The 72089-nt window shown below is 46.1% G+C and overlaps 1 pseudogene; it reads left to right on the top strand.

The window, feature by feature from the left end:
- Positions 1 to 34127: 34127 nt before the first annotated feature.
- On the top strand, positions 34128 to 49240 carry LOC136620679 (alanine aminotransferase 2-like; annotated as a pseudogene).
- The last annotated feature ends 22849 nt before the right edge of the window (positions 49241 to 72089 follow it).

The following is a 72089-nucleotide window of genomic DNA, read 5'->3' as shown; positions in this document are numbered from 1 at the left end:
CTGGTATAAGTTATACACCTACTATATATAGTGACTAGTAATTATTAGTACATTATAGTCCCAGTGTTTCTGGTGGCACATCACACACACAGTCGCTTGATTACCACACAAGACAAACACATCTTGGCTCCTCCCACAGCAGTGACATCACTAAGGATCCTTCAGCCCACCGGATCTCTGTGGTGTAGGTAGGTCAGTGTGTTCTGTCAGGACTGTCGAGTTGTTAGAAATTATAGTACCAGTGTTTCTGGTGGCACATCACACACACAGTCGCTTGATTACCACACAAGACAAACACATCTTGGCTCCTCCCACAGCAGTGACATCACCACAGATCCTTCAGCCCACCGGATCTCTGTGGTGTAGGTAGGTCAGTGTGTTCTGTCAAGACTGTCGAGTTGTTAGAAATTATAGTACCAGTGTTTCTGGTGGCGCAATGCGCCACTCGGCTCTGCTGCATGGTACATACATTATGATCCCCACATATCACACACACAGCTTGGCTTCTCCTACAGCAGTGACATCACCACAGGTCTTTTAGCCCACCGAATCTCTGTGGTGACGGGAGGTCAGTGTGTTCTGTCAGGATCGCTGAGTTGTGTCTTTTGAGATAATAATGGTTTATTTGTAATCTCATTTTTTTTTGTGCTCCCCTTCCAAGAGCCCTAACTGTGTTGTTCTTCTGTCAGTCAGACTTTGTGTTTTATATATGTTGTAGGACCTTTGATGGTATGACCAGGGCGCAGATCGATGATGTTACCACGGGTGGAGCATAAGAATCACTCACACACATACATACAGGCAAGTGGTTGTTAGTAGTTTTATGGAACATGCTGGTATAACTTGGGTATTTCCTGTATATAATTATATATGTACAGCTGGTATAAGTTATACATCCTGTATAAAGTGATATGCAGCATGCTGGTATAACCTGGGTGTCTCCTGTATATAATTATATATGTACAGTTGATATAAGTTATACATCTCCTACATATAGAGATATTGAGCATGCTGGTATAACCTGGGTATCTCCTGTATATAATAATAATATATGTACAGCTGATATAAGTTATACATCTCCTACATATAGAGATATTTAGCATGCTGGTATAACCTGGGTATCTCCTGTATATAATAATATATGTACAGCTTGTATAAGTTACACATGTAAGTGTTTGTAGCTCACTGACACGCAAGTTCACTAAATATTCTAAAACAATACCTTAAGAATTAGACCTCATGCACATTGGTGGATTTTTGCTGTGGAATCCAGAGTAGGGGTCCACCTTTGGGTTTCGCAGCAATAACCCTCCATAGCATGCTATGGAAAAATGATTCTTCATGCGGATGAAAATTACTCCATTTTCCTGTGGTTCCTGCACACATGGCTTCCGTTGAAGTCAATGTAAGCCGTCTGACCTGCGGTCTGTCCGCAATTGACATTGCAGACAGATTCCACAGGAAAAGCTGGAGATTAAAAAAAAAGAAAGTCCTGCGCATGTCCAATGGCGAGCCGTGCGGCCCATCAGCAGTGCAGATTTAATATTCAGAAAGCAGGTACGTGCTTACTGAAATAGTGTACTATCTATGAAGACGAAAGCCCTCACTGACTCACTGACTGACTCACTGACTGACTCACTGACTGACTCGCCAAAAGTTCTCCAACTTCCCGATGTCGTAGAAACATGAAATTTGGCACAAGCATAGATTATCTCCAAAATAGGAAAAGTAATTGGGTCCCAACTCGATTATTCAATTCTAGCGCAAAAGAATTGGCGTCAAAATTTTACAGACATAATCTAAATCTGTCACTTCCCAATGTCATAGAAACTTAAAACTTGGCACGAGCATTGATTATGTCATAAATAGGAAAAGTTAGTGGGTTCGAACTCGATTATTCAATAATATGCGCAAAAGAATTAGCGTGCAAATTTTACGTACGGAATCTAATTCTCTCACTTCCCGGTGTCATAGAAACTCGAAATTTGGCAGGAGCATTAATTATGTCAGAAATAGGAAAAGCTAATGGGTGCCAACTCGATTATTCAATTCTATGCGCAAAAGAATTAGCGTCCAAATTTTACGTACAGATCTAATTTTCTCACTTTCCGGTGTCATAGAAAAGTGAAATTTGGCACGAGCATTGATTATGTCATAAATAGGAAAAGTTCATAGGTCCCAACTCGATTATTCAATTCTAGCGCAAAAGAATTGGCGTCAAAATTTTACGTGCGGAATGTGATTTTTTTCACTTTCCGATGTCATAGAAACGGGAAACTTGGCACGAGCATTGATTATGTCCTAAATAGGAAAAGCTAATGGGTCCCAACTCGATTATTCAATTCTATGCGCAAAAGAATTAGTGTCCAAATTTTACGTGCGGAATGTAATTTCTTCACTTTCCGGTGTCATAGAAACAGGTAATTTGGCATGAGCATTGATTATGTCATAAATAGGAAAAGCTAATGGGTCCCAACTCGATTATTCAATCCTATGCGCAAAAGAATTAGCGTCCAAATTTTACGTACGGAATCTAATTTTCTCACTTTCCGGTGTCATAGAAACGGGAAATTTGGCACGAGCATTGATTATGTCATAAATAGGAAAAGTTCATAGGTCCCAACTCAATTATTCAATACTAGCGCAAAACAATTGGCGTCGAAATTTTACGTGCAGAATGTAATTTTTTCACTTTCCGGTGTCATAGAAACGGGAAATTTGGCACGAGCATTGATTATGTCATAAATAGGAAAAGCTAATGGGTCCCAACTCGAATATTCAATTCTATGCGCAAAAGAATTAGCGTCCAAATTTTACGTGCGGAATGTAATTTTTTCACTTTCCGGTGTCATAGAAACAGGAAATTTGGCACGAGCATTGATTATGTCATAAATAGGAAAACCTAATGGGTCCAACTCGATTATTCAATTCTATGCGCAAAAGAATTAGCGTCCAAATTTTACGTACATAATCTAATATTCTCACTTCCCAATGTGATAGAAACTTGAAATTTGGCACGTGCATTGCTTGTCTCATAAATTTGAAAAGTTAATGGGTCCCAACTCGATTATTCAATTCTATGCGCAAAAGAATTATTGTCCAAATTTTACGTGCGGAATCTAATTTCCTCTCTTTCCGGTATCATAGAAACGTCAAATCTGGCACGAGCATTGATTATGTCATAAATAGGAAAAGTTCATAGGTCCCAACTAGAGATGAGCGAACGTACTCGTCCGAGCTTGATATTCGTGCGAATATTAGGGTGTTCGGGATGCTCGTTACTCGTAACGAGTACCACGCGGTGTTCCGGTTACTTTAAGTTTCCTCTCTGAGACGTTAGCGCGCTGTTCTGGCCAATTGAAAGACAGGGAAGGCATTACAACTTCCCCCTGTGACGTTCAAGCCCTATACCACCCCCCTGCTGTGAGTGGCTGGGGAGATCTGATGTCACCCGAGTATAAAAATCGGCCCCTCCCGCGGCTCGGCTCAGATGCCTTGTGAGTTAGCTGAGGGACAGTGGTATCGTGCTGGAGCTTCTGTAGGGAGAGCGTTAGGAGTTAGTGTAGGCTTCAAGAACCCCAACGGTCCTTCTCCGGGCCACATCTAATAGTGTGCAGTACTGTGTTAGCACTGTATTTTTTTTTTTTTTTCAAAATTGGATCTGCAGAGCATTGCGCCCTGCAATAGGGACAGAAGTGGTGGTTAGGCAGGGAGAGTGTTAGCAGTGAGTGTAGGCTTCAAGAACCCCAACGGTCCTTTCTAGGGCCACATCTATCCGTGTGCAGTACTGTCCAGGCTGCTGTTAGCAGTGTTGCATATTTTTTCTCAAAACCGGCTGTGCAGACCATTGCACCCGGCATTACTACTACAGGGATAGAATTGTGTAGGCAGGGCCAGAAGACATACATTATTCATTGAATAGACGCAGTGTGGCTTTTCCTTTGAAAAACAAGGGAAAAAATTCTATTTCGCCTGCCTCTGACAGTCCTCAGGGCTCTGGGTACGTGTGTGCTGCGTGCAGAACGTTAAAAAAAATCAGACTCAGCCAGCTACGTTTTACTGCAGGCTTGCGCCAATTTTTTTCCTGCATGGGAAATCCCTGATCTGCTGTAGCGAATAACTTTGCATCACTGCAGTTCTGTGACACATTTGCAGGGCCACAACACAGTTATTAAACTTAGTAGTATTCATTGAATACACGCAGTGTGGCTTGTCCTTTGAAAAACAAGGGAAAAAATTATATTTTGGTTGCAGGCTTGCGCCAATTTCTTTCCTGCCTGGGAAATCAAATCACTGGTAATACACCATGCTGAGGGGTAGGGGTAGGCCTATAGGACGTGGACGCGGGCGAGGACGCAGAGGCCCAAGTCAGGGTGTGGGCACAGGCCGAGCCAGTGCGGTGGCCAGGGGTAGAGGCAGGGCCAGACCGAATAATCCACCAACTGTTTCCCAAAGCGCCCCCTCGCGCCATGCCACCATGCACAGGTCAAGGTGCTCTACGGTGTGGCAGTTTTTCACAGAGACGCCTGACGACCGACGAACAGTGGTGTGCAACCTTTGTCGCGCCAAGATCAGCTGGGGAGGCACCACCAACAGCATGCGCAGGCATATGATGGCCAAGCACCCCACAAGGTGGGACGATGCCCGTTCACCGCCTCCGGTTTGCACCACTGCCTCTCCCCCTGTGCCCCAACCTGCCACTGAGATCCAACCCCCCTCTGAGGACACAGGCACTACCGTCTCATGGCCTGCACCCACACCCTTTGAGCACAAGCCACAGTTTGAGCACAAGCGCAAGTACGACGCCACGCACCCGCACGCTCAAGCGTTAAACGTGCACATTGCAAAATTGATCAGCCTAGAGATGCTGCCGTATAGGCTTGTGGAAACGGAGGCTTTCAAAAGCATGATGGCGGCGGCTGCCCCGCGCTACTCAGTTCCCAGTCGCCACTACTTTTCCCGATGTGCCGTCCCAGCCCTGCACGACCACGTCTCCCGCAACATTGTACGCGCCCTCACCAACGCGGTTACTGCCAAGGTCCACTTAACAACAGACACGTGGACAAGCACAGGCGGGCAGGGCCACTATATCTCCCTGACGGCACATTGGGTGAATTTAGTGGAGGCTGGGACAGAGTCAGAGCCTGGGACCGCTCACGTCCTACCCACCCCCAGAATTGCGGGCCACAGCTCGGTGGTGGTATCTGCGGCGGTGTATGCTTCCTCCACTAAAGCACCTTCCTCCTCCAACGCAATCTCTGTCTCGCAATCAAGATGTGTCAGCAGCACGTTGCCAGCAGTCGGTGTCACACAGCGTGGCAGCACAGCGGTGGGCAAGCGTCAGCAGGCCGTGCTGAAACTACTCAGCTTAGGAGAGAAGAGGCACACGGCCCAAAAACTGCTGCAGGGTCTGACAGAGCAGACCGACCGCTGGCTTGCGCCGCTGAGCCTCCAACCGGGCATGGTCGTGTGTGACAATGGCCGTAAGCTGGTGGCGGCTCTGCAGCTCGGCAGCCTCACGCACGTGCCATGCCTGGCCCATGTCTTTAATTTGGTGGTTCAGCGCTTTCTGAAAAGCTACCCCCACTTGTCATACCTGCTCGGAAACGTGCGCCAGCTCTGCGCACATTTCCGCAAATCCCACACGCACGCTGCCACCCTGCGGACACTGCAACATCGGTTTAATCTGCCAGTGCACCGACTGCTGTGCGACGTGCCCACACAGTGGAACTCTACGCTCCACATGTTGGCCAGACTCTATGAGCAGCGTAGAGCTATAGTGGAATACCAACTCCAACTTGCGCGGCGCAGTGTGAGTCAGCCTCCTCAATTATTTACAGAAGAGTGGCCCTGGTTGGCAGCCATCTGCCAGGTCCTTGGAAAATTTGAGGAGTCTACCCAGGTGGTGAGCGGCGATGCTGCAATCATTAGCGTCACCATTCCTCTGCTATATGCATCTTGAGAAGTTCCCTGCAAAGCATAAAGGCAGACGCTTTGCGCTCGGAAACAGAGCCGGGGGAAGACAGTATGTCGCTGGATAGTCAGAGCACCCTCCTGTCTATATCTCAGCGCGTTCAGGAGGAGGAGGAGGAGCATGAGGAGGATGAGGAGGAGGGGGAAGAGACAGCTTGGCCCACTGCTGACGGTACCCATGCTGCTTGCCTGTCATCCTTTCAGCGTGTATGGCCTGAGGAGGAGGAAGAGGAGGAGGAGGAGGATCCTGAAAGTGATCTTCCTAGTGAAGACAGGCATGTGTTGCGTACAGGTACCCTGGCACACATGGCTGACTTCATGTTAGGATGCCTTTCTCGTGACCCTCGCGTTACACGCATTCTGGCCACTACGGATTACTGGGTGTACACACTGCTCGACCCACGGTATAAGGAGAGCCTTTGCACTCTCATTCCCGAAGAGGAAAGGGGTTCGAGAATGATGCTATACCACAGGGCGCTGGTGGACAAACTGATGGTAAACTTCCCATCCGACAGCGCTAGTGGCAGAAGGCGCAGTTCCGAGGGCCAGGTAGCAGGGGAGGCGCAGAGATCATGCAGCATGTACAGCGCAGGCAGGGGAACATTCTCCAAGGCCTTTGCCAGCTTTATGGCTCCCCAGCAAGACTGTGTCACCGCTCCCCAGTCAAGGCTGAGTCTGCGGGAGCACTGTAAAAGGATGGTGAGGGAGTATGTAGCCGATCGCACAACCGTCCTCCCTGACACCTCTGCCACCTACAACTACTGGGTGTTGAAGCTGGACACGTGGCCTGAACTCGCGCTGTATGTCCTGGAGGTGCTTGCTTGTCTTGCGGCTAGCGTCTTGTCAGAGAGTGTGTTTAGTGTGGCTGGGGGAATCATCACGGATAAGCGTACCCACCTGTCAACCGACAGTGCCGACAGGCTTACACTCATCAAGATGAACAAAGCCTGGATTTCCCCAGACTTCTCTTCTGCACCAGCGGACAGCAGCGATACCTAAGCAATACGTATTATGCACCCGCGGACGGAAGCATCGTTCTCTCTCACCATCCAAAACGGGGACATTTCTGCTTCATCAATCTGTGTATAATATTCCTCCTCCTCCTCCTCCTGCTCCTCCTCCTGAAACCTGACGTAATCACGCCGAACGGGCAATTTTTCTTAGGGCCACAAGGCTCACTCATATAATTTTTCTAAACAATTTTTATACGTTTCAATGCTCTTAAAAGCGTTGAAACTTTAACTTGAACCAATTTTTCGTTAAACTGGGCTGCCTCCAGGCCTAGTTACCACTTAAGCCACATTAACCAAAGCGATTAATAGGTTTCACCTGCCCTCTTGGTTGGCCATGGCCAATTTTTTGGATGTACATTAGTACTGTTGATACAGCAATTTTTGTGGCCCCTCGCCTACAGTGTAATCATAGCAATTTCTATGTTCTTCGCCTGCACTCATGGTACAGAAAGGTGTGTGGGGTTGGCCTACACTTTAGCTACATAAATGTAACTTGTGCCTTGTCTATACTGCAGCTACTGAAATGGAACGAAGACTGCGCTCCCACTATACTGCTGCTTCGGAATTGTTACTGGGGCCTGTCTTGAGTGCTACTATTACTGAAATGGAACGCATACTGTGCTCCCCCTATAATGCTGCTAGTGATATGTTAGTGGGGCCTGTCCTAATGCTACGGCTGAAATGTTACTAATTATGGGCTCTGCCTATACCGCTGCTAATGGTATGTCTCTGGGGTGTGGAAACAGAGGCTTCCCAAAGACATGATGGCGGCGAGGCCATTTCCCACCAACGCTGTTACTGTTAAGGTGCATATAACCACGGACACGTGGAGAGGACACGTAGTGCCTCAAAAACATCCCCCGCCACAGCCCACTTAATCCTGGCCACATTCCGAAAACCAACAAAATAAAACCGCGCTACTAGGTCCGCAGTCACCAACACATTACCACCAACGTGGTTACTGTTAAGGTACATATAACCAGTCTGATTGGGGCATGCAGTGTGGGCCGAAGCCCACCTGCATTAAGCACGACATTACTACCTCAGCTGTGTTGGGCAATGCAATGGGATATTTCTATGTACCGCCGGTGGCTTCCTGGCACCCACCCATGCTGTGAGTCCACAGGGAATTATAAATGCATCTGTTTCCACTTGTAAAGAACCCCAGTCTGACTGGGGCATGCAGTGTGGGCCGAAGCCCACCTGCATTAAGCACGACATTACTACCTCAGCTGTGTTGGGCAATGCAATGGGATATTTCTATGTACCGCCGGTGGCTTCCTGGCACCCACCCATGCTGTGGGTCCACAGGGAATTATAAATGCATCTGTTTCCACTTGTAAAGAACCCCAGTCAGACTGGGGCATGCAGTGTGGGTCGAAGCCCACCTGCATTAAGCACGACATTACTACATCAGCTGTGTTGGGCAATGCAATGGGATATTTTTGTGTATCGCCGGTGGGTTCCAGGGAGCCACCCATGCTGTCGGTCGACAGGGACTTCACAATAGGGAGTTGCACCTGCCTGTGTCTATGAATTAAAAAGCCCGGTCTGACTGGGGCATGCAGAGACACCTTGACAGAATGAATAGTGTGTGGCACATAGGTTCCCCATTGCTATGCCCACGTGTGCAGCTCCTGATGGTGGTGGCACAGGATTCTATTTCTCATTGCTTCTGTACAGCATTGTGGGCTATCGCCCCGCCCCTTTTAAAGAGGGTCGCTGCCTAGCCGTGCCAACCCTCTGCAGTGTGTGCCTGCGGTTCCTTGTCATGGCAGACGCACTTCTAAATAGACATGAGGGTGGTGTGGCATGAGGGCAGCTGAAGGCTGCGCAGGGACACTTTGGTGTGCGCTGTGGGGGGAGGGGGGTTGGTTGGGCAGCATGTAACCCAGGAGAAGTGGCAGCGGAGTGTCATGCAGGCAGTGATTGTGCTTTGTTGGAGGTAGTGTGGTGCTTAGCAAAGGTATGCCATGCTAATGAGGGCTTTTCAGAAGTAAAAGTTTTTGGGAGGGGGGGGGGGGCCCACTCTTGCCGCTATTGTGGCTTAATAGTGGGACCTGTGAACTTGAGATGCAGCCCAACATGTAGCCCCTCGCCTGCCCTATCCGTTGCTGTGTCGTTCCCATCACTTTCTTGAATTGCCCAGATTTTCACACAAGGAAACCTTAGCGAGCATCGGCGAAATACAGAAATGCTCTTATCGCCCATTGACTTCAATGGGGTTCGTTACTCGAAACGAACCCTCGAGCATCGCGAAAAGTTCGTCCTGAGTAACGAGCACCCGAGCATTTTGGTGCTCGCTCATCTCTAGTCCCAACTCGATTATTCAATTCTAGCGCAAAAGAATTGGCGTCGAAATTTTACGTACGGAATGTATTTTTCTTACTTTCCGGTGTCATAGAAACAGGAAACTTGGCACGAGCATTGATTATATCATAAATAGGAAAAGCTAATGGGTCCCAACTCGATTATTCAATTCTATGCACAAAAGAATTGGCGTCGAAATTTTACGCGCGGAATGTAATTTTCTCACTTTCCGGTGTCATAGAAACGGGAAATTTGGCACGAGCATTGATTATGTCATAAATAGGAAAAACTAATGGGTCCCAACTCCATTATTCAATTCTATGCGCAAAAGAATTAGCGTCCAAATTTTACGTACATAATCTAAATGTCTCACTTCCCAATGTCATAGAAACATGAAATTTGGCACAAGCATTGATTGTGTCCTAAGTATGAAAAGTTAATGGGTCCCAACTCGATTATTCAATTCTAAGCGCAAAAGAATTATTGTCCAAATTTTATGTACATAATCTAATTCTCTCACTTCCTGATGTCATTTTATATAAAGGAAACGTCGCATGGTTGCCTCCACGTGGGGTTGCCTAGGTAACGCAGAGAACTATGCAAAATGGGGAACATATGTTTTTCCTCAGTATCTCTAAAGTAACCACGACTTCATAAGATTTTCCGTGTGAACACCAGATAAACACCAGTACCAAATTAACTCGGGCGAAGCCGGGTATATCAGCTAGTATCATATACGCACCACCCCTCTGTATGGGGGAAAAATGAAAAGAGATTCTCTATAGATGTTAATATATATTTATTATTAATGAATGAAAGATGTTAAAGATGTTCCCATCATGCAGTAAATGGAAAGGAGCAGATGATGGTCATTCCGCTCTTCAGGCCTCGGCTTACTTTTGTGTTGTTTTTCAAAATGCAGGTGAAGATCACACATAGGTGGCACTTTCCTGGATTCCTACAACATCGGCTTACTTTTGTGTTATTTTTCGAAATGCAGGTGAAGATCACACATAGGTGACGCTTTCCTGGATTCCTACAACATGCCATGGCTTACTTTTGTGTTGTGTTTGGAAATGCAGGTGGAGATCACACATAGGTGACACTTTCCTGGATTCCTACAACATCGGCTTACTGTTGTGTTATTTTTCAAAATGCAGGTGAAGATCACACATAGGTGACGCTTTCCTGGATTCCTACAACATGCCATGGCTTACTTTTGTGTTGTGTTTGGAAATGCAGGTGATCACACATAGGTGACGCTTTCCTGGATTCCTACAACATCGGCTTACTGTTGTGTTATTTTTCGAAATGCAGGTGAAGATCACACATAGGTGACGCTTTCCTGGATTCCTACAACATCGGCTTACTTTTGTGTTATTTTTCGAAATGCAGGTGAAGATCACACATAGGTGACACTTTCCTGGATTCCTATAACATGCCTCGTTCAGCCTTTGGGCCCTCTGTTTGTCAAGTCCGGGGGGTGAAGGAGCTGTTTGCAATCTTAGCTGCTTCCTTCCGTCAAGTCCGATGGGTGGTGGAGCTGCGTTCTTCATTAGCAGCTTCCTTTTATCATCGTCACCACATTGTAGATGAGACGTCCAGATGGTTACATAGCAAGTAAGGGCGAAAGAAGTTCTTCAATTTCAACCTGTAATTCCTTGCTATGTTGTCCCAGAGGGAGGCAAAAACCCCTGAGGATTGTTCGTTTGTCCTCATGTTAGGGGAGAAAATTCCTCCCTGACCCCAAATATGGCGATCGGAATGAGTCTCTGGGTTGTTGAAGCTCGAATCTACCTGAATGTTAAGTGGTGGATGTTCAATGGTGTTGTGAAGTCTGGTATGCATATATCTATATTACGCTGAAGCTCAGTACTATGGAGCAATTCCAGCAACCTCATTGGTTCTGATTCAGAATTCCAGCAACCTGTTTGGTTGTTTGAGTTGTGTGATTCAACCTGATTGTTTGTTTGAGCGTAATATAGATATATGCGTCTGGTATATAGGAAAATCCTATATACCACTAAGTTGAGCACTTAGTTTTCTTTCCTCCTGAATGGCCTCCTGTCAAACAAGTTGGCCATCCAAGATTTGGTCTCGATGGTGTCAATGGTGTCAATAAGATGATATTGATGAGACCACTCCGGACACAAAAAGCTGATTCCTTCGAAGATTTTCTGCTCTTCAGCGCTTATTTTGTTCCGTTTTTCCTTATAGCGTAGAGTTCGCTTTATATTCTGTTTAACAGAAGCCGCTGTCATGATTGCCGGTGGTACGAATCTCCTGGCTTCTACATCTTCCCAATTGATGTTGGAAAAATATGGATGTTTCCTCACGTCTCCTTCTACTCCTAGCCGCTGGTGCTGATCTTTATGCAGCAGTCCTTGTAAGATGCTCAGAGTGTCAGGAGTCAGTGACTCTGGGTAGTGTGGAGTATATTCGAGGATGGCAAGCTTAGTGGCATTGGTATTTTTTCCTTTGAAAGGAACCTTATATGTGTACATCTGATACAGTATTACACCTATGGCAAAATAGTCTACCCCTTGTCCGTATTCCTGGCACCTCACCACTTCTGGGGCCATATACTGTAATGTACCTATACACCGTCCTTTGATCCTTCCATTTGCATCCATCCTTGCAGCAATACCAAAGTCTGCTATTTTGACATGGCCGTCTGCACACAGAAGGATGTTATCTGGTTTCAGGTCCCGGTGTATGAAACCTTTCGTGTGCAGGAACTGTGTGCCACAAATCACTTCGGATGTGATAAATTGTATTGTGGGGTGATCAAGAGGATGGTTCTTACGCATAAACGTTAACAGGTCCCCTCTGGTGGCCAATTCCATCACATAATAGACACATTCTGCTGTGTGGAAGGCGGCCAGGCCGTGAATCAGGTGAGGGCTCATGTGGGTTCGTTTTAAGATATTGCACTCTCTGAAATTGAGCGTACGACTCGTGAACTCCTGTTTGTTTGTAACTTTAACGGCAACACATTCATTGCGGATGATGTCTCTTGCCAAATAGACTTTTCCAAAGGCTCCTTCTCCAAGTGTCCGATGGAATATAAAAGACTGTAATGTTAGGTGTACCGTGGCAGGTGTTACCTCGCCAGGTTGTTCGGGTTTCTCCATACAGTTGTTGCTTGGTATGGGTTCCTCATAATGGCTACTGCAACTCTGAGAGGTGTTGATAGATTTGTGCAGCTCCGCGTCTAGAGAAGTGCTATTGCTGCTTGACTCCTCAGATCTACAGTCTTCTCTCTCTGTGTTGATGCTTATGCCTGTATTTTCCCCTTTATTACAGTCCTTTTCCTTCCCTTTAGATGATTCATTGTCTGTTTATAGGAAACAAAGGAACACATGTTAATATGTATAATAATTATTACAGTCTTCATTGCTATCCCACAGCAACACATATTCATATATAGTCAGATCACGGAACATAAAACTGACATTATATTCACTAAAGTGCAAAATCCTAAACAAAGACCTAAATATTGTTTTGTGTCTGCAGCTCTTGTGCGGATCTATGTGTTTCTATGGTTAAAGATTATAACATTTGAAAGGATTATAAACAATTCTCATGAACATTCCCAGCTACTTCCGGATATCCTACCTCTACTGTTGATGTTACTGGGCCCTGGCATTTCATAAGAAGCTCTTTGGCTATCTCTTATGCTCTCTCCATTCTCTCCAACTTCCTTTATCTTTACTTCTTCATTATCTTCCAGTTTTTCTTCTCCACTCTGTGCATCCTCTGCATTATAGTGCTGGATGTACAGATCTTCGAGGCTCTGGATTTGGTCGTTAATGTGATTAAAGTCTGCCAGTATTTCCAACTGAGTAGCATTGCACTGGGCGCACAAATCTTCCAGGATGTGGATCAGGTCATTAAGACGTTGGTATTGTGCTTGTATTTCCTGTTCCACAAAGCTGTCTTTCACCAGTTCTGCCTCCTCATTGTTGGTCTCGATGTTTTGGTTTTCCTCTACATCGATCTCTCTTTCCTGCTCTTCAGGTGACATGTTGGCTATAAAGAAAAAATGTATAGTTATATGATAAGGAGTCAAATCAGGAAACCTGAAGCCAGCTTTATACATAATGAAGGATAAATGAGATATAACTAAGGAATAATAAAGTGGATGTTTAGAGAACTGTCCAAAATAAGACCTCACCCATTGCTTTGTATGGCCTATTAGGGCACATGGACATTATAGAGGGACTCCCACACACGAGGAACATTTCATGCTCCAGGGGACCCAAATGTCCAAGAATTATGGGGAGGGCCATTAATCTTAATGGCTGGTACATCATATTACATTTAATTTTCATAGGTGCCAGTAGCAAAACACGTAGTGATCCAATCTAAAAAGAGTCGTCCTAGTGGTGATGATTTACCTTGAACCGCTCACTGCCGCAGGATGGATATGTACATCCTGGGTGGGAAGGAGTTCACGTGAAATTACATACATTTACATCATATGGATGGTGCTGGCCCAAAAGCTGATCCCACGCCATCTGCAGTGGGAGCTGGCTATGACTGACAACAGGCCTTATGCTGCACTATTGATTACAGCATGCATGGAGTTAACAGCGAGGGAGTGTCCTCTGTGATGTTGAGGCAGTGGGACAATGAATTGCCATGGCAACTGGAGGCCTAACAGTGACTTCCTGTCTGCTATGACTGTCAATGTAAATCAATAACCAGAATACACTGTAGTAAAGAAGTAATGCAGTGTAATATCTGAGCACTTATACTGCAGGTTCAGATTCCCCAAAGGGACATAAATTGTGAAAAACAAATTCTACAAAACCATCATGTTAATAATAATATAACATTTTTTTATGCGCACTTTCCCTTTTTGGTTTAAAGAAATTCATTTAAAAAGCCTTATGCTTGGTATAACCACATCCATAACAACCCTACTATAAATTGTAAACACTTTTATCCCACACAGCAAACCCTATAAATAAAAACAGCCAACAGGTCCTCATACAGAAATGTTGATGGAAAAATAAAAACATTATGGCTTTTGAAAAGTGGAGATGAAAATCTAAAAAAATGTGTGTCCTTAAGACCAAAATAGACTGAGTCATTAAAGGGTTAAAGGGAAATTATAACCTTGTTCTTGTGAGCGAATTCCATTTTGTAATCCATAATGTTTTTGAAGGCTTAGGTGGAAGCTGGGCATCAGAAGAGACAAGGAGAACACGTAACTGGTGGCAGGTTTTACATTTCCCAGGGAAATAAGCTCTACTGTGCCCCCATCACCCACATTGGCAGAGAACTGTGCATTTGCATATTGGGGCTGTTGTTTTATACCAAGGCCTATTAGCTTATAACTGTATCCCGGGCTGGTATGCAGCATTCCATATTTACTATGATGTCATAATTGCTCTTCACTAACCATAGAAAGTTTACAAAGGATGAATGGAGCAGTTGCCCATATTAACCAATCAGATCACATTTTTACTGTTGAAGTGAAAACTGAAATCTGGTGGATTGTTTTGGGTGGCTCTTCCACTTTTCCTTTGCAGCAGCATATTATACATTACATTATAAAGGTTAAACTACAACTTTCATCATGACACCCAGAGAATCCCGAACACTTCCCTTACTGCACTTTCCCTTTGTCCCCTCCCTCAATATCTCTTGCAGTTACTTCCTATATTATTGGGGTCCTTTTGGCAGTAAGAAACGGGTGGGGTGGGGGCTGTAACTATAACCATAATCTTTTTTTATATGAGAAGTTGCATGTATCCTACCTTTGCTGTCCTCTATATTGATGCTGGATCCTGGGAGTTCCTCCTCCATATTGGTATCACTGGGCTCTAGGAGTTCCTTCTCCATATTAATACCAATAGGTCTTGGGAGTTCCTCTTCCATGATTATCCTGCTGGGTGTTTGGAGTTCCTCTCCCATAATTATCCTGCTGGGTGTTTGGAGTTCCTCCTCCATGATTGTCCCGCTGGGTGTTGGGAGTTCCTCCTCCATGATTATCCCGCTGGGTGTTTGGAGTTCCTCTCCCATAATTATCCCGGTGGGTGTTGGGAGTTCCTCCTCCATGATTATCCCGCTGGATGTTGGGAGTTCCTCCTCCATGATTATCCCGCTGGGTGTTTGGAGTTCCTCTCCCATAATTATCCCGCTGGGTGTTTGGAGTTCCTCCTCCATGATTATCCCGCTGGATGTTGGGAGTTCCTCCTCCATGATTATTCCACTGGGTGTTGGGAGTACTTCCGCACTTCTCTCCTTTTGGATGGTAGTGCTGCACCTTATACACCCAGTAAACCTTGCCCAGGTTTTTCGCAAGCATGCTAAGAACCGGTTCTTTCTTGGTTTCTTAGCTTTAATTGGCTTGTCCTGGCCATCACGGCCATTGTTCTTCTCTTCAGGAATGTGCTTGATCTTATCAGCTACTTCCTGTAAATGGTTGGTCTTCTTTTTTGCCTTCATTTTATCACAAAGGCGAATATATAGAAAATCTAGAAATCCGTATGGATTGACGCTCTCACTTATTCTCTGCTAGCTGCAGCAAGTTGTGCCATTGTGATGTCATAACTGCCATTGTGATGCCATCTCACCATTGTGATGTCATCAACTGCCTTCAGGAACATTCTAGAACATGTATAGACATGTTTATAGGTAAAAGATGGATTTTACATTGGTAGATAAGATATTAGAACCAAGAACATAAATACAGTGCCAGAACTGATCGTACTACATACAGTAGCAGAACTAATTTGTTTGCCTTTGTAAAAAAAAGTCTATTGTATACTAATTTAAAAAAATAAAACCAGCATATAGCAGACTTACAATTGTGTCCACGCTTTTATGAGCCCCTATCTAAATATTTTGCTGAAGATCAACAGTTTGACTTTATTGTGTATTTTTAAATTTCTATTGAGCTCAATTGGGAAAATCTGCAGCAAATTTGAAACCAATCTGCAGAATAAGAGCTCCTTCACACGGATGCACATGCTTCAGCTGACGTGAATAAAGCATTATTGCACATGTCTGCTTATTTTACTACACTTTTTGCACCCGTAAAGCATGTTCATTTGCACACAGCAAAGACTCATGGGTTGAAATGACTAATTAGTCTAATGGGTTCGAGATGTGTTCTTTTCCCCATGTAATTAGGCATTGTTTCACATATATTCTAGCATATTGCACGTGAATGTTCGCATCCCCATTGAGTTCTATAAGGAATATTGGGTGCGTTTTTTTTTCTCCAGAGACCAAAGTGAGCAATCCGCAGTATAAGGGCTCCTTCACACAAGTAAACGTGCTTTTACACGTGCTTCAGCTCAACGTATTTGTACCATGAACACGCCATTTTTGCATGCATCTGATTATTTTTCTATACTTTTGCACCCACGATGCATGTTCAATTGCACACAGCAAACAAAGACGCACCCATTGAATGACAAATTAGTCTGAGTTCCAGATGTGTTCTTTTTTCTACGCAATTATGCAGTGTTTCACACATCTTAACATATTGCACTTGCACATCCCCATTGACTTCTATGGGGATTTTCGTGTGCAAGTGTGCAAGAAAATAGAGCATGCTGTTTTTTTTCTGAGCGAGCAAAATGTGCAGATAAAATATGCTCATGTGAACTAACCCATTGAAATCAATAAGTTCTATTCACTATCAATTGCACGTGGAAACACGCCCTTGTGAAGGGGGCTTAGTGTATGCCCACACGCACTGAACATTTTTTTGCTGTGGATACCTACGGTGTGGATTTTGACACAGGTTTGTATGCAGAAATGCTGCAGAATTTCCCACTAAATTCTGAGCAGCATTTCCGCTACATAGAAACATACCCTTAGGATGTGGTTACATGGCCCATAAATACTGCAGATTTTGCATATAGTAACTCTGCAGATTTTGCTATTTAAGCCATGTGGATGAGATTTAAAATAGCTCATCTACGTGGAAATTCCCTCACGGAATCCACAGCGGAGCTGATATGCTACGGATTTTAAGGATGAAATCTGCAGCAAATCCGCACCGATGGATGTGGATTTTGTAACTGCAGATTTTTCAATGTGTAAAATCTGCAGCAGATATAGCCCACGTACACATACTCTTGCACATTATGGGACTGCAGTGTACAGGATGGTCTGCAGAGGGTGTTAAACAGCCATTCTGATACTTGCAGAGAGAAAACACCTATGGGTGTGGCATGAAATAAGATAAAAGGAGCAGTTCCTACCTTACTCAGGGGGAAGTGACAGCTTAGCAAAGCTGAAAGGTCTGCAAGCCTGAGGTCCAGTGTGGAAGAGTGAGAGGTGATGTGAAGATGCTGCATCAGGAACTGAGAGCCTGAGGTCTGTGCTGACTGGTTTGGCCTGTCACTTTGTCTGTAAAAGGAGGATGCCCTCTAGACGCCCTGTAGCGGGTTAGTGACGGTGACCCTGTGGGTAATGAACCCTGGGGAATCGTATGCTGTTGTGTACCATACAAGTTTGCTTTGCTGTGTGCAATAAATGCAGGCAGGTGCCAGTTTTAAAGACGTCAAGTCTCCTGGAGTCTTTATACATCAATGTCCAGACCAAGAGATCGTCAATGTGCATGCAAGAAACCCCGGCTTGCCACAACATACATCTGCACACTGTAGAAGTGCAGTGACGAAAGTAGCCAGTATGGCGCTAGAGAGCAGGCTTTTTGGGAAAGTGTTCTGATAATTTGTCAGGTAACACCTGTGTGGGTATGTGTTGAGGAAAGACTACCTCCAGACCAACAAACAGTGTATCTGGGAGTGGTCTGTTACAAAGCAAGTGGGTGCACCATCTATAATACTTGGTTAGCGCAGTCATTCATTGAAATCGCTTTTGCATTTGTCCATGAAGAATGTGATAAACACACAAGGAATCTTAAAGAGATTCCCTGTTTCACTTGTTTGTGATGGTACCCCGAGACAGAAGCAAAGAGTAACTGCACTTTTAGGAAACTTGAAAGGTAAAATGTTTTGATCAGTGGGGTCCAGGTGCTGAAACCTCCACTGATCAGTGATATGAAGGGGTTGCAACGCGCACATAAGCCCTGTGCCCCTTAAACCATCATCGTTGTTTGTCAGTGCTTTTCGGCTGCTGAAGACGGGAGCATAGACTTCTCGGCTGCTGAGTACGGGAGCATAATCTTCTCGGCTGCTGAAGACGGGTGCATAGATTTCACGGCTGCTGAGGACGGGCACATACATTTCACGGCTGCTGAGGACGGGCGTATAGACTTCACGACTGCTGTGGATGGGCGCATAGACTTCTATGCATCTGTCCAGCTGCAGAGCAGAGCCGACGAGTTTTTAGGGCCGACTGACTAACCCTTTCAAATACTTATCATAAACTTAGACCGGATAGTCTGAAAATGCACCAAACTTCAGCGGTCCACGCTGGATGATAAACTTGGTGCATCTTTAGTACTTTCTATTGGATGGTTGGTCTACAGCAGTAATTTGCACCAAATCAATGCACAACTTTTAGTGTTCTCTCTAAACCACGCCCTCTTGTCAACTGAAATAAAAAAAAATAAAATTCTACAATATAACTGTGTGGTGTACGATGCATGAACTAGATTTTTGCTGCACCCTGAGCCCCAATTCTGGTGCATTTGCTTTGTTAGACCCCCTGCCCCCCACTGTGCCTACATATAGCTACTGTAATATGTGACATTGGGGATCTGTGGGGAGCGGCTGTGACTTCTGCCTTGTCATAAAGAATCTCATGCTTTCCCCTCATAGGTTCCCAAAAGTAAATCTCTTATATCGCTTACTAAGGATACAGGGAAGACTTCTACATCTTTACCAATGTAGCTGAGCTGCAATACAACACCTAAGCCTATGGACAAGGGTGGCGCTGTTTGGAAGAAAGCAGACATGTTGATCTAATCCTGGACAACCTCTTTAAATTCTCCATGGCCGGTTGCGCCAACCATCCTGTTGATCTGGGTTTAAAGTCATCAGTTGTTGACCTTAGTGTAAGGTCACCAGTTGTGCACCAACACTTCCTGATCTAAAACTTGCAAAACCAATTTCACTTGATCTGATTGAAGGTTGAAGCTAGAGGTGTATCCTACATGGTGATTGGTGATTGGTCAACTAGTTTCATCTGCCAAAATTGGGGGATCAAATTGAATCAAGATCACAGGCTAAACGGTGTGGGTGCAAGGCTCTTCTACTTTATCTTGGATCAACTCTTTTTAGATTAAAACTTTGGTGCAATAGCCCTAGATCATGGCTTTTTATATCATTAGAGCTGCTGACCCTAAAGGGGTTGTCCAGTTGTAAAATATAGATGGCCTAGCCTTAGGACAGGCCTCAGGTGTAGATCAGTAGGGATCCACAGCCAAGGGCATCTGCCATTAGCTGTTCACCAGATTTATGCACTCCAACCCAGCCAACGACTAACTGGTAAAGGTCCTGGGCTGCAGACCTCAGCTGTTCTACTGTTGATGGCTCAGACTATAGACCAGGCCATCACTAGTTTGCCCCTGGACAAACTTTAAGCTATAACCTTCATCGCTAGGGGGAGCTTATCATACAGACTTCAGTTCAATGTAATCTGTATGAAAGAAGTTCCCCCTAGTGGTAGCTGCAGACCCACTCTTATAATGGGATTGTGTAGCCTAGAATCAAAAAATCTGCTCCACATTAGTAGTTTTCCTGCCCACAGTCAATGCAGTACCACGAGCCTATGCATGAGTGGTGCTGTTTCTGCAAGACTGTAGTAACCTGTTGTCTTCTCTCTATAGATCAATATCTGTAACTCCACTCAGTAAAGCTCCCAAAAAGGTGACGCCAACGTCCTCCTGGAATACTGGATCCAGACCTTCAAGGTAGTTCTGACTGCAGGTTTTCTGCAGTGGAAAATCAACAACAAAAAGCGTCGCTCTGATGGGATCCATACCAAAACCTACAGAATAACAGCAGATTTTGATGCGGATCTGCAACAGATTTCACCCTTTCAATTGAAGGGATAAAGTCTGCTGCAGATCTACACCAAATCCATTGCATGTGAATACACCCTTATTGTAATGGTGCCCCAAACGTGGCAATATACCTCTCTAGTCAGCAGTGCTGTTGCTGCCAAACAATCACCTGGCAGCCTCCGAGCCCAACGCCTCCCCTGCTTTGCGCTGCAGACAAAGGGGAGGAGTCAGGCTCTGATGCTGCTGGTGATCACATGACTGAGCAGTGCTGTGGCATTACAGGAAGCTAGCTATGAGGACACCACTGGGTGGCCTGGGGGCATTAGAGGTGGTTTGAGTGTCTGCCCCAAATGCCCCTACTGTAATCTGTCAGGTTCTGTGCGTTCTACCTTTACAGCCTGTCCAGCCTCATCCTGCACTCATTTATAGGTTGGGACTAGAGATGAGCGAGCACACTTGTCCTAGCTCGATGCTCGTTTGAGTATAAGGGTACTCGAGATGAACACCACGCGGTACTCGAGTCAATTTCATTTTTCCCCCCGCATGTTTAGTGCCATTTTCTAGCCAATAGACATGCGGGGAAGGCATTGCCACTTCCTGCTGTGACGTGCCAGCCCTATCCCACCCCCCAACAGTGAGTGGCTGGACTGATCAGGTGACCGCCAAGTACTTAAACTGGTCCCGCCCAGAGGTTAGGGATAGTGCTGCTGCTGATATAGAGACAGTGTTAGTGTAGGATCCTGTCTTCAAGAACCCCAACGGTCCTTCTTAGGGCTACTCCACATGGTGTGCCTTATTGTTGTTGCTGGCTGGGAGCAGTAGTGCACCAACTTTTTTTTTATGCATCTTGGGCTATGCAGGCCATTTCAGCTATAGCGTTCTCAGTCTGCAGTGCATTACGCAGAGTTTAGGGACAGAGCTGCCTATATAGGGAAAGTTTTACAGGACTCCTGATCCTCTGTGCAAGAACCCCAACTGTCCTTTTTAGTGCTACATCTGACCGTGTGCTTTACAGTTGTGGCTGGCTGGGAGTTGTAGTGCACCAACTTTTGTATTACGCATCTAAGCCTGTTCCCTGCCTTTCAGTAATAGCGTTCTCAGGCTGCAGTGCCGTGCAACCAGCTCTCACCGTGAAACTGCACTCTAACATTTCCTAGCCTGCTGCAAACTAGTTCAGTTATACCGTTCTGTGTGTGCTGTGCATAACGCAGAGTTTAGGGACACAGCGACTTCTATAGGGAAAGTTATACAGTCCTGATCCTCCGTACAAGAACCCTAACGGTCCTCCTTAGGGCTACATCTGACAGTGTGCATTTTAGTTGGGGCCTGCTGGGAGTTGTAGTGCACCAACTTTTGTATCACGCATCTAGGTCTGTTCCCAGCCTTTTCGTAATAGTGTTCTCAGCCTGCAGTGCTGTACAACCAGCTCTCACCGTGAAACTGCACTCTAACATTTCCTAGCCTATTGCCAACTATTTCAGTTATACCGTTCTCTGTCTGCAGTGAATTAGACAGCGGTCTCACCGCTAAATGAGGGTGAGGGTGTGGGCACAGGCCGAGTTCCTGGGTGTGGTGAATCACAGCCGGATGCTGAGGGATTAGGAGAGAGGCAAGTTTCTGAGCTCCCCAGCTTCATATCACAATTTACGGGTCTGCGTGGTAGACTTTTATTACAAACAAAACAGTGCAAGCAGGTCCTGTCGTGGATGGCAGAAAACGCGTCCAGCAATGTATCGACCACCCAGTCTTCTACGCAGTCCACTACTCCCGGCCTATGGACTGCAACTCTGAATCCTCTGGCTGCTCCTCCTTCCTCCCAGCCTCCTCACCCCATGAAAATGACATATTCTGAGCAGGCAGACTCCCAGGAACTGTTCTCGGGTCCCTGCCATGAGTGGGAAAATACGGTTTCTCTCTCACCTCAGGAGTTTGTCGTGACCGATGCCCAACCTTTGGAAAGTTCCCAGAGTCCGGGTGATGAGGCTGTAGACTTTTGGCAACTGTCTCAAGAGCTTTTTATGGATGAGGAGGTCGATGATTATGAGACACAGTTGTCTGTCAGTGAGGTAGTAGTAAGGGCAGTAAGTCCGAGGGAGGAGCGCACAGAGGATTCGGAGGAAGAGCAGATGGACGATGAGGTGACTGACCCCACCTGGTTTGCTAAGCCAACTGAGGACAGGGCTTCAGAGGGGGAGGCAGGCATATGATGGCCAAGCACCCCACAAGGTGGGACGAAGGCCATTCACCGCCTCCGAGTCACACCACTGCCTCTTCTCCTGTGCCCCAACCTGCCACACAGATCCAATCCCCCTCCCAGGACACAGGCACGAGCGCCTCCCTGCCTGCACCCACACCCTCACCTCCATGGTCCTCCACTCCATCAAGCAATGTCTCTCAGCACAGCGTTCAGCTGTCTCTAACACAAGTGTTGGAGCGAAAGTGCAAATATGCCGCCACCCACCCGCATGCACAAGCTTTAAACGTGCACATTGCCAAATTAATCAGCCTAAAGATGCTGCCGTACAGGCTTGTGGAAACGGAGGCTTTCAAAAACATGATGGCGGCGGCGGTTCCGCGCTACTCGGTCTCCCGCAACATCAATCGTGCCCTCACCAACGCGGTTACTGGGAAGGTTCACTTAACCACGGACACAGGGACAAGTACTGGCGGGCAGGGCCACTATATCTCCCTGATGGCACATTGGGTGTACTTGGTGGAGGCTGGGACCGAGTCAGAGCCTGGGACCGCTCACGTCCTACCCACACCCAGAATAGCGGGTCCTACCTCGGGGCTGCTATCTGCGGCATTTTAAGGCACCTCCTCCAAACCCTCCCCTTCCTCCTCCTCCGCCACCTCTACCTCTCAATTAAGAAGTGTGAGCACGTCGCCAGCAGTCGGTAGTGCGCAGCAGCACGGCGGTGGGCAAGCGTCAGCAAGCCATGCTGAAACTAATCAGCTTAGATGACAAGAGGCACACAGCCCTCAAGCTGTTGCAGGGTCTGACAGAGCAGACCGACCTCTGGCTTTCGCCGCTGAGCCTTCAACCGGGCATGGTCGTGTGTGACAAACGCCGTAACCTGGTGGCAGCTCTGCAGCTCGGCAGCCTCACACACGTGCCATGCCTGGCCCACGTCTTCAATCTGGTGGTTCAGTGGTTTCTCAAAAAATACCCCCACTTGTCTGACCTGCTCGGCAAGGTGCACCGCGTCTGCACACATTTCCGCAACTCCACCACGGACGCTGCCACCCTGAGGACCCTGCAACATCGGTTTCAGCTGCCAGAGCACCAACTGCTGTGCGACGTGCCCACATGCTGGAATTCTTCACTGCACATGTTGGCCAGACTGGACGAGCAGCATAGAGCAATAGTGGAATACCAGCTGCAACATGGGCGGCAGAGTGGTAGTCAGCCTCTGCAATTCTTTACTGAAGAGTGGGCATGGATGGCAGATATCTGCCAAGTCCTCGGAACTTTGAGGAGTCTACCCAGATGGTGAGCGGTGATGTGGCCATCATTAGCATTACCATCCCGCTGCTTTGCCTGCTAAGAAGTTTGCTGCAAAGCATAAAGGCCAACGCTTTGCAGTTGGAATAGGAGACAGGGGATGACAGTATGTCCCTTGATAGCCAGACCACCCTCATATCTATATCTCAGCGCGTTCTGGAGGAGGAGGAGGAGGGGGAAGAGACAGCTGGCCACACTGCAGAGGGTACCCATACTGCTTGCCTCTCATCTGTTCAGCGTGCATGGGCTGAAGAGGAGGAGGAGGATCCTGAAAGTCATATTCCTAGTGAGGACAGCGATGTGTTACCTACTGGGACCCTGGCATATATGGCTGACTTCATGTTAGGCTGCCTTTCCTGTTCGCTTTAGACGCATTCTGGCCAACACGGATTACTGAGTGTACACCCTTCTCGACCCACGGTATAAGGAGATTCTCATTCCCGAAGAGGAAAGGGGTACAAGAGTGATGCAATACCACAGGGCCGTGGTGGAAAAAGTGATGCTAAAGTTCCCAACTGATAGCGCTAGTGACATAGGATGCAGTTCAGAGGGCCAACTAGCAGGAGAGGCATGGGGATCAGGCAGCATGTCAGGCGTAGGCAGGGGAACACTCTCCAAGGCCTTTGCCAGATTTATGGCTCTCCAGCAGGGCTGTGTCACCACTCCCTAGTCAAGGCTCAGTTGGACGGAGCAGTGTAAAAAGGTGGTGAGGGAGTACGTAGCCAATAGTACCACCATTCTCCGTGATGCCTCTGCTCCATACAACTATTGGGTGTCAAAGCTGGACACGTGGCACGAACTTGCACTGTACGCCCTGGAGATGGTACACTTGTACTCTTGGTACACCAATTTTTCAGGCCATCGCCAATACTGTTAGCAAACTAATTTTTTCAGGCTTCGCCTGTCCTCTTGGTAAACAAATTTTTATAGGTGTTCGCCTATACTCTTGGTACACCAATGTTACTAGGGTCCGCCTATACTCGTGCTACAGAAATGTTACTGGGGTCCGCCTATACTCTTGCTACAGAAATGTTACTGGGGTCTGCCTATACTTTGGCTTCTGAAATGTTACTGGGCTCTGCCTATACTTTTTCTACTGAATGGTTTGAGGGGTTTGCCTATACTCTTGCTACAGAAATGTTACAGGGGCCTGCCTATACTTTTGCTACAGAAATGTTACTGGGGTCCGCCTATACTTTGGCTACTGAAATGTTACTGGGGTCTGCCTATACTCTTGCTACAGAAATGTTACAGAGGTTCGCCTATACTTTTGCTACAGAAATGTTACTGGGTCCGCCTATACTTTGGCTACAGAAATGTTACTAGGGTCTGCCTATACCTTGTATCGTTCTATGTCTGCAGTGCATTAGACAGAGGTCTCACCGCTAAACAGTACTGTAATATTTCCTAGGCCACTGCAAAGTATTTCAGCTCTGCAACTGTGCAGAGCATCTCACAATACCCTTTCGTTGGTGGGGTTAAGATAGCCGCAGTTACCAGCACTATCCACAAGTCTCTGCGAGCAGTAAATTACCCCTAGGTATCAGCGCAAGACAGCGGGTTAATTTTTTCAACTCACCTATACTTTCGCTACAGAAATGTTACAGAGGTTCGCCTATACTCTTGCTACAGCAATGTTACAGGGGTTCGCCTATACTCTTGCTACAGAAATGTTACTGGGGTCTGCCTATACCTTTTCTACTGAATGGTTTGAGGGGTTCGCCTATACTCTTGCTACAGAAATGTTACTGAGGTCTGCCTATACTTTTGCTACAGAAATGTTACTGGGGTACGCCTATACTCTTGATACAGAAATGTTACTGGGGTTCACCTATACTTTTGCTACAGCAATGTTACTGGGGTACGCCTATACTCTTGATACAGAAATGTTACAGGGGTTCGCCTATACTTTTGCTACAGAAATGTTACTGGGGTCTGCCTATACTTTTGCTACAGAAATGTTACTGGGGTCTGCCTATACTCTTGCTACAGAAATGTTACTGGGGTCTGCCTATACTCTTGCTACAGAAATGTTACAGGGGTCTGCCTATGCTGTGGGTGCACAAAGACTACCCATTGCGGTGTTTTACCTGTCTTGCACATATACACTGACTGACTAGGGCAGAAATGTGGGCCAAGGCTGAGGCCCTTAGCAGGGTGAAACTTTGCCATGTTTGGGCACTCTGATTTCCTCATGTGTAATACCATGTTTGAGTTCCTTGGGCTCACCTATGCTGTGGGTGCACAAAGACTTCCCATTGCGTTGTTTTACCGGTCTGGCACAAATACACTGTCGTGGATTTCCTTTTGCGTCCAATGACTTACTCAATTAGGAATGTTTACACCCTTCCAGATTAATTCTGAATTGATTATGCGCATAAGAAGATTTCACACTGACACAGGTTCAGCATGTATAAGCTTCCTCAATTCTGCTTTATTGTTGGGCGCGCAGCCTCTTTTAAAAGAGTTTAACATATCTGCCCATCTGGGCAGGTCAAAGATTACATAGATACAACGTATTATTTAATTATTGGATAAGCATCTTGCAATTCTTCCATCCTCCGGTCATCTGTGATTGGCCATCAGGTGGTGGACGAGATGAGTGGGTTGTCTTGGACCCACGTGTGGTTCCTTTGATATGATTGAATGTTACATCATGAATTAGTAATTGCCTAAATCTCCCATGTTATTTGCATATGTTTCCAGTAAAATTGCTTGGGTTATTATTGCGGTATTCTAAAAGCAGTACTTGCTTAACCTGCGGTTATCTGTCTGATCTTTACTTCTTCTAAAGTTACAAAACAGATGGAAAAGTATAGCGTGTTCATGTTAAATATTATCTTTGTCAGCAGAGTTTAGGAAAAAGATGTTTGATTAAGGAAGTAGAAATATTGCATAAATGTAAAAACATATCTATATTTGTATCAATGCAAACATGTCATTTGTTATACAGAATGTTAAACGTACAAATACAGGTTCACTGTCCACTATCAAAGGTCCACAGTCCAGAATATAGATATATTGGGTTTCCACTACAGCCCCCCCTTGAAACTATCTGTTTCACTAAACTCACCACACTACGTGTCCCTACTCTGTCCCACCCTAACCCCCCACCATTGACCCTAGATCTGCATTGTGTTGTAGACTGGGGCTACCACTGCCATGGGGGTATAGGATGGTTCAACATCATCATATTCTGGATCCATGATGACGACGTTTGTGCTGACAGTGGGCTTTTTGTTGGACATCATAGTGAGACAGGTGGACCAGGTAGTCATCAGGGTCGGAATTCACTGTATGCAACAACAAACAGAAATTAGGACAATTATAATGGCAACAAATATAGTTAGTATCTTTTTTTTTATCAGAGTAACCTCTTGTGTAGAACCCGCCTTCTTGACACTACCTCGATTCATCCACAAAGAGTGCAAAATTAGGGCTATCTAATGCCTGATCAACATGACTGAACCTCTGCTCCATTAGTACGTGCATGATCATATCTATCAGTCTGGAAGGAAGAAACTACAAGGTGATTATTCCCACTTCCCTTTTCCAGAGGCGGCAAGGTAACAGGACCAGGGGCGTTGTAACACCGGCATGTTGCGTGGCATGAGCAGAGTGCACTGCAGATAAAATAAAGGAAAATCTTAGCGAAAACCTATCACAGTGTTCTAAATACACAATGTTTCAAAACTTATTTTTTCTATTGTGCTGTTAGGTATGTACCTAACTGAGGAAACAGACTAAGGTTAGCTCTTTTTAGTTAGTGTGGTTAGCTTCTTAATGGCAACTGCGTCTTTACCTGCGGGTCACGTTTTGTCTGGAATGTAGGTACAAGTCTCCCCTTTTTGGCTAAAATCGTACCTCGTGCCATTTTATTTTGAAAAGTCATAGTCGAGGTAGGTCCTATTGGTCGACTAGTCCCTATAAGGCATCTCTAGTATAATTTATAAACGCTGCTAATTATAATAAACATAATTAATCCAGTCAACATTTTATTTACCATAATGATCAGAAAAATGGACTCGAATCCAGCTTTAACGTGGTCTCTAAGTTTTAAAAACTCGTCAGGTACCCCCCTTGGCTGTCCTATGACGTCAATGTACATGTGTAGGTCAAAACTACCACCAGGAGCCTCTCTTCTCATTCTAGTGTACTGTTACAATGCTAGTAGTGTGCACAGGTACGCACGGCGTGGGACTCCCTGATCTTCACCCACACCAATGTCCCTCCTGGAGATAGCCCTGATGGTGGACAGGTCCAGGCCGCCAACACTGACCCTACACTACCTAGTGACAAGACTGGAAAGAACCGCCGTACCTATGCAGAAAACAAGGATAGACCAACATGACAGGATAACTACAGAACACAGCAGAGTTGGATTGAGATAAAGTAACTATTGGGGGTAACCTCATTATCCTCAATGCTGTCTGACAGGATGTGGAGGAGCATAAGGGCTTTACCAAGGCACACTCCCCTGTCCAATTACCTTCCAGACATGATGTCACATTATTTCACCTATGAAGTGTGTACCTTCGTTTACCTCATTCACTTCCGGTACCCTGTATCTGCAGATTAGCTCATTCATGAGCTTCTGTGTGGTTACCTGCTCATTTACCTTAGTATCAGGGTGGGCCTCCAACCTGAAAAAGACTCCAACAACAACAACAAGCACATATTCATACTCCCCAACAGGTGTGAGCTGAATGTGGTCAAATTGGCAATCTCTGAAATGGGTAGAGTGGTCCAGGCAAGTGTTATATGGCCACCTTACCTCTGTCCTGACTCGCATATGGCAAAGATCATGCTAACTGGACAAATGATGCAGCAGCTACAGAGAACCCAGGTGTCACCCATTCTTGTTCAGTGTCGACGTCATTGCTGCTTTTGATTCTGTGTACCAGTTGGGCCATCATGGGGGACAGGGACCTCTGTAGGCAAGTTCTGCTGATTGTTCACCATACGCCGTCCTGTTCTGTTGCTCCCGTCTTTTAGCCCATTTTGCTTTTCTTCCTCGTTGGCTTGTAACTGTAAAGTCCTTGGCATATTAATGTCCAAAGTTTTGTCAATGTCCAAAGTTTTTATCACTGACTCTGAATGCTGTCAGTAACTTTTCTTCTTTCTTGCATGGCTTGAGGGCCGCTGCCTTTGCTGTGCTGTCGGCGAGGGTGTCGTCTCTCGCTTCTCCATTGTAGGAATCGGTGTGAGCTCTCCATTGCCAGGTAGTAGTAGTAGGGTTTCCATGAGACTCTGTACCGCTGCACCATTCTTAATTGGCTGTCCTACTGAGATAACAAGCTGTCTGGTCTTCCATATTGGGCCGTAATCATGAGCTATGCCAAATGCATTCCAGGAGTCAATGTAAAGAGTTGCCGTCTTACCTTCTACCACTCTACACGCCTCAGTGAGGGCCTTCGGTTCCGCTTCTTGCACTGGAGCATGCGGAGGCAGAGCTTCTGCGTTTTAGGACATCTTGTTGTGTGACCTCTGCATCTCTGGTTCGGAGTCATCAATCCTCACCCTGGTACCATCTACAAAAGAAAACTCAAAATATGCATCATTAACAGTGGATTCTAATAACAGTTTTTGACAGAATCTTGTTGCAAAGAATTAAAAAAAATTTTAAGAAAATATTTGATCTGCCATACTCAAATCACCTATGCCTCCCCTCCCCCATTTGAACCGGAATACCTGATTAAAAGAAAAGTAGCTGGGTTCAAGGTAGTACAACATTGGGAAGAAATATTAGGGGAAGCATGGAAAGAGCACATTGTAGCCGAATCTAATAGGCCAGAGATAAGTGCTTGGGTTGTACTTGCATGAGTATGTTCTGGATGTCATTTGGGGTGTGGACCACTAGGGGGTAGTCCAATACCAACTTAGAAGATTTGTCAGCCATTGTCTGTACTGCTGCCACTGCACAAACACATGAGGGAGCTCCTCGAGTCACTGGATCCAACCTCATGGAGTAGTATCTCAGTGGCCGTGGTTGTCCTCCGTGCTTTTGTGTCAATACTGTCGTATGGGCGGCAGTATGAAACAAGGCCCAGAAAGGTGCGGAATTTGGCAACGGATGTATGTACAGGTATGGCCTGGCCAGGAGAACAACCTTTCTTGCAGAACTTGGTTAGTCTTTGGAGGAGGCCTCCAGGCCTTACAGCCATCTTCTGCAAGGGAAAATAACAGTGAAGTTGTGGCCAGTCGGCAGTTTTCCAAGATCATCAGATCATCAGCGTGGCTGACCCTTCACCCCCTTTTTTTTTTTTCTTCACTAAGGGGATACTGTTTGACCCAGGGGTGTGTATCTGGGTCTCGTATATATTATCATGGTGGGTACATTCAATTTCCCTATGTCTGTCTTGTAGGTGGCCCATAATTTGTCAGGATCCATGGAAAGCTGAATTTCCGCAGCGGCTACCAGGCAAAACACATAAGCCAGCTCCACCAAAAGAGCAGTTTAATTTACAAAAAATTATACACGGTAAATAAGTACTGCGGTGTTCTTTTTTACGCGTATCATATATACAATTATAAAATGCTATTGCGCGGGCGCCGATGAAAACCAATGTCCATTCACTGCGTGTGTAATACGGCTGCCCTGAGGCTAAGGATGCGTACTAACGCAGTCAGAGAAGCGCTGCGGCCATCTTGGTCTCTCCAGGCCGGAGGAGGGTCGCGTTAAAGGGTTTATCTGGGAACAGAAAAAAAAAAAGATGGCTGCACCATTTTTTTTGTTTCTACTAAAAATGGCGCCATGACGGTCCACAGGCTGCATCGGGTACTGCAGTCCAGCTCACAGACACAGCCCAGTCCCAATATTACAGCCCGCACTTATAAATATGATGGAAGGGATGTGAGAGGAGCGGGACCATCTAGGACCCATTTCAGTATCTGCACTCGCAGTCCGGCACCCTTCGGTGAACTTCCTTGAGTGTTCTGGAGCTACGAGGGGTTAATGACTTATTTCTCTGGACAGAAGCTTTCTTACGATTCACAGCCGTTCGCAGTGAAGGTAGAAGAACGGGATGATGTGGGCCGTATTCGTGGAGATCAACAGGCCATGGCGTTCTGTAGGCTTCGATACCTCTGCCTGACAGTCCGCGAGTGCCGCAGGTGCGTGTAGTTCATCGGACTCCATTAAAGTGGTTTAGCACGTATATAAGATACTTAGACTGGGGCAGACGTAAGGCACGCGGGCCGGGGTTGGGTACAACTGGGGGGTAATAGAGGTGATTGAACACATATTGTAGACATCGGTGCCAGACCTTGCATGCTGGGTGCTATCAGTGGGCAGATGGGGGGGGGGCGTGGGGGTTCCCCTTTCCTGCCATAGATGTGAAGCCTCCCTTAATATCGAGCGTCGGCGGCCTTTAGATGATGGAGAACAGTCGATGGGATTTTTTCCTCTTTCTGTGCCTCTAAATACTTTTTTTGGGGGGGGGATATTACGATTTGCGTAAATCTAGTCCCGTTGTTATGGCGGGCGATGGGGTGTTCTATGTACATTATACGCATGGAGGTGGAAACGTGCAGAAACTATACGGGGGCATCGGCTGCAACATATTTCCAAACAAGGGGTTAAAAAAAGTATATATATAAAAAAAAAAATTATAATAAGTCTATATCACAGACATGTAATATATTACCGGACACATATTACACCCCCTGTAGATCACAAGGCCCAGGCATGCGGCCCCCGTAGACAGCTGCACACGAGGCCGGCGCCTGCCGTTAACCCCTCCCTCCCCACATCCTCTCACTTCCCTCCAGGCAAATACTATTTACAGTAACTATTAACTGGCGCAAAGAAAGGAAACCTGATCTGATCCCTGCAGAGGGGTCGCCCCTCCTCCATCATTACACCCCCTCCCCCAGCCATGGAGTTTGGGGGAAGAACATTAAGTCACCCCAAAATGAAATACAAAAAGTAAAATTAAAAAAAACCAAAAAAACAAAACAAACAAACCACCCAGTCTCTATTCTCTCCGGCACATTAACCCCTCAGTGTCCGGGCTGCACTTCCTGTAGACCCCCATCTCCCCCTGTAATTAAAGCAATGCGGCTACAAAGTATCAAATGACCCCTCTGCCCCCTACAATTAACCCCTTCAGCCCTGCAGCCCAGCTGATATCTCCAGGCTGCAGAGAACAAATAAAATGTTGCATTTTTTTAGAAAATACGTATATAAAATAGTTACAATATATAATAAATACAGGATTATAACATGCCCCATATAATAATATCCAACCAGTCCCCATATCACACACATGATACATAGGATCAGCCCCAGTATATAATCACAGCAGCGCCCTCCTCTCCGCAGGGATGCCAGGCACGCTCAGGCAGCTGTTGCCCGGGTTGTGTGGCCCTCGGGGGCCCCGGGCTGCCCTCACCTGTTGGTCGCACTGCGGGCAGGACTTGGTGGCCATCTTCACTTTCTTGGCTCTGGCCGTGGACAAGCTCCCTCTCGCCGGGCGCGTCCACAGCGCGCATCCCCGCCTCGCCCCCTCCTATGCACAGCCCGCTTCCCCGCCTCTCGTGAACGAGCATGACGTCAAACGTGCGTCCAGGATTGGCTCAGCCACAACGGAGGGGGCGTGGAGTTCTGAGAGTCAATCAAACTAGGCTGGTCTGATAGAGGAGCAGCGTTGCCTATAGCAACCAATCAGAATGGAGCTTTCATTATACTCTATACCGAGGATAAATGGATGCTGTGATCTGATTGGTCAGTGGGGAGAGCGCTGATACAATCTGTTAGTTGTCCGAGAGCCGCAGACGTCACGCATGCACACAACCTGCTCCTCTCCCAGTTATATTGCTGCCGGTTTTAATTATACAGTGTATTTTCTTGCCCCTTCCTGAATTCTATGATGGGCACACCGTGACCTCTCCTGTGGGGGTCATCCCTGCGCTGCGGCATCATTATACTAGTATGACATCACTGCGTGCGTTACGTAGTCAGCGGAATATAATTATTTCAAGGTGTTCGTTCACGGGCGCATATTTTCCTGCGCAATTTGGTCACGCCAAAAAAACAAAACGCATCGTCTCTGTTTTCCTGCATATTTTCGCACCAAAAGACCCCAAAGACGTCAATTAGGATGCAAAAACGCCCACAATAACGCCAAGAGATGCGCAATTCAGCTGGAAAAAGACCATCCGGAAGTCATTGGGCCAATAAAATGATGGCGGGATTGTACCCCATGGGCCACAAAACATCCCAGCGGGCGTAAATGGTGGGAAATATGCTGATGCACACGCAAAAGAGTCGCGTTCATAGCGCAAATATATTGGGCTGAGGCGTGCGCAATTACACATACGCCAGTTTGACGCCTTCAGACGAGCGTGTGCGCAGATCCTTGCGCCTCAGCGAAACATAGTTGCGCCGTCAATGAGGTCTCTTAGTCCACAAAATACGTGCGCAAAAACTTTACTGTTGGTGCGCAAATACACAAGCAGAAACGTGACGCACTGCGCAACATCCGAGGGGAGAAGACAGACCGCCCTCATTAGGATGTAATAGCCGTTTTTTTCCACGGAAAGGGAAACGCGTTCATGTGAACTGGCCCTGCGTGCGCCAAAATTACAGTACTATGCGCAGACGCGCACACAACGGCCTCTTCAAGCCTTGTTTATGCGCAAAATACGCTGCTCTGTGGCGAACGTATTTGCACAAACACTCGTGTGACGCCACCCTAAAGGCTCTTGCACACTTGCGTTTTTCTTGCGCGTTTTTTTCACTGGTTAACGCTACGTTTTTTTATGCGAATGTTAAAAACGCATCGCAAGTTGGCGTGATTTTTGTGCGATGCGTTTTTAACATTACATTGACATTCGCGTTAAAAAAACTAAGTCTGTGGGCGCCCTTAGGCCGGCCTCATACAAGCGTTAGCCTACTTAAACTCGCTATTGCACTTTATTGCGCTGCCCAAACCACTCACCCCCTCATAAATAGCGCATGTCGCGTGTTTTTCCCCCACACTCAAAATGCGTGCGTTTTGCGTCTTCGTTCCCCCGGGCAACCAATCACAGCGCAGCATTCATTTCACATTCTGCCTTGAAGGATGGAAGCTCCTCTGTGATTGGCTGTCATTCCGAGTTCTTTCCCCATTGTGTTTTGCACTTTACATCTTTAGAAGCTTTTTCTTTAGGCCCCCAAACAGCCCCTCTAATAAGGGACCCCAAATGTGTCCTGCCATGTGATCACGTGACATTTGTTATGGGTGGTTGCCCATAGCAACGATCACGGCACGCCTTAGCAGCCGGGCTCTGATTGGTTATTAGAGACAACGCCTCTGGCTTCCACCAGTCTCTGTAGTTTTTACGTATTACCACTAGAGGGCGCTGCGGACACTGCCCGTCACCTGGCAGGTCACGTGGTGCCCGGCGAGGAAAGCGGGAGTTGTAGTCCGTGCCGGTGACATGCGGCTCCGCTCCGCGCTTCGGGACCTGTTCCGCGGTCTCCGCAGGTGCAGCAGCTCCGCCGCGGAGGCCCCGGCCGCTCCCGGGACAGGATCCTCACTCTGCAGTCCATGAACCCGCAGGTCCGGGCGGTGGAGTACGCGGTGCGGGGAGCCATTGTGCTGAAAGCCGGGGAGATAGAGAGGGAGCTGCAGCAGGTGAGGAGCACTACAAGTCCCAGCATGCCCGGGGGGCGAGAGGACTACAAGTCCCAGCATGCCCAGGGGACGGAGAGGACTACAAGTCCCAGCATGCCCATGGAGTGGGGGGAGGACTGCAAGTCCCAGCATGCTCGGGACGGAGAGAACTACAAGTCTCAGCATGCCTATTGGGCTGGAGGAGAACTACAAGTCCAAGCATGTGTTGAGGGGGATAGGACTACAAGTCCCAGCATGTCTAGGGGGGGAGAACTAGAGCCATCATGCTGGGAGTTGTAATCACAAAGTCCATGATTAAGGCCATCACACGGCAGGGAGCGTCTGCTGGGGGTTGTAGTCCTTCTGCTGCTCATTCCGGATGGAAGCTAAATCTCCTCGCTGATCGTCTTCTCTTTCCGGCGCTGCGGGTGACAATTACATCATCGGCGGCGCCGCTGCTCTCCCCCTGCGCACAAGTATCATCCCTGTGATCATCGGCGCCATAAGAATGAAGACGAGCGGCGCTGATAATGGAGCCGCCTGTTTCTGCCGCTGCCATCTGTCGGTCGGTTCGCACCGCGGATTTTTTTGTAGCGGAATTTGCGCAAATTTACATCTGACTACGTTTAATGGGATTCTGCGCCGCGGCTGCACAGCGATATAACATCCACGCGCGGAAGCAAAGCGGATTCCGTGGCGCCGCTGGGCGGAGTCCACCCTGGGAACAACACATGGGGGGGTTGTCTGTTGGAAAGGCCTCCATTCCTGCGCGGCGACGGATCTAACCCCGCCCCAAGGAGGCGGTCCCACGTACGGGCGTATGGGTAGGTCCAATGGATGGTGCGGCCGAGAAGCTGAGCCTGCGCCAACCACAGCAGGCATCGGCCTCAGTGGGAACACCGATCCCTGCTGTTAACCCCTTGCATGCATCGATCAATGTATTACAGTGATCATAGAGTCACCGGTTCAAGTCCCCTACAGGGCCACAAAAAAGGGAATAAAAAATAAATAGTGAAAAAAAAAAAAACCTTGCGCACATTTACTTTTGTGTTTTAACTTTTTTTTAAAAAGCCAAGTTTGGTATCGTCACATCTGTAAGATGGGTGACCGAGAGCGCAAATAATATTAGTTTTTGATACATTTGGGCAAAATTAAGAAATAGTAAAGCTAAGCATAAAGGCTGCGGATGGCGATGGCGGTGGCGACCGTTCCCGACGCCGTCTGAAATGTCAACATTTTGAGACTATTTATTTTTAGAGCTGAGAAATATTGAATATTTCTGGAAATCTCCACAATGGGCTCTTTGTATGGAATACAGTTACCATGGCAACAGCCGAGCCCTCGTCCCTGCCGCTACCGGATACACGGCGTGGGGAGGGGGTGGGGGGGTTTATACAGCATGTGACTCCTATTAGTGTGGCCGTAGGGGGGAGTGATCCAACTTATGTAGAGGTTCATCTCGCCTACAGGGCTTCCTGTGTCAGTAGTTCTGTGCTGCTTGCATTCTATTCGTGAACCAGGAGGCTCAGGATGAACAGTGGTTGAGTTGACTGATCTTGTTCTTTCTCTCCAGGGAATCAAGAAGCCGTTCAGCGAGGTCATTAAGACGAAGATCGGCGACGCTCATGCCATGGGACAGCAGCCAATCACGTTCCTGCGGCAGGTAAGTGGCGCCCGTTGTACGCTGCTGACCCTCGGTGCCAACGTCTCCCTGTATGCTTGTCGTCTTACCGCAGGTGGTTGCTCTTTGCTGTATCCCGACCTGTTAGATAGCCCTCGCTTCCCACCAGATGCCAAAGACTGGGCCAGGCGCATCCTGCAGTCGTGCAGAGGACAGAGCCTCGGTGAGTGACGCCGAGTCCAAGACATTGGCGCAGAGAATTACTCCATTTCTCTTCATTTATGGTTTTCCGAGTTTTTAGTGTTCTGCTTAAAAAAATAAAGCAAAGCCGTAAAGGGTTGTTCAGTTCTAAGCACTTGATGCCTGTCCTCAGGATAGCTCATCAGTACTAGAGGGGCTGTTACCGAAGACCCCCGCTCATCAGCTGTTTGCTGGGCTAGTGGGCTGCTGTATTGAGCTGCGTTCTGCAGGAAGTAGACAGCTCTGTTCTCACTGCAGTGGTCAAGCTTGGTATTACAAGCCATTCATTTCATTAAGAATTTGGCCTGCAATACTAAAATAGGCCACTGCGGCGTGAACGGAGCTGTCTGTTTCCTGCAGAATTCGGTTTGGTGCACACACACTCCCTTCCCCCATTACGAGCGATTAGTAGCCATTACTGGCATTGCCCCAGATCAGATTTATGTCAAGCTGACCTGTGTGACTCTCGGCCCAAATAGTCTTATTCTCATTTCCAGGCTCCTACCTCGCCAGCCAGGGGGTCTCCTGTATCCGGGAAGATGTCGCTCGGTATATCGAGCGGCGGGACGGAGGCATTCCTGCGGACCCAGACAATATCTATCTCACCACTGGAGCCAGTGATGGCATCGCTGTAAGTTCTGCCGACCGACTGGGTCATATAAATGGAGGCAAGTGAGAGGTGCTGCGTTGCAAGGGGGGCTTTACATGGGATGACTGTTGAGTGCGTACATTTTAGGGGAAACTGTCAGATACTTATCACCCTTGTGCGTTCATATAGGATCGATGGTCGCTCAGAGCGGAGCGTGTTGGAGATCTCTTCCGGCTGGCCGCATCCAGTCACTGAACAGGCAGCCGCTCAAAGAGTACAGACTGCCTGTTCCAGGGAGCGAGAAACCGCTTACTAGTTGCTTCATTTTACGGAGCTGACGCGACCAACAACTGATGAGTGGTTTCTCGCTTACTAGCCTGTCGGATCTCGTGTTTCCGCTGGACAAGTGTCGTTTGAGTGAACTTTTTTACATCTGGTAGTTGCCCACTCTAAGGGCCGGGGTACAACTACTATGTAGTGTAGGGTATCTCACTACTGGGGATTATAGATGGAGGGTCCGGGGTTTGGCTGCCGCTCTGGACACAGTCTATGGAATCAGTGAGCAAAATGCTCCTCATTTACACTGATTTTCATATCAAAGGGTCTTTTGAGTCTCCGGGTATCTCTTAGGTTGGGTTCCCATGGGACGGAAATCTTGAAGAATGTCTGCAGCGGAAGTGCATAGGAATTCCACGAGATTTCCGCAGGCTTCTTCAAAACCCGCGCCATTTGTATTCCGCTGCGGAAATCTCTACCCATAGAGAGAAGAGAACCCGCATCGGAAACGGCGATACAATTAACATGTTGCGATTTTCAATTCTTCAGTTCTTAGCGGGACATCAGCTGAAAGTACCGAGAACAATGCAGCTGTTTGCATATACAAAACGGCTGCATTGTTCTCGGAGACATCGCGGCAGTATCCTGTTCCGCCTGCATTAAGGCCCTTTTAGATGGGACGAGTGTTGGGCAAACGATGCCCGATACTCATCCCCGCACTTACTAGCTGCCGTGCACCCGCACAGGAGCTTGTATCGTTAGCTTTCAGCTGGGAGGCTGCAGGAGATTTCTCTCCCCCACCCCTCTTCATTGACATAACATAGTGGTTGTTCAGTTCTGAATGGCCGCTATGCATAAACGATGGCCAATGAGCTGATCGCTCATTGTTCAGTGTATATAGCAGCCGTTCCGTACTGAACAGCCGCTATGTTATGTCATTGGAGAGGGGCGGGGGAGAGCGAGGAGAGAAATCTCCTGCAGCTGCCCCGTCCTCCTACTGGCCGCTCTGTGAGCGAACCAGCGATACTAGCACCCATGCAGCAGCACTGGAGCGAGGACACACAGGGACGAGTGTCAGGCATCGTTTTCCCGACATTCGTCCCATGTAAACCCAGCTTTACTCTTAAGTAGCTAATTAGCTACTTAGAGTTCTGCAAAGATGATCACTTGAAATATCGTTTGAGCTAATTTGGAGTGATCATCGCTCCGTGTAAATGGGCCTTTAGACTACTAATACACTGGACCTTCTCTCTGATTTACCTGACTTGCTGGCATGATCAGTATTGGCCAATTGGAGGGCAGTGCCCAGTGTGCATTCGGTAGTCAGAAAATGGCTATGACTATCTGGCAGAACTTTGTCCTAAATCTGGAGGGTCCCTTTAAACGCCACATTCTTCAGGTCACATGACCCTGGTAATGCCCATTAACAGGCTATCTCCTATTTTATTAGGATGGACAAGCTCTTTAAGGCTAATTCTACGCAGACTACTAAGACGTTGTGCCCAGCAGCTTGCATCGGTCAGCATGTGGATATCCATTGTGGACTGAAAATCGGGCAGAAATATTGTTTGCATGCAAGTAGCTGATGCCCACTGCATGTATTGGGAGAATCCGAACCCACCAGTTTTAGCAGGAGCGGGCGCTGTTGGATGCGTCTGGGGGTTCCTAACTTTACCCCAATAGATGATGTTGGGTGGGGGACTCCTTGTATACAATGTCCGCTCCCTTTGTCCTCGGTGGAGATAAGTTACCATCAGGACGCCGCTGCACCCCTGTAATACAAGTGAGCGCTCATGCGTTTGGTGGGGGAGCTGTTGGTCCGACGACTGGCGGCCATGAAAGGTCTAAGGGCAGCTTTGTAGCCAGTAGGGTTTAAAATGTCCAGGGATGGCTGAGAAGTTGCGGGGATTTATCAGCAAACCCGAACACCGAGTGGTCTTTGTGTTTCAGAGCATCCTGAAGATCCTGGTATCTGGGGAGGGGACGGCCCGGACGAGGGTCATGATCCCCATCCCTCAGTATCCCTTATACTCGGCAGCCATATCTGAGCTGAACGCCGTGCAGGTGAACTACTACCTGGACGAGGAGCACTGCTGGGCTCTGGATGTCAGCGAGTTGCGGAAGGCCTTGTACCGGGCCAAGGAATACTCCAACCCCAAGGTGCTGTGTATTATAAACCCTGGGAACCCCACCGGTGAGTAAGGGGGGTATATAGGCTCCGGGGTATATATGGTGTTATTGGAGCTCACCGTCCTCTCCCCCTCGTATAGGGCAGGTGCAGAGTCGGCGCTGCATAGAAGAAGTCATCCACTTTGCCTGGGAGGAGGGGCTGTTCCTTCTGGCCGATGAGGTAAGAACAGTTTTGGTCAGCTGTATATGTCACTCGTCACACGTGGCGATGTACAGCCGATCAGCTGACCAATCCATGTTTGCTCACTGATTGGCTCATCTTTGGCGCTTTCACCCGGCCGGCTGGTTGTAGGTCCGATAACCATGTAAAAGGGCCTCTACCCCCCTTAGTACTACAGGATGTATATGTATGTCCTAGGTGCACAGGGTTTGTATGTAGCAGGATCGGTTCATACACGGCCAACACCGGGTCACCACAACATTGATCAGTGTTCACCCCAATCGCAGCAGTTAACCCTTTAAATGCCGCTGTCAATTTTCCCTATGACATTTAAATGTTTAGTTTGACATTCAGGGGTCTTGAGTACCCCACTCTGCCCCAGGATTAGATAGCGAGGGGCTTTCCCAGATATCGTGGCAATTGGGAGCCTTCTGAAGACCCCAGGGTTGTAATGTGTTTCTGCCTATTAAGGCCTGTGGCAGACATATTGAAGTATTGCAGTACATGGTGTAAGCAATAGAACGGTCACAAGTTCCAGTCCCCTTAAATAAAAAAAAATTTAAAAAAGTATATTAAAGTTTAAAAACTTTTTTCTGCATTTATAATGAAAATCGAAGTGTATTTGCTATTTGCCGCATCCATAAAAGTCCAGTCCGTTAGAATAATGCATCATTTATTCCGGAACGGTCAACTTCATCAGAAAAAAAGTACACAAGGACAGAATTGCACGTTTTTGGTTACCCCATCTTCAAGAATTTTTTTTTTTTTAAAGTGAATAAAATGTTGTACATACTCCAATGGTGCCGGTAGAAACTACACTGCGTCCCGCAAAACACGGACCCTCGCACAACCCCGGTGACAGAAAGGCCAGCCTGTTATGCTGGTCAGGGGAAAGAAAACAAAATCAGTCTGGTGTCCTCACAATCCTAGCGGCTGATCCGCAGAATGAAGTTGTCATGATGCTTTTGTCGCTGTAAACACAAGACACCCCCCCCCCCCTCCGCCCCGCTCCCAAAAGATTGCGGAATTAAGTTTTCGCCATTTTGCTGCACTTAGAAATTTTTAAAAGGCTTTCACTGCATTATATGGTCCCATTGGGAAATACAACTCTCCCCGCAGCAAGCCCTCAGATAGCGGTGTCGCCCGAAACGTAGAAAGGTCATGATGTTTTGAAAGTGAGGAAGAGAAACCAAAAATTTATGGGGAAGTGGGGATTGGAGGAGAAATGTCTGCGTCCTTAAGGGGTTAAGCAATGCATTATAGCCAATGGAACGCTGTGGGCCTAACTAATCTGTGGGGGCGGAGCCTCTCCAACCGCTGCTGGCCACTCATTGGTCTTCGTTGTGTATTTGCAGGTCTATCAGGATAACGTCTATTCTGAGGACTGCCAGTTCCATTCCTTCAAGAAAGTCCTGCATGAGATGGGTCCAGAATACAGCGGCACCGTGGAGCTCGCCTCGTTCCACTCCACCTCCAAAGGTTACATGGGAGAGTAAGTGGCGGAGGGTCGAGCTCCTGCAATGTGGGGGAACTCCTTAAGATGGTGACCCCGTGTATCACTTATATCCGTCATTCATATTAATTAGCAACCAGCAGATCCAACCATTCTTTAATTAATAGAGGGGGGGGTCTAGAAAAGAAACCGTAAAGGACCTGCAAACTCCATGCTTCTTCTCTGACCCTGTTACAGCGACCCCCTGTGTGTTTCAGGTGTGGCTACCGTGGGGGGTGCATGGAGGTGCTGAACCTGCACCCCGACATCCAGGCCCAGCTGGTGAAGATGCTCTCCGTGCGCCTGTGTCCTCCGGTGTCCGGCCAGGCAGCCATGGATGTGGTGGTGAACCCCCCCCAAAGCCCGACGAGGAGTCCAATCAGCAGTTCATCCAGGTATGTCCGCTGCAGCCCCCACGGGAGTCTACGCAAGTGTCGGCCGTTCTGTGAAGACCCCCGACCATGTAATGTCCTTGCAGGAGAAGGAAGCTGTTCTCTCCTCTCTGGCTCACAAGGCTCGGCTAACGGAGGAATTGTTCAACCAGGTTCCTGGCATTCAGTGTAATCCCCTGCAGGGGGCGATGTACGCCTTCCCCCGAATCTTTATTCCTCTACGCTGAGGCTGAGGTCAGTGTGCAGTAATGTATCTTCTACGCTTCTCTTTCACATCCAGATAGATGAATGGCTGCAGAGCGCCACCTGGTGCTTATAGCAGGAATTGCGCAAAAGAAAATCTTGTTTCCTGTCATGATTATTCCCAGACAATAAATGGTTATTTCCATCTTATAAAGTAATGCTGTATCCCCAGGATATGGGATCAGTATGATGGGTGGGCATCTGGGATCTGCATCAATCCATGGAATGAAGGGAACCCAGTGCTGATGTAGTGCTGTGTCCCCTTTTATGGACAGCAGTGTTCCCAGCCAGGCGACAATATGCCACCACTTTATAAGATGGGAATACCCCTTTAACCCCTTAAGGATGCGGCCCTGTTTTTTCCCCATTTTCGCTTTTTCTTCCGCACTTTTTAAAAAAATCATAACTGTTTATTTATCCATCGCCGCAGCTGTCTGAGGGATTGTTGTTTTCTGTGGGACGAGCTGTATCTTTCACCGGTACTATAAAATGTACCGTAAAATCTACTGAAAAAGTTTTTAAAAATTCTAAATGAAGTGAAATGGGAAAAAAAAACTTAATTCCACCATCTTTGGCGTGCACACTGCAACAAAAACATGATAACTTTTTTCTGTGGGTCAGTACAAATACTTAGACACCAAATATATATAGTGTGTGTTTTTTTTTGTTTGCGTTTTTTTTTTTTTTTTAACCCTGAAGATATTTAATTTAATTATCTTCTCCTGCCATCAACTTTTTGATCGCTTTTTATATTTTTTCTTGGAGATAAGGTAATCAAAAAAGTGCACTTCTGATCCTTTTATTATAAATATGGCAAAAGGGTTTTTTTTTTTTTTTTTTAACTTTTATTACTTTTTTTAAATAAAAGTGTTTTTAAAACTAATTTGTACAGTCTTTTTTTTTTTTAGTCCCCAGAGGGGACAAGAACTTGCGATGGTTTGAGGTTTGATCGCTCCTGCGGTATGGTGTAATGCCATAGCAGGTCTGATCTGACAGGCAATCTATCAAGCCACATCACAAGCATGGCCTGATAGGCAATGTGCAATGGTAGCCCTGGTGGCTTTCAGAAGAATTCCTCCAGGAAACGCTCCCGTGATCTCATTGCTGGGCGCAGTGTGAGACCCCCAAACATCGATCAGAGCATTTAAATGCCACTGTCAGAACGGACTGCAACATTTAAAGGGTAAACAGCTCTGATGAGCAGCGCTGCGTATCAGAGCTGTTGCGGGCGGGTTTCAGCTGTAAGAAACAGCCGGCACCTGCGTTGTATGGAGCGGGATCGACCCACGACCTCTCTTCATGCATTTCCCCAAACCTGCAGGATGTAACTGTACATCCTGTAGCGTTAAGGGGTTAAAGTGGGTTTCCAGGACTAAACTAGTGATGATCAGTCATCACTAGTTGATTGGTGGGGTCCCCCACTTGGGATCCCTGATATTAGCTGATTGTACTGACAATGGCACTCGGGTGCACGCCAGCGTCACATCAGTTCATACCAGACACAGCACTGGTCATTGTATAGTGGCTGTGCTTGGTACAGCACCTCCGTTCCACTCACTTGCATGAGACTGATCTACTCTCAGGCCATGGGATTGATCAATGTGACAATAGGGTGGAGTAGACCCCCTAACACAGCAGCCTCTGCAATCAGCTGATTGGCAGGGATCTCTGAGCGCTGGACCTTGCCAGTCAACTATGACTTATCCTGGAAACGGCTCATCAGCAATTTAGTCCTGGAACAACCCTTTAAGACACTTTTGCCTGTTGCAGCACCAAGCCACGTTGTTAATGTATAGGGGATTGTTATATGGCCGACGGGCTTTTAATTCCCCTCCATTCTGTTGCCGTTCCTGGATTCTTTGCAGACGGGGTTAAATCTAAAACAAGGCTGCGTTTTCGTTTGTCCCCACAGGAGTTGCAGACGGCCCCTGACATGTTTTACTGCATGCGGTTGCTGGAGGAGACCGGGATCTGCGTCGTTCCTGGAAGCGGATTTGGGCAGCGAGACGGGACTTATCACTTTAGGCAAGTTTTTTATTTTATGTTTTTTCTTACTGACACCACTGCTGGGTTGTATTTATTTAAGCCTTTCACACGGGTGACAACAATATCGCCACGGTGATATCGCAGCTTTATCCCCGTGACTTTGTAAAATCGCGCATTGCATCGCTGCTTGCCGAGATAAAATCGCAAGAAGGTTTAGTCGTACCTCGAAACTAAGCCCTACCTGCACTCCAGAAAAAAAAAAAGTAATACTTCTCTAAAAGGCTCATCCGGGTCGTCCCGCTGCTCTCCAGAGCTCCGCTGGGGGTCCTGCAGTTCACAGCCACAGAAGATCACTTCCTGGTTGCTGGATTCATAAACCCCACCTCCAGGAAGTGATGCTGTGATTGGTTCATCCAGCACTGCATTGATTGGAGGACCTGGACCGAGCCTGCTAGATAAGCATCACTCTTTTTTTTTTTTTATTTGCAGTGCAGCTAGGGCTTAGTTTTTGGGGTAGGGAGTCTCCACACCAGCTGCAAACCGCCAGACTGAGTACTGCTGTATCCATAGCAACTGAGGCCGTGGGGCTTTGTGGGGGATGTAGTCTACCCATAATCCCTCATTCAGTGCACAAGGAGGATAAAGGACCTGTGATGACGTCACTGTCGTGATCAGGGGGCGGAGCTAAGAGCCGGTAACTGACATAATAGGTGCTGTCGGGCTGTGCAGGTAACTCGGACAGCACATATGGACTGACGGACAAGTGGTCGATACCAGTTTGATGGGCTCCAAAACAAAACAAAAAATCGCAAGATGGCATCAGAGAAAACATCGCGAATGTGAAGGAACCCATTGGAAAGCATCGGCTTTATATACAGGCTTTCTCTCACACTATCGCATTGTGGCAAAATTGCATGATCTGGTCGTCTGGGTGAAAACGGCCGACACAAAGGGAAGTTGGCAACTTGTTAAAGTGGTTGTGCCAAGCGTGACTTCTATCACGTGTATATAGAATAACAGACTGATTAGTAGGGGGCTCATCGTTCTTGAGACTGGGGGTCTTATGTTCCCTGCTTCTCATCTGCCGCCCCCCCTTCCCCCCCCCCCCCACCCACAGTGATGAATAGGGCAGCAGTCACACAGGTGTGGTGCTGCTACAGTCATCTTCATTGGGACTCCCGGAGATGGCCAAGGCTTTGTACTCTGCTAATTCTGTCTGCCCCCTTGAAGTTGAAGGAAGTGACGCTGGGCCTGTGGGTGTAGCGAGCCGCAGGGAGGAGGAGCGAGGGACCTGCCACCACTGTTCTCGGGATGAGTGGGGGCTTCAGCGGTGAGACCCCCACTAATCAGATTTTTATCAACTAGCCTGTGGAGAGGCGATAGTAGAACCCCTTTACCCCGTAGTTGGTACAAGAGAATCCTCTGATATCTGTACCCCCACTTAGGGCGGATCACTCCGCAGTGGAGATATGTGACATGAAGTAGTGAGTATGTTGCAGGGTCATTTATACATCCATATCACTCTTTAACATAAACAACACTCTTCTCCCAAACTTGACGTGGCTGGTAACTGAGAACAATAGCTTATATACGTGTCCTACAGTAGCTGTTGATTCCCCTTCATGGCCGCAGTAGTAATAGAGACCCCATAGTGGCCCAAGTAGTAGTAGTGATCCCCATAGTAGTCCCCAGTTGTAATAGTGATCCCCATATCAAGTAAAATCTGAACCGTGCCCTTAAGCCCAAAACAGGTTGCATCACTAAGGGGTTAATGCTCTTAACTTGATACACAAGAACACTGGCTATTATGGAGACAGCACATGACAAATGACATCATAGACCTCATATGACATCACTATTGCTACGGAATGTCCAGAGTTCTAACCCGGGGCCATCTTGTGTCAGTTGAGCTCAATGACTTGAAGATGATGGGTGTAGGTATGTATCTCCTCCCACAGCACTGAGGTCTCGCTCACACATGGCGTAGCTGGTAAAATGGGCACATCTGGGTGCAACTGGGCAGATTTACTGAAGGCATTCAGTGTTTTGGTGTATAACAGTTGCATGTTTTGTTGCATGTCATCTTGTAAGCCGTGCGGGTGACTTTTTAGTTTCTTAGTAGTAATAGTGTCCCCAGTAGTAATTGCACCTCCATAGTGTGCCTAGTAGTAATAGCACCCCATGGTGTCCCCAGTAGTAATAATGACCCCTATAGTGGCCCCGGTAGTAATAGCACCCCATGGTGTCCCCAGTAGTAATAACGACCCCTATAGTGGCCTGGGTAGTAATGGCACCCCATGGTGTCCCCAGTAGTAATAACGACCCCTATAGTGGGCCCGGTAGTAATAGTGACCCCCATAGTGTCCCCAGCATAGACATGGGAGCCCTTGTAGGGACAGTGACGCCCTGTATCACACATGTGAGGGGCTCTCTGGAGCTGACGGGTGTTTTCAGCATCAAGTAGCCCCAATCAGGAATATTGGAGATGAGATCTGAAACCCTTTCCAACAATCTGTGAGTACGAGCCATGGGGGTTTTGTTGCTGATGGTGATGGATGTCCGCTATGGTGTTCCCTAGAGAGCGGAGACCACCCGGCCCCTCGACGCTTTATTTACCTACTGACTGTATTATCATTCATCAGTTGGGCTTTACTCTGATTCTTTGTGTCTTCCGGGTTAAAGTTGATGGTCTTCTCGTCAAGCATCTTCCTTAATGCTCCAGGCCCTAGAAGGGTTCTCCGTGCTTCTCTACATGCCGCGTATAACTGAACACCTCCAACGCATCGGACGCCATCTTCTCACAGACAGAACTATTTTACTTTCACTGCAGATAGTTGTGTGGGGGTCATTTTTTGCAGAAGTCCTGTAGTTACTATTGGAATCACGTTGGAGTTAATGTGACTTTTTGATAGTTTTTTATTAATTTTCCTCTTGGAGACAGGGTGACTTAAAAAGTACAATGCTGCATTGTTTTTTTTCTGATGATGTTCACCATGCTGGATAAATAAGCCATGCTTGAATATGGCCTCCATGTCTGCCAGCTATGGTGGTCTATGAGGCTCAGCCACTGGAAGTGTATTAGAGGAATAATAACACATGGCTATACTCAGGTCCCCTAGTGGGACCAAAATAAAATGTTTAAACAGTTTAAAAAGAAATAGTAAAATAAAAAAACATCAGAACTCCACCTATCCCCCTTTACTATGTAAAGAAATATATATTTATTAATCACACACGGTATCGCTGCATTTGTAATGACCAAGAAAAAAAGTTAGTAAATTATTTAACCTGCACATCGAATGCCATGAAAAAATTACATATTTATAGCTGGTATAAGTTATACATCCCCTGTATATAGTGATATCGACCATGCTGGTGTAACCTGGGTGTCTCCTATATATAATTATATATGTATAGTTGATATAAGTTATACATCTTCTGTATATAGTGATATATACCATGCTGGTATAACCTGGGTGTCTCCTGTATATAATTATATATGTACAGCTGATATCACTATATACAGGGGATGTATAGCTTATATAGACCATGCTGGTATAACCTGGGTATCTGCTGTATATAATTATATATGTATAGCTGGTATAAGTTATACATCTACTATATATAGTGACTAGTAATTATTAGTACATTATAGTCCCAGTGTTTCTGGTGGCACATCACACACACAGTCGCTTGATTACCACACAAGACAAACACATCTTGGCTCCTCCCACAGCAGTGACATCACTACGGATCCTTCAGCCCAGCGGATCTCTGTGGTGTAGGTAGGTCAGTGTGTTCTGTCAGGACTGTCGAGTTGTTAGAAATTATAGTACCAGTGTTTCTGGTGGCGCAATGCGCCACTCGGCTCTGCTGCATGGTACATACATTATGATCCCCACACATCACACACACACAGCTTGGCTTCTCCTACAGCAGTGACATCACCACAGGTCCTTTAGCCCACCGAATCTCTGTGGTGACGGTAGGTCAGTGTGTTCTGTCAGGATCGCTGAGTTGTGTCTTTTGAGATAATAATGGTTTATTTGTAATCTCATTTTTTTTGTGCTCCCCTTCCAAGAGCCCTAACTGTGTTGTTCTTCTGTTAGTCAGACTTTGTGTTTTATATATGTTGTAGGACCTTTGATGGCATGACCAGGGGGCAGAGCGATGATGTTACCACGGGTGGAGCATAAGAATCACTCACACACATACATACAGGCAAGTGGTTGTTAGTAGTTTTATGGAACATGCTGGTATAACTTGGGTATTTCCTGTATATAATTATATATGTACAGCTGGTATAAGTTATACATCCTGTATAAAGTGATATGCAGCATGCTGGTATAACCTGGGTGTCTCCTGTATATAATTATATATGTACAGTTGGTATAAGTTATACATCTCCTATATATAGAGATATTGAGCATGCTGGTATAACCTGGGTATCTCCTGTATATAATTATACATGTACAGCTTGTATAAGTTACACATGTAAGTGTTTGTAGCTCACTGACACGCAAGTTCACTAAATATTCTAAAACAATACCTTAAGAATTAGACCTCATGCACATTGGTGGATTTTTGCTGTGGAATCCAGAGTAGGGGTCCACCTCCGGGTTCTGCAGCAATAACCCTCCATAGCATGCTATGGAAAAATGATTCTTCATGCGGATAAAAATTGCTCCATTTTCCTGTGGTTCCTGCACACATGGCTTCCGTTGAAGTCAATGTAAGCTGTCTGACCTGCGGTCTGTCCGCAATTGACATTGCAGACAGATTCCACAGGAAAAGCTGGAGATTAAAAAAAAAAAAAAAAGTCCTGCGCATGTCCAATGGCGAGCCATGCGGCCCATCAGCAGTGCAGATTTAATATTCAGAAAGCAGGTACGTGCTTCCTGAAATAGTGTACTATATCATATACGCACCACCCCTCTGTATGGGGGAATAATGAAGAGAGATTCTCTATAGATGGTAATATATATTTATTATTAATGAATGAAAGATGTTAAAGATGTTCCCATCATGCAGTAAGTGGAAAGGAGCAGATGATGGTCATTCCGCTCTTCAGGCCTCGGCTTACTTTTGTGTTGTTTTTCGAAATACAGGTGAAGATCACACATAGGTGACGCTTTCCTGGATTCCTACAACATTGGCTTACTGTTGTGTTATTTTTCGAAATGCAGGTGAAGATCACACATAGGTGACGCTTTCCTGGATTCCTATAACATGCCTCGTTCAGCCTTTGGGCCCTCTGTTTGTCAAGTCCGGGGGGTGAAGGAGCGCTTTGCAATCTTAGCTGCTTCCTTCCGTCAAGTCCGATGGGTGGTGGAGCTGCTTTCTTCATTAGCAGCTTCCTTTTATCATCGTCACCACATGGTAGATGAGACGTCCAGATGGTTACATAGCAAGTAAGGTCGAAAGAAGTTCTTCAATTTCAACCTGTAATTCCTTGCTATGTTGTCCCAGAGGGAGGCAAAAACCCCTGAGGATTGTTGGTTTGTCCTCATGTTAGGGGAGAAAATTCCTCCCTGACCCCAAATATGGCGATCGGAATGAGTCCCTGGGTTGTTGAAGCTCGAATCTACCTGAATGTTAAGTGGTGGATGTTCAATGGTGTTGTGAAGTCTGGTATGCATATATCTATATTACGCTGAAGCTCAGTACTATGGAGCAATTCCAGCAACCTCATTGGTTCTGATTCAGAATTCCAGCAACCTGTTTGGTTGTTTGAGTTGTGTGATTCAACCTGATTGGTTGTTTGGGTTGTGTGATTCAACTTGATTGCTTGTTTGAGCGTAATATAGATATATGCGTCTGGTATATAGGAAAATCCTATATACCACTAAGTTGAGCACTTAGTTTTCTTTCCTCCTGAATGGCCTCCTGTCAAACAAGTTGGCCATCCAAGATTTGGTCTCGATGGTGTCAATGGTGTCAATAAGATGATATTGATGAGACCACTCCGGACACAAAAAGCTGATTCCTTCGAAGATTTTCTGCTCTTCAGCGCTTATTTTGTTCCGTTTTTCCTTATAGCGTAGAGTTCGCTTTATATTCTGTTTAACAGAAGCCGCTGTCATGATTGCCGGTGGTACGAATCTCCTGGCTTCTACATCTTCCCAATTGATGTTGGAAAAATATGGATGTTTCCTCACGTCTCCTTCTACTCCTAGCCGCTGGTGCTGATCTTTATGCAGCAGTCCTTGTAAGATGCTCAGAGTGTCAGGAGTCAGTGACTCTGGGTAGTGCGGAGTATATTCGAGGATGGCAAGCTTAGTGGCATTGGTATTTTTTCCTTTGAAAGGAACCTTATATGTGTACATCTGATACAGTATTACACCTATGGCAAAATAGTCTACCCCTTGTCCGTATTCCTGGCACCTCACCACTTCTGGGGCCATATACTGTAATGTACCTATACACCGTCCTTTGATCCTTCCATTTGCATCCATCCTTGCAGCAATACCAAAGTCTGCTATTTTGACATGGCCGTCTGCACACAGAAGGATGTTATCTGGTTTCAGGTCCCGGTGTATGAAACCTTTTGTGTGCAGGAACTGTGTGCCACAAATCACTTCGGATGTGATAAATTGTATTGTGGGGTGATCAAGAGGACGGTTCTTACGCATAAACGTTAACAGGTCCCCTCTGGTGGCCAATTCCATCACATAATAGACACATTCTGCTGTGTGGAAGGCGGCCAGGCCGTGAATCAGGTGAGGGCTCATGTGGGTTCGTTTTAAGATATTGCACTCTCTGAAATTGAGCGTACGACTCGTGAACTCCTGTTTGTTTGTAACTTTAACGGCAACACATTCATTGCGGATGATGTCTCTTGCCAAATAGACTTTTCCAAAGGCTCCTTCTCCAAGTGTCCGATGGAATATAAAAGACTGTAACGTTAGGGGTACCGTGGCAGGTGTTACCTCGCCAGGTTGTTCGGGTTTCTCCATACAGTTGTTGCTTGGTATGGGTTCCTCATAATGGCTACTGCAACTCTGAGAGGTGTTGGTAGATTTGTGCAGCTCCGCGTCTAGAGAAGTGCCATTGCTGCTTGACTGCTCAGATCTACACTCTTCTCTCTCTGTGTTGATGCTTATGCCTGTATTTTCCCCTTTATTACAGTCCTTTTCCTTCCCTTTAGATGATTCATTGTCTGTTTATAGGAAACAAAGGAACACATGTTAATATGTATAAGAATTATTACAGTCTTCATTGCTATCCCACAGCAACACATATTCATATATAGTCAGATCACGGAACATAAAACTGACATTATATTCACTAAAGTGCAAAATCCTAAACAAAGACCTAAATATTGTTTTGTGTCTGCAGCTCTTGTGCGGATCTATGTGTTTCTATGGTTAAAGATTATAACATTTGAAAGGATTATAAACAATTCCCATGAACATTCCCAGCTACTTCCGGATATCCTACCTCTACTGTTGATGTTACTGGGCCCTGGCATTTCATAAGAAGCTCTTTGGCTATCTCTTATGCTCTCTCCATTCTCTCCAACTTCCTTTATCTTTACTTCTTCATTATCTTCCAGTTTTTCTTCTCCACTCTGTGCATCCTCTGCATTATAGTGCTGGATGTACAGATCTTCGAGGCTCTGGATTTGGTCGTTAATGTGATTAAACTCTGCCCGTATTTCCAACTGAGTAGCATTGCACTGGGCGCACAAATCTTCCAGGATGTGGATCAGGTCATTAAGACGTTGGTATTGTGCTTGTATTTCCTGTTCCACAAAGCTGTCTTTCACCAGTTCTGCCTCCTCATAGTTGGTCTCGATGTTTTGGTTTTCCTCTACATCGATCTCTCTTTCCTGCTCTTCAGGTGACATGTTGGCTATAAAGAAAAAATGTATAGTTATATGATAAGGAGTCAAATCAGGAAACCTGAAGCCAGCTTTATACATAATGAAGGATAAATGAGATATAACTAAGGAATAATAAAGTGGATGTTTAGAGAACTTTCCAAAATAAGACCTCACCCATTGCTTTGTATGGCCTATTAGGGCACATGGACATTATAGAGGGGCTCTCACACACGAGGAACATTTCATGCTCCAGGGGACCCAAATGTCCAAGAATTATGGGGAGGGCCATTAATCTTAATGGCTGGTACATCATATTACATTTAATTTTCATAGGTGCCAGTAGCAAAACACGTAGTGATCCAATCTAAAAAGAGTCGTCCTAGTGGTGATGATTTAACTTGAACCGCTCACTGCCGCAGGATGGATATGTACATCCTGGGTGGGAAGGAGTTCACGTGAAATTACATACATTTACATCATATGGATGGTGCTGGCTCAAAAGCTGATCCCACGCCATCCGCAGTGGGAGCTGGCTATGACTGACAACAGGCCTTATGCTGCACTATTGATTACAGCATGCATGGAGTTAACAGCGAGGGAGTGTCCTCTGTGATGTTGAGGCAGTGGGACAATGAATTGCCATGGCAACTGGAGGCCTAACAGTGACTTCCAGTCTGCTATGACTGCCAATGTAAATCAATAACCAGAATACACTGTAGTAAAGAAGTAATGCAGTGTAATATCTGAGCACTTATACTGCAGGTTCAGATTCCCCAAAGGGACATAAATTGTGAAAAACAAATTCTACAAAACCATCATGTTAATAATAATATAACATTTTTTTATGCGCACTTTCCCTTTTTGGTTTAAAGAAATTCATTTAAAAAGCCTTATGCTTGGTATAACCACATCCATAACAACCCTACTATAAATTGTAAACACTTTTATCCCACACAGCAAACCCTATAAATAAAAACAGCCAACAGGTCCTCATACAGAAATGTTGATGGAAAAGTAAAAACATTATGGCTTTTGAAAAGTGGAGATGAAAATCTAAAAAAATTTGTGTCCTTAAGACCAAAATAGACTGAGTCATTAAAGGGTTAAAGGGAAATTATAACCTTGTTCTTTGTTCTGGTCAGCGAATTCCATTTTGTAATCCATAATGTTTTTGAAGGCTTAGGTGGAAGCCGGGCATCAGAAGAGACAAGGAGAACACGTAACTGGTGGCAGGTTTTACATTTCCCAGGGAAATAAGCTCTACTGTGCCCCCATCACCCACATTGGCAGAGAACTGTGCATTTGCATATTGGGGCTGTTTTATACCAAGGCATATTAGCTTATAACTGTATCCCGGGCTGGTATGCAGCATTCCATATTTACTATGATGTCATAATTGCTCTTCACTAACTGTAGAAAGTTTACAAAGGATAAATGGAGCAGTTGCCCATATTAACCAATCAGATCACATTTTTACTGTTGAAGTGAAAACTGAAATCTGGTGGATTGTTTTGGGTGGCTCTTCCACTTTTCCTTTGCAGCAGCATATTATACATTACATTATAAAGGTTAAACTACAACTTTCATCATGACACCCAGAGAATCCCGAGCACTTCCCTTTGTCCCCTCCCTCAATATCTCTTGCAGTTACTTCCTATATTATTGGGGTCCTTTTGGCAGTAACAAACGGGTGGGATGGGGGCTGTAACTATAACCATAATCTTTTTTTATATGAGAAGTTGCATGTATCCTACCTTTGCTGTCCTCTATATTGATGCTGGATCCTGGGAGTTCCTCCTCCATATTGGTATCACTGGGCTCTAGGAGTTCCTTCTCCATATTAATACCAATAGGTCTTGGGAGTTCCTCTTCCATGATTATCCTGCTGGGTGTTTGGAGTTCCTCCTCCATGATTGTCCCGCTGGGTGTTTGGAGATCCTCCTCCATGATTATCCCGCTGGGTGTTTGGAGATCCTCCTCCATGATTATCCCGCTGGGTGTTTGGAGTTCCTCTCCCATAATTATCCCGCTGGGTGTTTGGAGTTCCTCCTCCATGATTATCCCGCTGGATGTTGGGAGTTCCTCCTCCATGATTATTCCACTGGGTGTTGGGAGTACTTCCGCACTTCTCTCCTTTTGGATGGTAGTGCTGCACCTTATACACCCAGTAAACCTTGCCCAGGTTTTTCGCAAGCATGCTAAGAACCAGTTCTTTCTTGGTTTCTTAGCTTTAATTGGCTTGTCCTGGCCATCACGGCCATTGTTCTTCTCTTCAGGAATGTGCTCGATCTTATCAGCTTCTTCCTGTAAATGGTTGGTCTTCTTTTTTGCCTTCATTTTATCACAAAGGCGAAAATATAGAAAATCTAGAAATCCGTATGGATTGACGCTCTCACTTATTCTCTGCTAGCTGCAGCAAGTGAATGCAAGGATTCTGACCCGTGCATCTGTATAAGAAGGCTTGTGCCATTGTGATGTCATAACTGCCATGTGATGTCATAACTGCCATGTGATGTCATAACTGCCTTGTGATGTCATAACTGCCTTGTGATGTCATAACTGCCTTGTGATGTCATAACTGCCTTGTGATGTCATAACTGCCTTGTGATGTCATAACTGCCTTGTGATGTCATAACTGCCTTGTGATGTCATAACTGCCTTGTGATGTCATAACTGCCTTGTGATGTCATAACTGCCTTGTGATGTCATAACTGCCTTGTGATGTCATCTCAGCCTTGTGATGTCATCTCAGCCTTGTGATGTCATCCACTGCCTTTAGGAACATTCTAGAACATGTATAGACATGTTTATATGTAGAAGATTGATTTTATATTGGTAGATAAGATATTAGAACCAATATCATAAATACAATGCCAGAACTGATTTGTTTGCCTTTCTCAAAAAAGTCAATTGTATACCAGTGTAAAAAAAAAAAACAGCGTATAGCTGACCTATAATTGTATCCACGCTTTTTTGAGCTCTTACCTGCAGATTTTGCTGCATATCAACAGTTTGACTTTATTGTGGATTTTTACATTTCCATTGAACTCAATTGGGAAAATTTGCAGCAAATTTGCAACTAATCTGCAGTATAAGGGCTCCTTCACACAAGTGAACGCGCTTTTGCGCGTGCTTCAGCTCAAAATATTTGAACCATGAGCAAGCCATTTTTGCGCTCATCTGATAATTTTTCTATACTTTTGCACCCACGTTGCATGTTTATTTGTACACAGCAAACAAAGACACACCGATTGAATTACTAATTAGTCTGTGTTTTTGTTTTTACACAATTATGCAGTGTTTCACACATCTTAACATATTACAATTGCACATCCCCATTGACTTCTATCGGGACTTTGGGTGTGCAAATGTGCAGGAAAATAGAGCATGCTGTTTTTTTTTTCTGAGTGAGCAAAGTGTGCAGATAAAATATGCTCATGTGAGCGCACCCATTAAAATCAGTAAGTTCTATTCACGGTGTGGATTTTGACACAGGTTTGTATGCAGAAATGCTGCAGAATTTCCCACAAAATTTTTTTGCAGCATTTCTGCCACATAGAAACATACCCTTAGGATGTGGTTGCATGGGCCATAAATGTTGCAGATTTTCCACATGGTGACTCCGCAGTGTTTACTATTTAAGCCATGTGGATGAGATTCAAAATAGCTCATCCACGAGGTGTAGAAATTCCCTCACGGAATCTGCAGCAGAGCTGATACGTTATGGATTTTAAGGATGAAATCTGCAGCAAATTCTCACCGATGGCTGTGAAGATTCACTGTAGATTTTCCAATGTGTAAAATTTGCAGCAGAAGTAGCCCATGTGCACATACATTATGGGAATGCAGTGTACAGGATGGCCTGCAGATGGTGTTAGACAGGCATTCTGATACTTGCAGAAAGAAAACACCTATGGGTGTGGCATGAAATAAGATAAAAGGAGCAGTTCCTACCTTACTCAGGGGAAAGTGACAGCTTAGCAAAGCTGAAAGGGCTGCAAGCCTGAGGTCTAGTGTGGAAGAGTGAGAGATGGCGTGAAGATGCCGCATCAGGAACTGAGAGCCTGAGGTGTGTGTTGTGTACCATACAAGTTTGCTTTGCTGTGTGCGAGTGGATTACGTAATTCCAAGCCTCTAATGTGAGTAAAATTGTGTAATCCAGTGCATTTGATTGATCCACCGATTGATCTCTTATATCGCTGACTAAATATACAGGGAAGACGTCTACATCTTTACCAAGGTAATACCCATTGAGAGGTCTGCACTAACCCCCGAGGTGCTGGGCTGTACAACTACAGGGCGTCTGTTATATCAGTTCTTGCATTAGCTTTTCACACTCTGCAATGACTCACTGATGTCCTAATATGTGTGATGGAGAGATGTACTCTGAAGCTGCTGGGCCCCAGTGCGATATCTATAATGGGAAGAAGGGGGAGCCCTAGAGCCCTGGCACAAGTGTGAAAGGGGCATAACACTGCGTCCCCGCCACACGGGCAAGTAAAGCACTCTCAATAATCTGCTGCAGTATATGATGATGCTATAACTAGTGGGAAACACTTGATGTTTATCCAACTTTGTCTTGTTTTGGGTCTACAACCTCTGTAGATTAAAGGGATTGTCCAGGGTTTAAAAGATCATGGCTGCTTTCTTCCCACCTTGGTGCCACCCTTGTCCCTGAGTTGTTGAGTACTGCAACTTAGCTCCCATTCACTACAATTTAGCTGAGCTGCAATACAACACATAACCCTTTGGACGAGGGTGGCGCTGTTTGGAAGAAAGCAGACATGTTGATCTAATCCTGGACAACCCCTTTAAATTCTCCAGGGCCGGTTGCGCCAACCACCCTGTTGATCTGGGTTTAAACTCATCAGTTCTTGACCTTGGTTTAAGGAATGTTCTGCGCCAACACTTCCTGATCTAAAACTTGCAAAACCAATTTCACTTGATCTGATTGAAGGTTGAAACTAGAAGTGTATCCTACATGGTGATTGGTGACTGTAGTCAGGTGATCTTGCCAGCTCTCATGGCAATAGTAAAAACATGGCTACTACATCAGCAACTGCTTGATGTAAGCTCATAACTCAGGAAAAGCTTATTGGCTGAGTCAGCCATTTTGGATTTCAGCTGCTAAACTAAGTTCAGCCAGTTTGATCCGCCAAAATTGGGGGATCAAATTGAACCAAGATCACAGGCTAAACGGTGTGGGTGCAAGGGTGTTCTACTTTATCTTGGATCAACTCTTGTTGATGTCAAATCAAAACTTTGGTGCAAAAGCCTTAGATCATGGCTCTTTTATCCTTAGAGCTGGTAATGGCCCATCACATGCTATGGAAATACATAAACGGGACCTGATGGAGGAATATGATGAAGATTATTATCAGGCTGCATGTGGTGCTGCTCACTGTCCCTCATTACAGTGGCTTCAAAGTTTGTACACTAAGCTATTTAACCACTTAGTGGCCAAGCCTGTTTGTGCTGGAGCGAACTTTTAGAAATCTCCCATGTGTCACTTAACATATCACAACTCTGTAAAGGCTTTGCATATCCAATTGATTCGGACATTGTTTTTTCATCCCCTTGTTGTTCTTCATTTAGGTGGTAAAAATAGACTGTTAGAACTTGTGTATATTTATTAAAATTGCAAATATTGGCAAAAATTTCAATAAACTGTACTTTTTTCACATTTTCAAATGTTATATCTCTAATATGTGCTAAGATATATATTTCCATCTCTCTACTTTATTCTGGAAGCACGTTTTGAAAACCCTTTTCTTTCCATTTAGGAGACATACAAATTTAACATTACTTTTCAGTATTTTGAGGAACACTTTGCTTTCCGGCACCAAGCCAAGATTGGAAAGGCTCGTGGGTGTCAGAATGATAGATACCCCCACAAATGACCCCATTTTATAAACTACACACCTTAACGTATTCACTGAGGGGTCAGGAGGATTTTGACCCCACAATTTTCTTTCAGGAATTAATGCAATGTAGAAGGGAAAAAATTTCATATTTTTGCAAATGTCATTTTCCAGACAGTGTTTTTTCCATAGTGCACATGAAAATGAGGATTGATACCCCTGTTTGTCTCGTGTTCGGAAATATACCCATTGTGGCCCCAATATTATGTCTGGATGCACAATGGGGCCCAAAATGAAAGGAGTAGTCGGTGGCTTTCTGAACAGACATTTAGCTTGAAAGCCTTTTAGGCCCCATTGCACACTTGTAGAGCTCTTGAGCGGCCAAAACCATAGAGAACCCCCATAAATGACCACATTGTGAAAACTAGACTCCTTAATGAATGTATCTAGGGGTGTGCTGCCCATTTTGTCTGTAGCAGCAGCCACAATACATACACGAGTATAGCCGCTCCGAGTGTAAGCCAAGGTACCTAATATTACCCCTAGGCTTATACTCAAGTCAATAATTGTCCCTAGGTTTTTGGGGTAAAAGTTGGTACCTTGGCTTATACTCAGGTCGGCTTAGACTGAAGTATATCTGATTACATGCAAAAGCCTAATGATATTAGAGCAATCATTGCATGCAAAGCATTAACAGCGGGAATCGGTTGTCTCGCCCATCCCCGCTGTGGCTGCGGGAGGCCAACTGTCATTAGCAACAGTCTCCAGCAGTAGATGGTGTGGGCTCAGATCTGTAGGATGTAGATGCAAGTCCATTCCAGAAAGCTGCTTCCTAACATATACATACATTCACGTGCTGCGGTGGCAAGGGGTTAAAAGGGTTTCCTGGGACTCCAGTACTGATGATCCATGCGCAGTGAAGTGGTGATCTGCCTTTCAGAATCCCTGCCAATCAGCTGATGACAAGTGAGCACCGCTGCCACTTCAGTCTATGCCAGACGCAGCACCGTACATTTCCGCCCGTACACACCTGCATAGGATTGCATTACAATACGCAATCCTATGCAGAAGGCCGCGGTTTGTCTACGTGAAATGACGCGCAGAAAACAAACCGTGGCATGCTCTAATTCTGTGCAGGGCTCGCAGAGCCCCGTACAGAAACGTCTCTCACTGGCTGCCAGCTCTGCGCATGCGCCGGCTGCTGGCACATGAGTCGGAGCTGCGGGAGCGGGCGAGTTCCGCACTGCTCTCTGCAGGCGCTCGGGTCGGGTCCTGCTGCGAGAATTCTCGCAGCCGGATCCGACCCGGCCGTCTACAGGCGGCCTTAGGTCTCCTGTCCACTACAAAAATACAATCCGTGCGGAATCTGCTTTAAATGGTATTTTTTTTGCATGCAGATATCCGCACACATTGCTAGCAATGTTGCCGATCTGCGGTAAAATGGAGCATGCCGCGTTTTTTCTCCCACGCGTGAAAAATGCAATTCTATTAAAATGCCATCCGCGGGTGCAAAAATCAGTTTAATGGACCACGGATGGCGAATGATTCCCTATGGGCAAAATCCGCTGCGGCTTCCGCAACGGAAATCCGCTGTGGAATCCGCAATTCCATTTTGCTAGTGGACATGACACCTTAGGGCTCCTTCCCACAGGCGGAAATCCGCTGTGTTGCCCGCAGCTATTAGGTTCTATTGAAATCACCCATGCTCTATTTGCCGCGGGGAATACGCGCGGACGGCTTCCATTGCGGTCTATGGAAGCTGTCCGTTCACTCTATCTTCTGCTGTAGCACAGCGGAAGATAGCGTGAAACCGCCTCTACTCCTACCGCCAGCCGCGTCATATGATGCGGCCGGCGCGTCACATGCTGCTGCGGCGTCATGCGCTCTATTGCGCATGCGTGCCGAAGCGTGATGTGGAACGTGGTATTGGGGTCTCTGGGGGGGCACTGTGACGTGCTCCGCCACGGAATTCCGGTGCGGAGCCCTTCGCGGCCGTGTGCAGCTGGCTTTACAGTGAGTCTGAAAACATAAATATGGTTAAACAAAAAAACTAATTCAAATCACGTTTTATTATTTACTAGCGTACCCGTCGCGCGTTGCTGCGAAGACAGACAGACAGACATACATACATTCGTTTTTATATATCTAGATGACGGCAGCAGCGACCACTGAGGTTTTGTAGGCCGCTGCTTCCCCCTTGCAGGCTGAATAAAATAGCCGTTGTGTGGAACATCCAATTTATCCGGCTGCTGTGGCTTCTTGGGAAGATAGCCTAGTACATGTTTGCCCACTTCCAACTCCAATGGAGACTGACTGTAAATGGCTGGCGTGCTCTAGTATTTATGGTTCCAAGCTGTACGTGTCATTGCATACAGTCTATCTATCTATCTATCTATCTATGACATCAGGAAATGAGAGAATTAGATTCTGTACGTAAAATTTGAACGCTAATTCTTTGGCGCTTTGAATTGAATAATCGAGTTGGGACCCATTAACTTTTCCTATTTATGACATAATCAATGCTCGAGCCAAATTTCAAGTTTCTATGACATTGGGAAGTGAGAGAATTAAATTCCGTACATAAAATTTGGACGCTAATTCTTTTGCGCTTAGAATTGAATAATCGAGTTGGGATGAGACATAAGGCCTTGCTCATAAGCATTCCCCAACCTCCAAGAACTGAACCTACCTACCTGAATGAGATTTTGTAGGCCGCTGCTTCCCCCTTGCGGGCTGAATAAAATAGCCGTTGGGTGGAACATACAATTTATCCGGCTGCTGTGGCTTCTTAGGAAGATATCCTAGTACTTGTTTACCCACTTCCAACTCCAATGGTAATTGGCTGGCGTGCTCTAGTGGTTCCAAGCTGTACGTGTCATAATAGAGCCTTAATGACATCACAATGCAGCTTTAGAGAACATGTTGGGGCATGCTCGCGCGTTGCTGCGAAGACAGACATACATACATACTACGTTTTTATATATCTAGATGACGGCAGCAGCGACCACTGAGGTTTACCGCTGGGGTATGTCACTCTTATTACTAATGGGGGGAGTGTCACTATTATTACTGCTGTGGGATGTCACTATTATCGCTGGGGTGAAGGTGTCACTATTACCGCTGGGGTATGTGTACATGTGGCAGAAATGGGCAGGGCTCTTTCAGAATAGACCGGGTGCAGATTTTGACTGCTTTTTAGATGCGGAAATGCTGCAGAATTTTCCACAGAAATCTCCGCTGAGGACATTCTGCAGTATTTCCGCGTCCAAAAAGCAGTCAGAATCTGCACCCGGTCTATTCTGAAACAGCCTTGTCCTTTTTAGAACGACGGGGGTAAAATCATACGTTGTGATAAGCCCCGCCCCCTGACGTGTTGGCACTTTGCGATACATAAGTGGGTTTTGGGTTGTAGTTTGGGCACTCGGTCCCTAAAAGGTTCGCCATCACTGGCCTAGTACATGTTTGCCCACTTCCAACTCCAATGGAGACTGACTGTAAATGGCTGGCGTGCTCTAGTATTTATGGTTTCAAGCTGTACGTGTCATTGCATACAGTCTATCTATCTATCTATCTATCTATCTATCTATCTATCTATCTATCTATCTGGGTTATTGCATACAGTCTATCTATCTATCTATCTGGGTTATTGCATACAGTCTATCTATCTATCTATCTATCTATCTATCTATCTATCTATCTATCTATCTATCTATCTATCAGGGTTATTGCATACAGTCTATCTATCTATCTATCTATCTATCAGGGTTATTGCATACAGTCTATCTATCTATCTATCTATCTATCTATCTATCTATCTATCTATCTATCTATCTATCTATCTATCTATCTATCTATCTATCTATCTATCTATCTATGACATCAGGAAATGAGAGAATTAGATTTTGTAGGCCGCTGCTTCCCCCTTGCGGGCTGAATAAAATAGCCGTTGGGTGGAACATACAATTTATCCGGCTGCTGTGGCTTCTTAGGAAGATATCCTAGTACTTGTTTACCCACTTCCAACTCCAATGGTAATTGGCTGGCGTGCTCTAGTGGTTCCAAGCTGTACGTGTCATAATACAGCCTTAATGACATGCTATGCATCCGATGTTGATGACATCAGTGATGACATCACAATAGCAGGTGGCTTACTTATTCAATCTACGTGGGGGGGGGGCGTAACTTTCGACGACGCTCGCGCGCCATTTATCGTAGGATATTTGTACTATGCCTATAATCTTCCCAGGAGTGTACTTAACAACTTCCCAAAGTTTCATGGCGATCGGATGAATGGTGTAGTAGCGCATAAAGGACAAACAGACACGCACGCAGACACGCACGCACGCAGACAGACATACATTCAATTTTATATATATAGATTAAAAATGTGGATTTTACACCAAGTTTCATTCCCTGATATAAACAAGAGGCCGGGTCTTTTCTGTTTGCGGGTATTTTCTGTTTACTCCATCATAGTAAAATATTGCGCAGTTTTTCAGGATCCTCCGTCATAATTCTTTGAAAGAAAAAGCTTATTAAAAAAAAAAAGGTGAGTCACAGGCAAAAAGCAGTTCATAAAAGGAAGGGTTTCAAGATTGCTGAACGTCGAGGGTCTCTTCACTGTCTGCCAGCCTTCCCGTTCTCAAGGACGTCAGATCTGCAGGAAATGACGAAAAATCTGCAGGTTAACAATCACATCCCACTAGTATTACTGATCCCTAGATCCGCTCCACGCACTTACATTGACCACTACTCCCCCAACCAGGTCAGAAGAATCATATATACACACACAAACACACACACATACATATATGTGTGTGTATATATATATATATATATATATATATATATATATATATATATATATATATATATATATATATATACACACATACATACATATATACACGCAGACATATATATACACACACATATACATACATATATATACACATACATATATACAGTCGTCCTGATGCAAGCGAAAACCTGCAAATATGCACATATGAGGAGATGCAAGCGAAAACATGCAAATATGCGCAAAATATGCACATATGAGCAGATGCAAGCGAAAACATGCAAATATACACATATGAGCAGATGCAAGCGAAAACCTGCAAATATGCGCAAAATATGCACATATGAGCAGATGCAAGCGAAAACATGCAAATATGCGCAAAATATGCACATATGAGCAGATGCAAGCTAAAACATGCAAATATGCACATATGAGCAGATGCAAGCGAAAACATGCAAATATGCGCAAAATATGCACATATGAGCAGATGCAAGCGAAAACATGCAAATACGGGTGGCGTATTCTCCATACGTAGCGCACAAATCTCGGGTGGCGTCTCCACCCGTAGCGCACTAATCTCGGGTGGCGTCTCCACACGTAGAGCGCAAATCTCGGGTGGCGTCTCCACACGTAGCGCGCAAATCTCAGGTGGCGTATTCTCCATACGTAGCGCACAAATCTCGGTGGTGTCTCCACACGTAGCGCACAAATCTGCAAAAAAAGTCAGGTTGTGTCAGGTGGCGTCACGCAAATCTCAGATGACGTACTCACCACACATAGCGCACAAATCTCGGGTAGCGTCTCCACACGTAGCGCACAAATCTCGGGTGGCGTCTCCACACGTAGCGCACAAATCTCGGGTGGCGTCTCCACACGTAGCGCACAAATCTGCAAAAGAAGTCAGGTTGCGTCAGGTGGCGTCGCGCAAATCTAAGGTGACGTACTCACCACACGTAGCGCACAAATCTCGGGTGGCGTATTCTCCAGACGTAGGGCACAAATCTCGGGTGGCTTCTTCACACAAAGCGCACAAATCTGCAAAAAAAAGTCGGGTTGCGTCAGCTGGCGTCGTGCAAATCTCAGGTGACGTACAAAATATGCACATATGAGTAGATGCAAGCGAAACGGCGCAAATGCAAGCGAAAATATGCGCAAAATATGCATATATGAGCAGATGCAAGTGAAACGGCGCAAATGCAAGCGAAAACCTGCAAATATGCGCAAAATATGCACATATGAGCAGATGGCAGCTAAACTGAGCAGATGCATGGGAAAAGATGCGCAAAAGTGCGCAAATGCAAGTGAAAACAAGCACATAAGTGCAAAATATGCACATATGAGCAGATGCAAGCGAAACGGCGGAAATGCAAGCGAAAACCTGCAAATTTGCGCAAATTATGCACATATTAGCAGATGGAAGCGAAACTGCGTAAATGCAAACGAAAATAGGGAACTATGCGCAAATAATGCACATATGATGAGCAGATGCACGCGATGGAAAATGTGTCATATGCAGCAGCTTACCTCCCCGAGTGATGTGAGATAGCGAAGCGAAATTCTTCTGCTGCAGGTGGAAAAGGTCAGGTTGCGTAAGTTGTAGAAACCGTCCAAGCATCAGGTGCAAGGTTCTTCTCCAGAGTAATAGTGCCAGAATAGTGCCAGCGGAATCCACGCCCGCGATGACATTACAGGTCACGTGACGCGCGGGCACAGCTCATCGTGCACAGCTGCTGAACTGTATTCTGCGTGCACGATGAGAAGTCACGTGGTGCCGCTTCCAGCCACCTCATTGGCTGGAATCGGCAGCACTCTTAGCACTAATATGCCACCAGAACTTAGTTTATGGCGCTATATGGCGTCCGCATGTAATATCCACTTTAAAGCGCTCAGAACACGCCGCCATATTACTGACATGTACAACACACGTGTCTGAAGTTGGGGTCATTCCAGCCTCGCTCACACCGCTACTCCGGCTTTCCTTCTCTCTTCCATTTTTGCAGCAGAGACGGTATTGAGGTTATGTTCGCGTCTGCGTTCGGAGCCGCCGTCGTAGATTCGGCACAAAATGTAGGACTTTTGTGTCCAGTAAAATGTCAGACAGCTGAACAGACCCCATTATAGTCAAAGGGGACCCTTCAGCCTGGAGACCCCCCTTTACTGCCCCCCCCCCCCCCCCCCAAAACACAAAACTTTCACTTTTCTTTGGTTCCGTTAGGTTTCCATTGTTAGCGGCACAAAGTGCGCAGCCGGCAGCGGGATTTGTCCCCTGTAAGAAAGAAACCCAACGGAACGGAAACTCACTGAAAACGTACAATTTGATTTTAGTTTTTAAAACACTCATTAAAATCACTAGGGGGCGGAGCCGTTCATTTCCGTGCATTGTAATGTGGAGCGACGCATACACGGATGCTACATACATAGACGAGAGTTACACGGACGCTGCATACATGGACAGTGCATACATGGACGCTACATAAACGTCCAATACATACACGGACGCTAAATAGATGAACACCGATTACATGGACGCTACATACACGGACACTGCATACACAGACGCTACGTACACGGACGCTACATACACGGATGCTATGTACACGGACGCCAGTTACACAGACACCACATACACGGATGCCGCATACACAGAGACTACATATAAGGACAATAGTTACACGGACGCTACATACACGGACGCCAGCTACATGGACGCTACATACACGGACACTGCATACACAGATGCCGCATACACGAACGCCGCATACACGGACACCAGTCACATGGACACTACATACATGTCCACTACATACACAGACGCTACATACATGGATGCCGCATACACAGACACTGCGTGCACATCCAATATGTACACAGACACATATAAGGACGCCAGTTACACGGACGCCGCATACACGGACACCAGTCACATGGACACTACATACATGTTCACTACATACACGGACGCTGCATTCACAGAGGCCAGTTACACAGACTCCAGTTACATGTCCGCTGCATACACGGACACTACATACACAGACACTGTGTGCACATCCACTACGTATACAGATGATACATACATGGACGCCAGTTACACAGACACTGCATACATAGTGTCCGTGTACGCATACACAGACGCTAGTTACACATCCACTATATACACAAACGCCGTATTCACGGACGCTAGTTACACAGACGCCAGTTACATGTCCGCTGCATACACGGACGCCACATACATGTCCACTACATATGCAGATGCTACATACACGGACATTACATACACTTTTACTACATACACGGACACTACATACATGTCCACTACATACATGTCCACTACATACATGGACACTACATACATGACATATCAGTATATACTGAGTACAAGCCGTCACCAATAACACTGATGATAAAATTGTGAAGACTGGGAGCTGAAGCCAGCGGCACTGTCTGGTTTCCATGGTAACCACGCTAGGCCCCATCACCGCCCCCTCGGACTGGTTTACAGACTCACCAGGAGCTCTTTCTCTCCATTGGTCGGATCACTAGAGGGGGACGCCTTGTCAGCTGGAGGTTGCTGGCAGTTGTAGTTTATATCAGTGTTCTGAAAAGACATTCAGAGCTCACCAAGACTACAACTCCCAGAAACCCTCACAGCTGCAAACAAGAAGCCGTCCAGCCAATCAGTGGCATTATTGAATCCAGCAGGGTAGGCTGTGCTGCATATTATCCAGTGTTATGTAGTGTAGTTGGTCTGTAGCGTAGTCATGGAGACACACAAGTCATACATGATTGTATGATGGCAGCGGCACATGAGGCAGATGACAGAACTTTATGAGGGCAGGAAAGACTCATTCAGACATCTGGTTGGATTTTTGGTCCTTGAACAACGAAGTGTTTTAAGTGTATGTTAGTGTTGTCACCTGTCATAAACATACAGCGGCCATTGTAACTGGGGGCGGGGCTTATACTTTTATCACCATTGTTCTAGTGGTCCCAACTAGTAATAGAGACCCCCATAGTGACCTTCATAGTGGTACCAACTAGTAATAATGACTCCTATAGTGTTCCTAAACAGTATACTATAGTAATAGTGGCCCCAGTAGTTTTAATGACCTCCATAGTGGTCCCCAGTAGTAATAATGACCTACATAGTGGCCCCAGTAGTAATAATGACCTACATAGTGGTCCCCAGTAGTAATAATGACCTCCATAGTGGCCCCAGTAGTTTTAATGACCTCCATAGTGGTCCCCAGTAGTAATAATGACATCCATAGTGGTCCCCAGTAGTAATAATGACCCCCACAGGGGCCCCAGTAGTTTTAATGACCTCCATAGTGGTCCCCAGTAGTAATAATGACATCCATAGGGGTCCCCAGTAGTAATAATGCCTTCCATAGTGGCCCCAGTAGTAATAATGGCCCCCATAGTGGTCCCCAGGAGTAATAATGACCTCAATAGTGGCCCCAGTAGTTTTAATGACCTCCATAGTGGTCCCCAGTAGTAATAATGACATCCATAGTGGTCCCCAGTAGTAATAATGACCCCCACAGTGGCCCCAGTAGTTTTAATGACCTCCATAGTGGTCCCCAGTAGTAATAATGACCTCCATAGTGGCCCACAGTAGTAATAATGACCTCCATAGTGGTCCCCAGTAGTAATAATGACCTCCATAGTGGTCCCCAGTAGTAATAATGACCTCCATAGTGGCCCCAGTAGTTTTAATAACCTCCATAGTGGTCCCCAGTAGGAATAATGACCTCCATAGTGGCCCCAGTAGTTTTAATGACCTCCAAAGTGGTCCCCAGTAGTAAAAATGATATCCATAGTGGTCCCCAGTAGTAATAATGCCTTCCATAGTGGCCCCAGTAGTAATTATGGCCCCCATAGTGGTCCCCAGTAGTAATAATGACCTCCATAGTGGCCCCAGTAGTTTTAATGACCTCCATAGTGGTCCCCAGCAGTAATAATGACATCCAGAGTGGTCCCCAGTAGTAATAATGACCCCCACAGTGGCCCCAGTAGTTTTAATGACCTCCATAGTGGTCCCCAGTAGTAATAATGACCTCCATAGTGGTCCCCAGTAGTAATAATGACCTCCATAGTGGTTCCCGGTAGTAATAATGACCTCCATAGTGGTCCCCAGTAGTAATAATGACCTCCATAGTGGTCCCCAGTAGTAATAATGACATCCATAGAGGTCCCCAGTAGTAATAATGACCCCCATAGTGGTCCCCAGTAGTAATAATGACCCCCATAGTGGTCCCAGTAGTAATAATGACCCCCACAGTGGCCGCAGTAATTTTAATGACCTCCATAGTGGCCCCCAGTAGTAATAATGACCTCCATAGTGTCCCCAGTAGTAATAGTGACCCCATAGTGTCCTCAGTAGAATAATGATTTCTATAGTGTTCCTAATAGTAATAGTGGCCCAAGTAGTTTTAATGACCTCCATAGTGTTCCCCAGTAGTAATAATGACTCCCTCATAGTGGTCCCAGTAGTAATAATGAGCTCCATAGTGGTCCCCAGTAGGAATAATGACCCCTATAGTGGTCCCAGTAGTAATAATGACCCCCTATTGTGGTCCCAGTAGTAATATTGACCCCATAGTGTTCCCAGTAGTAATAGTGACCTCCATAGTGGTCCCCAGTAGTAATAGTGACACCATAGTGTTCCCAGAAGTAATAATGACCCAATAGTGTTCCCAGTAGTAATAATGACCCAATAGTGGTCCCAGTAGTAATGGTTATCCCCATAGTGGTCCCAGTAGTAATAATGACCCCATAGTGTTCCCAGTAGTAATAATGACCCATAGTGGTCCTAGTAGTAATAATGACTTAATAGTGTTCCCAGTAGTAATAATGACCCCATACTGTCCCCAATAGTAATAATGACCCCAAAGTGGTCCCCAGTTGTAATAGTGACCCCATAGTGTTCCCAGTAGTAATAATGACCCCATAGTGTCCCCTATAGTAATAATGACCCTATAGTGGTCCCCAGTAGTAATAGTGACCCCATAGTGTTCCCAGTAGTAATAATGACCCATAGTGGTCCCAGTAGTAATAATGACCCCAAAGTGGTCCCCAGTAGTAATAGTGACCCCATAGTGTTCCCAGTAGTAATAATGACCCCATAGTGTCCCCAATAGTAATAATGACCCCATAGTGGTTCCCAGTAGTAATAGTGACCCCATAGTGTTCCCAGTAGTAATAGTGACCCCATAGTGTTCCCAGTAGTAATAATGACCCCATAGTGGTCCCAGTAGTAATAGTGACCCCATAGTGTCCTCAGTAGTAATAATGACCCCATAGTGGTCCCAGTAGTAATAATGACCCCATAGTGGTCCCCAGTAGTAATAGTGACCCCATAGTGTCCTCAGTAGTAATAATGAACCCCATAGTGGTCCCCAGTAGTAATCGTGACCCCATAGTGTCCTCAGTAGTAATAATGAACCCCATAATGGTCCCCAGTAGTAATAGTGACCCCATAGTGGTCCCCAGTAGTAATAGTGACCCCATAGTGTCCTCAGTAGTAATAATGAACCCCATAGTGTTGCCAGTAGTAATAGTGATTCCCATAGTGGTCCCAGTAGTAATAGTTATCCCCATAGTGGTCCCAGTAGTAATAGTTATCCCCATAGTGGTCCCAGTAGTAATAGTTATCCCCATAGTGGTCCCAGTAGTAATCGTGGTTTCAGTTGTAATAGTTATCCCCATAGCAAGCGAAGATAAAATGCACCTTTACACCCAAAACAGCTTGTGTCATTAAGGGATTAATGCTCTTAACTTGATACATAACAACATTGGCCAATAAGCCTCTTCCGCATAGGCAATAGTGATTGCGATTGTGCTTGTTTGGGCTATGTGCTTGCGATTTTCTTACGCCAGAAATGCGATTTTTCTCGCAAATATTCTCCCATCGCAGAGTGTGTCATTGCGGTTTTATAGCACTAGATTACTTATCCGTCCAGTGTGCAGTGAACCGTCTGTAACCCGGCCCAAACCCAGTAACTGCCATCACCACTTCCACCACCTCTGTCCACGCCGTGTCGCGTCTGCTCCGTATATGAAAGTCTTCTCTTGCAGTATTCCAAAGGCCGAGCCGGGCGCGCCGCAGCGACCGTCAACCACCTATTCACTCCAGGTGCCGAATGTCAGCGAAATGGTAGCCGCTCTCCGGAAGCTTCCCCCACGCTGCTGGATAGACACCACTCCCTTCTGAGAGGCTCAAAAACCGCGCCCTGCAGGATCTGCATAGATCTCCGTGGCAGCCGGGGTTTTATAGCATAGCATGCGAGTCGCTAGTGCCTGCGATGCGATGCTAGAAAATCGCAGCCTCCATAGAGAAACATGGGCTACAAAAAAAATCGCAAATTTCAGCATTAGGCAGCGTTCACACGGGCAACAAAGTCGCGCAATTTTGTAGCGTTGCTACAATGCTACAAATCGCATGTATGAGAAGCCCATGCTTTCCTTTGGGTTACTTCCCATATAAATGACACAAAAACCTCGTGTGTTCCACGATATGCATGCCACTCGTAAAATTTTGTAGTGCATGTTTCTCTATGCTGCATCACATCGCATAGTGTGAACGAGGCCTCATAAAGCATGCTGCGATGTTGTAACCTCGCTATCACACACGCTACAAAACATAGCATGTGTGCAAGAACCCACAGGAAAGCACGGGCTCTGCCAACATGTGAATTCTAACAGTCTCGCAATGCGAGAAAATCGTACAAGGAAATCACCCATACGGAAGAGGCCTCATACATGCGATTCGTAGCATTGTAGCAACGCTACAAAATCGCGCGACTTTGTCGCCTGTGTGAACGAGGCCTTATGGAGATGTCATCTGACACATGACATCATAGACCTCGCATGACATCACAATAGCTACGGAATGTCCAGAGTTCTAACTCGGCGCCATCTGGTGTCAGTTGAGCTCGACGGCTTAGAAGACGATGGCTGCAAGTATGTAGCTCCTCCCACAGCGCTGAGGTCTCGCTCACACATGGCGTAGCTGGTAAAAGGGGTACATCTGGGCACAACGGGCCAGATTTACTTAAGGCATTCAGTGTTTTGGTGTAGAACAGTCGCACATTTTGTTGCATGGCATCTTGTGCGGGTGACTATTTAGTTCCACAGTAGTAATAGTGTCCCCAGTAGTAATAGCAGTTCCATAGTGTCCCCAGTAGTAATAACTACCCCTATAGTGGCCTTGGTAGTAATAACTACCCCCTTGCGTGGCGCAGAGTGTAAGCTCTCGCCTACGACCTGAAGGTTGCAAGTTCGATCCCCACATGCGTCGGGCAGCCGGCTTAAAGGGGTTGTCCCGCGGCAGCAAGTGGGTCTATACACTTCTGTATGGCCATAATAATGCACTTTGTAATATATACATTGTGCATTAATTATGAGCCATACAGAAGTTATAAAAAGTTTTTTACTTACCTGCTCGTTCCCATGGAGCCGACTAATTTTCGCCCTCCGATGGCCAAATTAGCCGCCTTGCGCAGTCCGGGTCTTCTGCAGGCTTCTATGGAGCCGCTCGTGCAGAATGCAGGCTCCGTGTAGCTCCGCCCCGTCACGTGCCGATTCCAGCCAATCAGGAGGCTGGAATCGGCAATGGACCGCACAGAAGAGCTGCGGTCCACGGAGACAGAGGATCCCGGCGGCCATCTTCAGCGGTAAGTATTGAAGTCACCGGTGCGCGGGGATTAAGGTAAGCGCTCCGGTAAGCTTTCTTTACCTCCCTGCATCGGGGTTGTCTCGCGCCGACCGGGGGGGGGGGGGGGGGTTGGAAAAAAAAACAACCCGTTTCGGCGCGGGACAACCCCTTTAAGGTTGACTCAGCCTTCCATCCTTCCGAGGTCGGTAAAATGAGAACCCAGCTTACCCAATTACCTGAAAGCGCTGCGTAATAAGTTGGCACTATACAAATACCAAGATTTATTTATTTTTATTTAGTGTCCCCAGTAGTAATAACTACCCCCATAGTGTCCCCAGTAGTAATAACTACCCCCATAGTATCCCCAGTAGTAATAACTACCCCCATAGTGTCCCCAGTAGTAATAACTACCCCCATAGTGTCCCCAGTAGTAATAACTACCCCCGTAGTGTCCCCAGTAGAAATAATTGGTTCCGGAGCAATAACCCTCCATAGAATGTTATGGAGAAATGATTCTTCATGCGGATAAAAAAATCGCAGCATGCTCCATTTTTCTGCGGTTCCTGCATGCATGACTTCCATTGACATTGCAGACGGGATTCCACAGGAAAAGCTGGAGATTAAAAAAAACTAAGGCCCTGCGCATGTCCAATGGCGAGCCGTGCGGACCATCAGCAGTGCAGATTTAATATTCAGAAAGCAGGTACGTGCTTACTGAAATAGTGTACTATATCATATACGCACCACCCCTCTGTATGGGGGAATGATGAAAAGAGATTCTCTATAGATGGTAATATATATTTATTATTAATGAATGAAAGATGTTAAAGATGTTCCCATCATGCAGTAAGTGGAAAGGAGCAGATGATGGTCATTCCGCTCTTCAGGCCTCGGCTTACTTTTGTGTTGTTTTTCGAAATGCAGGTGAAGATTACACATAGGTGACGCTTTCCTGAATTCCTGCAACATGGGCTTACTTTTGTGTTATTTTTCGAAATGCAGGTGAAGATCACACATAGGTGACGCTTTCCTGGATTCCTACAACATCGGCTTACTTTTGTGTTATTTTTCGAAATGCAGGTGAAGATCACACATAGGTGACGCTTTCCTGGATTCCTACCACATCGGCTTACTTTTGTGTTATTTTTGGAAATGCAGGTGAAGATCACACATAGGTGACACTTTCCTGGATTCCTACAACATGCCTCGTTCAGCCTTTGGGCCCTCTGTTTGTCAAGTCCGGGGTGTGAAGGAGCTGCTTACAATCTTAGCTGCTTCCTTCTGTCAAGTCCGATGGGTGGTGAAGCTGCATTCTTCATTAGCAGCTTCTTTCTTTCATTGTCACCACATTGTAGATGAGACGTCCAGATGGTTACATAGCAAGTAAGGTCGAAAGAAGTTCTTCGATTTCAACCTGTTATT

The sequence above is a fragment of the Eleutherodactylus coqui genome, chromosome 3, assembly GCF_035609145.1.
Source record: "Eleutherodactylus coqui strain aEleCoq1 chromosome 3, aEleCoq1.hap1, whole genome shotgun sequence".
Classification (NCBI taxonomy): Eukaryota; Metazoa; Chordata; class Amphibia; order Anura; family Eleutherodactylidae; genus Eleutherodactylus; species Eleutherodactylus coqui.
This window is presented reverse-complemented; position numbering and strand designations above follow the sequence as displayed.